The 72,089-nt window shown below is 44.1% G+C and overlaps 1 protein-coding gene across 1 annotated transcript; it reads right to left on the bottom strand.

The window, feature by feature from the left end:
* Positions 1 to 22,763: 22,763 nt before the first annotated feature.
* Positions 22,764 to 53,194, bottom strand: LOC140713907 (sterile alpha motif domain-containing protein 9-like). Its single transcript, XM_073024575.1, has 2 exons — positions 53,029 to 53,194; positions 22,764 to 29,856 (listed from the first exon to the last, which is right to left on the bottom strand). The coding sequence occupies exons 1-2, from the start codon at positions 53,051 to 53,053 to the stop codon at positions 24,959 to 24,961; spliced, it is 4,923 nt and encodes a 1,640-aa protein (XP_072880676.1). The 5' UTR covers positions 53,054 to 53,194; the 3' UTR covers positions 22,764 to 24,958.
* Between the last annotated feature and the right edge of the window lie 18,895 nt (positions 53,195 to 72,089).

Below are 72,089 nucleotides of genomic sequence, written 5' to 3'. Positions count from 1 at the left end.
TTTATTATCTCTGTTTTTGTTTTCATTGACTGCTATAATAATAATAATAATAATAATAATAATAATAATAATAATAATTATCATCTCTGTTTTTGTGTTTGCATGGCTTGTTGTCTTTGGTACATTGGTTGTTGTCTGTCCCATTGGGTGGGGGCTTTCACTGATCCTATTGTGTTTCTTTGTCTGTAATGTGAGTGCCTGCATGGAAATGAACCTCAGGGACAGACATGTGCTTTGACAATCAATTAATTTTGAACTTCGAACAGAACTTAAACGTGGACCACCTTTCTGCTTCCACAGAAGCTGCCAGATCCTCAGAATTCCTCCAGCCATTCATTTAGAGACATAGAAACACGGAAAACCTACAGCACAATACAGGCCCTTCGGTCCACAAAGCTGTGCCAAACATGTCCTTACCTTAGAAATTACCTAGGGTTACCCATAGCCCTTTATTTTTCTAAGCTCCAAGTACCTATCCAGGAGTCTCTTAAAAGACCCTACCGTATCCGCCTCCACCACCATGACAGCAGCCCATTCCATGCACTCACCACTCTCCGCGTAAAAATCTACCCCTGACATCTCCTCTGTACTTACTTCCAAGCACCTTCAAACTGTGTCCTCTTGTGATAGCCATTTCAGCCCTGGGAAAAAGCCTCTGACTAGCCATATGATCAATGCTTCTCATCATCTTGTACACCTCTATCAGGTCACCTCTCATCCTCCGTCGCTCCAAGGAGAAAAGGCCGAGTTCACTCAACCTATTCTCATAAGGCATGCTCCCCAATACAGGCAACATCCTTGTAAATCTCCTCTGCACCCTTTCTATGGCTTCCACATCCTTCCTGTAGTGAGGCGACCAGAACTGAGCACAGTACTCCAAGTGGGTTCTCACCAGGGTCCTATATAGCTGCAACATTACCTTTTGGCTCCTAAACTCAATCTCCTGGTTGATGAAGGCCAATTCACCATATGCCTTCTTAACCACAGAGTCAACCTGCGCAGCAGCTTTGAGTGTCCTAAAGACTCGGACCAAAAGAACCCTCTGATCCTCCACACTGCCAAGAGTCTTACCATTAATACTATATTCTGCTATCAAATTTGACCTACCAAAATGAACCACCTCAAATTTATCTGGGTTGAACTCCATCTGCCAATTCTCAACCCAGTTTTGCATCCTATCAATGTCCCACTGTAACCTCTGACTGCCCTCTACACTATCCACACCTCCAACCTTTGTGTCATCAGCAAATTTACCAACCCATCCCTCCACTTCCTCCTCCAGGTCATTTATAAAAATCACAAAGAGTAAGAGTCCCAGAACAGATCCCTGAGGCACTCCACTGGTGACAGACCTCCATGCAGAATATGACCCGTCTACAACCACTCTTTGCCTTCTGTGGGCAAGCCAGTTCTGGATCCACAAAGCAATGTCCCCTTGGATCCCATGCCTCCTTACTTTCTCAATAAGCCTAGCATGGGATACCTTATCAAATGCCTTGCTGAAATCCTTATATGCTACATCTACTGCTCTACCTCATCAATGTGTTTAGTCATATCACGGGATCTTATCTTGGTAAGCAGCCTCACGTGTGGAAACTTGTCAAAGGCTTTCTGAAAGTCCAAATATACAACATCCACTACATCCCCTTTACTTATTCTACTTGTAATCTTCTCAAAGAATTCCAACAGGTTTGTTGCAATAAAAGTTTTCCAGTATTTGTCTCCAGAACACATGGCATTCCTTGCATAGGAACTCAGATCAAAGAAGCATAGAGAGAGAGTGGCTACAAAAGCTGAGACCCTCAGAGCAGAATTTCACAGAATAGTAGAGGTGTTACGTGTTCACCTGGTGCCTGGAATAGACAACGTCCAGTGACATTAGCAAATTCAAAACAAACACTATGCCAGTTAGTTTTAATGGAGAGAAACTCCTACTGGGATCAGTGACCTCATCGCACAATTGCTGAAACATTCACCCAGTTCCAATTTTCCAGACTTTAGGCCTTGCGAACAGGACACTTGTGTAACAATTTTGGCTACAATATTAATGATGTTGCTGCCACCTAGTGCCTTTGTAAAGAGCTGCAGAAATAAATTTCAAGGTTCTAAGTTGTAAGTAAATGTATTATCAAAGTACATATATGTCACCATATACAATCTGGAGACTCATTTTCTTTTGGGCAGTCACAGTAAATACAAAGAGAAAAATAATAATAGTAATAACAATGTTATCGAGAATATGAAATGAAGAGTCCTTGAAAGTGGGTCCATAGGTTGTGCAAACAGTTCAGTATTGGGGTGAGTGAAGTTGATTGAAGTTATCTTTTCTGGTTCAGGAGCATGAAGGTTGAGGGATAATAATGAACAATTCAGAGTTCCATAAGACCTTAGCAATGATCGGAGTTTAAAACTACTTTAAAATTTGTAGAATTTCAAAAGGAAAGCTAATGGTCAATTTTCTTCCAAGAATCATCCAAGGGAATTTCTATCCTTCTGTGAAGTTTAATCTCTTTGAATCACTGAAGCAAAGTTGGTAAATTAGTAAGTTGGTTTATTGGTTTCCTTTCAAATCTTTTTATTATTATTATTATTATTATTATTATTATATACCATTGTAGTAACACTTACAATGTCTCAAAAGGGGAAAAAAAACAATATTAAGGATTGAAAAATATGGTGACACACAAAAAGAGAAGAAAAGAAAAAAACTTACTAAAGTGTTATGAGTGATGAACAGACCTGATGGACAATGGGGTGCAGAGTTAACCATTTCTCCCCCCCCCCAGAACTATGAACTATTGCTGTTGCTATGCTGCTCATGAGAGAGAGAGATGACGCCCAGGCAAGAACATCTGCTACAGTTAAGAGGGAGAGAGAGTGACTGTTGATTTATTGTATTTTGACTCTTCCTGGATTATTTACCCTCCACTACAAGGACTTTACTTTGCTCGTTACCATTCCTCAGGAGACAGCAGGAGTGGCCTGATTTGATGAACACAGTCATTCAGAGTTGATGGATAGCTGAGACCCCGTGAGTGGGGATAAAAGACAGGTCTGGAGAGACACCCTTCAGACACACCAGTGGACACTGACTGAGTGTTGGGGACCCACAGAAAGGTGGGGGCTTCGGAGACCGAATCAGGAGATTGGTCAATAAAGCTCACAGTGTTACAGCAGGGCCGGTGGGAACTTGTGTGTGTGTCCACTCATGCCAGAGTGATGAGTCCACCACAGAAGAATGGTCTGGCTGAAGACCAGAGGGGTCATAGCTGAATGACCACAACAATACGACGGAATCAGAAAGCAATAGAAGGTTTGCCTGCTGCAACTGTTACATCTCGCTCGCTCTCTCTCTCTCTCTCTCCAACTATTACAACACAACAACCATAACCACCTCAGCACGCATGAACTGAACTTTATACTTTTCTATGACAATTCATTTACCCCTAGCTATCGATAGAGCTTGTTTACTATTGCTTATTATTGTTCCTACACTTTTAGGTTTATTACTACTAACTGGTTTTTATATGTATATTTGCATTTTTGATACTGTATTGTGTAGATTACTAATAAACACCTTTAGTGCTGGTACCACCAGACTCCAACGGATACTTCTATCTTTGCTGGTCTGACACCCAGTTACGGGGTACGTAACAAAAGCAAGAAAAAAGTGAGAAAAAAAACAACCCATTAGGTGTTCAACCCCGGTATTTACCAATTCTTGGTCTTGGTCTTTTATCATTCCAAATAAAAGATGAGATATTAGAATCAATTTGATCAAAAAACTTCTTAGTCAAAAAAACAGGGATATTCTGAAATAAATATAAAAATTTTGGTAAAATCATCATTTTGACTATATGGATGTGACCAGCAAGTGAAAATGTAAGTGGGTTCCATCTGCTAAATAAATACTTCATAGAATCTACCATAGAATCAAGAATCCCATGAGTATCTTCAGCTTCACGAAGAGCAATAGCAAGGGGTTCTAATATTAAGTTAAATAACAAAGGACTTAATGGACAACCTTGTCTTGTCCCCTGTGAAAGCTGAAAAAAGGGGATCTACAATTATTAGTAATAACAGTAGCAATAGGAGTTTTATATATCATTCTAATCCAATTATTAAAGTTAACACCAAAACCAAATTTCTCTAAAACATTAAATAAATATTTCAATTTGACTTGATCAAACGCTTTTTCAGCATCCAAAGAAATGATGCATTGTGGAGTTTTAAAAGAAGACGAATATATAATGTTAAATAATCTCCGAACATTTGAAAAGGAACCCTTTATAAATCCTGTTTGATCTTTAAAAATGATTTTACCCAAAATACTCACCAACTGATTGGTGATTATCTTTGACAGGATCTTAGCATCAACATTCAATAATGAAATAGGTTTATATGAGGCACAGTCAGTAGGATCTTTATCCTTTTTAAGAATTAAAGAAATAGAAGCCGCATATAAAGTAGAGGGTAAATCACCTTTCACAAGAGAGTCCTTAAACATTTCTAATATATACGGAGAAAGCAATTTTCCAAATTTTTTATAGAATTCTACAGGATAGCCATCAAGTCCAGGGGCCTTACCAGATTGCATTGAAAAAATAGCTTTATGAATTTTGGCTTCAGTAATTTGGGCATCAAGAGTTTTTTGATCCTCAACAGAAATTTGAGGAAAAGCAATCTTTCGTAGAAAAGCATTCAGTTTAGAAGAATCCACTGGAAATTGAGATTTATAAAGTTCAGCATAAAAATCTTGAAAAATCTTATTAATTTCTTCATATTCCCAAGCCAGGGTGCCATCTTTCCTACGGATTTTCAAAATTTGCCTTTTGGCTCTGGCCGTTTTTAATTGAGATGCAAGCAGTTTGTTATTTTCATCTCCAAGCATATAAAACTGACTTTTTAGCTTAAACAATTCGCCTTCAATAGGATGAGTTAATAATAAATTATATTGTGATTTAAGTTCCACCCTTTGTTTAAATATGTCAATATTAGGGGAAATTGCATAAATATTATCTAAATCTTTAATTTGTTTTGAAATCTTATCTAATTCTACTTTAGTCTGTTTTTTAAGCTTAGCTGAATAAGAAATGATCTGACCATGTAGAAATGCTTTAAATGTATCCTATATGATTAATTTAGACATACCCCCTATATCATTAAAAGGAAAAAAAATTCTTTTATCTGGGTTTCAATAAAACTAAAAGTCAGAATTTTGCAATAATGTTTGAGATAGGCGCCAAGGTGGGTGGGAAAGGATGACATCATCGGATTTGAAAGACAAACTCAAAGGCGCATGATCAGATATAGCAATAGCGTCATATTCACGATTCCTAACACTAGGCAAGAGGCCAGGGTTGACTATAATATAATTGATCCTCGAATATTTTCTATAAACATGAAAAAAAGAATATTCTCAGTCATCAGGGTGTAAATATCTCCATAGTTCAATCAATCCAAAATCAGTCAAAAAGGAATTAATAAGTGACGCAGAGCAATTTGGAAGTCGTTGATTGGTTGAGCTCTTGTCAATCAAGGGATTTAAACAACAGTTAAAATCCCTGCCTATTATCAACATATATCCATTTAAATCAGGCAATAGAGCAAATACATTTTTTTTAAAAAGAAGGATCATCTAAATTAGGACCATACAAATTCACCAAAACAACTTTTCTATTACAAATTGCTCCTTTAACAATTAAAAATCTTCCATTAAAATCTTACTTAATATCCTCTTAAAGGAACAAAATATTGGATTTAATAAAAATAGACACCCCTTTAGTTTTACTTTGAGAAGTAGAGTGAAATTGCAAACCATTCTGCAATCCAAAAAATCTGTCTTGATCTCCCACCCTGATATTTGTTTCTTGGGCAAAAATTATATCAAGCTGGAATCGATTAATGATTGTAAAAGTTTTATTTTGTTTGATAGGATGATTCCAACCACGTACATTCCAACTTATTACATTACTCCGTTTAAATACCATACTATAATTTTATTCTACTTTACACATGCGCAGAGCACATACCAATTCGGGATGATCAAACATGGCGGCGATGAAGAATACAACCACATAGAAAACACGCATGCTCCGGAACTCCCCAATGGGAAAACCCCCTAACTCTAACCCCACCCCCATCTCTCCACAGCTTAGAAAAAAGCAAGCACCCTATGATAGACAACGAAGCCTAGACTGCTCTGTCTGTCCAAAGAAAATTTAAAAAGGTTCTCTACCCTGCCCCCAATTAAAAAAAGATGAAATCCACTGACCTTGTAAGAGAAACGAGAAAGTCTCAACAGTGTTTACATTCCAGCATCTACAAACTATCCCAAGTTTATATTTAATCTTTTTTAAACAGAGAAAACCAAAAAATTATCTTTTAAAAAAGAAAAACCAGCGCCATCTTAAATTTAACATTAGATCCCCTAAAAAAGCTTTAAATTCAGTTATAAGATGCTATTATATTCTATTACATAAAAAACATACTAATATATTGAAAAAAATTTTTAAAAAATAAACTGTTATTAAGATCTAAAATATATTACCTAGAGAACCAAGCAGAGTATTTAATAACAAATCAACACAATTTTTTTAAAAAAAAGCTAAGAAAAAGCAAGAAGAAACGTTAATAGCATATTTAACCCAACTAAGTTTTCAAAACTACCAACTAATAATATTATATAAATAATTGAAACCTCCACTGTATATATATTAAAAAAAAGGAAATAGCCCCATTAGTAGGAAAAACTGCCAGTTAGTTAATTAAGAAAGAAACAAAAAAAAACAAACCAGATATTTGATTAAAGGAATAAGTCCTCTTATCTCCTTTTTCTCAGTCGAATGTCCGAAAAAACATTTAAACAATCATACTTGAACCATAAATATTCTTTCCAAAACAAACTGATGATATGCAATAATGAACAAGTCCCCTGATCTTCATAAATCAGCCTTCATAAATCTTCTTTCGGAAATGCTAATGCAGATAACCAAATAACCTTTCAGACAGTTCAATCAGCAGTTACAGCAGGTATGGTTTGAACAAACACCAGTGCAACTTTATTGGTTTATGATTGTCTTTCATATTGTCTAAGAAGATCAACAGTATTAAGACAGCACATGCTAAAAAGACAACAGAATGCAGAATGAAGTAAAACAGCTACAGAAAAAGTGCATTGCAAAGTCATAATGATGTAGACTGTGAGGTCAAGAGTCATTCAGATTGTACTGGGGACTGTTCAATAGTCTTATAAGAGTGGGATAAAACACTAACACAAAAGACCTTGGATATGCAAGAAGTGCCTATCGAGTTGAGGAGAAATGTGTCTCCTGACCACCGACTCATTGTCAACAACTCTGCCACAAACAAGAGAAAATCTGCAGATGCCGGAAATCCAAGCTACACACACAAAACTGGAGGAGCTTCTTGTGTGTGTTGATCAACAGCACTACAGTCAGCACCGTTCCTACATTCAGTTTCCTGGACGTCGTTATTTCACAGGAACTCATGTCGGAGAAACATTTCTCCTTCATCGTCAAAAAGACTTGGTACAGGATGTATTTCTCGCAGCAGGTGGTAAAATTCCATCTTCTCCAGAACATACAGGTGAAATCCCACACTTCTATCATACAGAGCATCCTCACATCAGACATCTTCTATAGTCAGGGGGGCGGATAGGAGATTTTCTGGGGAAGATCGGGAGTCTCGGATGGTATGTTGCTTCCCTGGTGCCGGGGTCCGAGACATCTCAGATCAGGTGTAGGTTATTCTCGAGAGGGAGGGCAAGAATCCAGATGTTGTGGTCCATGTAGGGACCAATGACGTGGGTAGGATGAGTGAGGGGGTCCTGCGTAGGGAGTTCAGGGAGTTAGGTGCGAAGCTGAAGAGCAGGACCTCCAGGGTAACAATCTCAGGATTGCTACCTGTGCCACGTGCGAGTGAGGCAAGGAACAGAAAGATTATAAAGATTAATACGTGGCTGAGAGGATGGTGCAGGAGGGAGGGCTTCAGGTTTGTAGATAATTGGGCTTTGTTCCAGGGAAGGTGGGATCTGTTCCGAAGGGACGGTTTACACCTGAACTGGAGCAGTACTAACATTCTTACAGGGAAGTTTGCTAGTGCTTCTGGGGGGGTTTAAACTAAATTTGCAGGGGGCGGGGATCCAGAATGTGAGAGAGGATAGCGAGAGGAAGAATAAAGGACAGGTGGGGACTACACGGTTCCAGAATATTAAGTGTGTAGTAGAGAAAGGTGAGGCGGAACAAGTGATAAGGAGGACACATGTACAGAGGGATGGTCTGACGGAACATGGAGTTAAATGTGTTGAAAGAATAAGTAAATTTAGGAATGACAACAAAATTCTAGAGGCGTATAGCCCGATGGGAGTTCGGAGAGCTGGGTTAAGCACAATAGGCAGCGATTCAAACAGAGAGAGGAGAAATGGGCTAAAAATTCTATATCTGAATGCATGAAGTGTCAGAAATAAGACGGATAAGCTTGAAGCTCAGGTGCGAATGGGTAATTATGATGTTGTTGGGATAACGGAGACATAGCTGCAGGGAGATCAGACCTGAGAAATGAATGTACAAGGGTATACGTGCTATCGTAGGGACAGAAATGTGGGCAGAGGGGGTGGGGTGGCCCTGTTGGTGAGGAATGAGATTCAGTCCTTTGCAAGGGGGGACGTAGGGTCAGGAGAAGTAGAGTCTGTGTGGATAGAACTGAGGAACAGTAAGGGCAAAAGGACACAAATGGGTGTTGTCTACAGGCCACCAAACAGTAGCATGGATATTGGGTGCAAGTTGAATAGGGAGTTAACACTGACATGTGGCAAAGGTAATGTCACAGTAGTTATGGGGGATTTCAACATGCAGGTGAACTGGGAGAATCAGGTTGGTGCTGGACCCCAGGATAGGGAGTTTGTAGAGTGCCTACGGGATGCATTCTTGGAACAGCTTGTACGAGAGCTGACCAGGGACAAGGCTATTCTGGATTTAGTGTTATGTAATGAACAGGATTTGATAAGCGATCTTGCAGTAAAGGAGCCATTAGGAGGTAGTGATCATAATATGATGTTTTTATCTGCAATTTGAGAAGGATAAGGGCAGCTTGGAGGTGTCAGTGTTGCAGTTGAACAGGGGAAACTATGGAGCCATGAGGGAGGAGCTGGCCAAAGTTGACTGGACGGATAGCCTAGCAGAAAAGACAGTGGAACAGCAATGGCAGGTATTCTTGGGGATAATGCACAAGGTGCAAAATCAGTTCATCCCCCAGAGAAGGAAGGATTCAAAGGGGGGAAAGGGGCCACAGTGGTTGACAAAGGAAGTCAGAGATTGCATACCATTAAAAAAAAGGAAGTATGACTGAGCTAAGGTGAGTGGGAGGACAGATGATTGGGAAGTTTTTAAGGACAGCAGAACTTAACTAAAAAGGCAATACAGAGAGAAAAAATGAGGTACGAACGCAAGCTAGCCAGGAATATAAAGGAAGATAGCAAAAGCTTTTTTAGGTATGTGAAGAGAAAGAAGATAGCTAAGAACAATGTTGGGCCCTTGAAGAATGAATTGGGTGAAATTGTTATGGGAAACAGAGAAATGGCAGAAAAATTTAATGAGTACTTTAGATCTGTCTTCACTAAGGAAGACACAAGCAATCTCCCAGATGTATGGATGGGCCAAGGACATAGGGTAACAGAGGAAATGAAACAGATTGACATTCGGAAGGAAACGGTGATGAGTAGACTGATGGGACTGAAGGCGGACAAATCCCCAGGTCCAGATGTCTGCATCCTAGGGTACTAAAGGAGGTGGCCCTGGAAATTGCGGATGCATTGGTAATCATTTTCCAATGTTCCTTAGATTCAGGATCAGTTCCTGAGGATTGGAGAATGGCTAATATTATCTCACTTTTTAAGAAAGGAGGGAGGGAGAAAACAGAGAACTATCGACTTGTCAGCCTGACATCGGTGGTGGGGAAGATGCTAGAGTCCATTACTAAGGATGAAATAGTGGCATATCTAGACAGCAGTGATAGGATTGGGCCGAGCCAACATGGATTTACCAAGGGTAAATCATGCTTGACTAATCTGTTGGAGTTTTTCGAGGATGTAACCAGGAAGTTAGATGGGGGAGATCCAGTGGATGTAGTGTACCTCGATTTTCAGAAGGCATTTGATAAGGTCCCACGTAGGAGATTGGTGGGTAAAATCAAAGCTCAGGGCATCGGGGGGAAGACATTGACATGGATAGAAAACTGGATGGCAGATAGAAAGCAAAGGGTAGCGGTGAATGGGTGTTTCTCGGAATGGCAGGTGGTGACTAGTGGGGTGCCACAGGGCTCGGTATTGGGACCACAGCTGTTTACAATTTATGTCAACGATTTAGATGAAGGCATTGAGAATAACATCAGCAAATTTGCTGATGATACTAAGCTGGGTGGCAGTGTGACATGTGATGAGGATGTTAGGAGAATTCAGGGTGACTTGGATAGGCTGGGTGAGTGGGCAGATACTTGGCAGATGACGTTTAATGTGAATAAGTGTGAGGTTATCCACTTTGGGAGTAAGAACAGGAAGGCAAATTATTATCTGAACGGTGTAGAGTTAGGTAAGGAAGAAATACAAAGAGATCTAGGAGTACTTGTTCATCAGTCACTGAAGGTGAATGAGCAAGTGCAGCAGGCAGTGAAGAAGGCTAATGGAATGTTGGCCTTTATTACAAAGGGAATTGAGTACAAGAGCAAGGAAATCCTCTTGCATTTGTACAGAGCCCTGGTGAGACCACACCTGGAGTATTGTGTACAGTTTTGGTCTCCAGGGTTAAGGAAGGACATCCTGGCTGTAGAGGAAGTGCAGTGTAGATTCACGAGGTTAATTCCTGGGATGTCAGGACTGTCTTACGCAGAGAGGTTAGAGAGACTGGGCTTGTACACGCTGGAATTAAGGAGATTGAGAGGGGATCTGATTGAAACATATAAGATTATTAAGGGATTGGACAAGATAGAGGCAGGAAATATGTTCCAGATGCTGGGAGAGTCCAGTACCAGAAGGCATGGTTTGAGAATAAGGGGTAGGTCATTTAGGACAGAGTTAAGGAAAAACTTCTTCTCCCAGAGAGTTGTGGGGATCTGGAATGCACTGCCTCGGAAGGCAGTGGAGGCCAATTCTCTGGATGCTTTCAAGAAGGAGCTAGATAGGTATCTTTTGGATAGGGGAATAAGGGATATGGGGACAAGGCAGGAACTGGGTATTGATAGTAGATGATCAGCCATGATCTCAAAATGGCGGTGCAGGCTCGAAGGGCCGAATGGTCTACTTCTGCACCTATTGTCTATTGTCTATTACCGTCTGGTTTGGAGCAGAGTCCTCTCACAATATACGAAAGCTACAGTGAACTGTCAGGTCAGCAGAAAAGCTCGCCGCCTGCAGTCTACCATCACTGCAGGACTTGTACACGTCCAGGACAAAGAAACAGGCAGGAAAATCATTGCAGACACTATCTACCCTGCAAACTGCTTTTTCCAAAAGCTCCCTTCTGGAAAGCACTATAGGGCTATTAAAATAAAAAAAAACTTCACACCATCTAAAAGTTTCTTCCCCCAGGAATTAATCTGATCAACCATTTTAGTCAGCCTCCACTTCACTGTATCTATCACCCCCATTACTACACTGCATTGTAAATACTTTACATAATTTTTTATAAAACTGTCTACATTGCAAATACATAGAACCCAGAACAGTACAACATAGGAACAGGCCCTTCAGCCCACAATGTTATGCTGAACCAATCATGTTGTCAATCATGCTGGTATTTGTGTATTTAGACACATTTTATTCCGTGCCCATATTTTATCTCCCATTGACTTACGTCCGCTGTTGAATAGGATTTGGTTTTATCATGCTGAGCTCTTGATGCTTACAATTTAATGAGGACAAACTCTTTGCTTTAGGTAATACTAAACAACTTTCTGCCAAGGTCAAGATTGGAAATACCTCTCTGAATCAGAAAGTGAACTTACATTGGAAATGGTTTAGTACAGATACATTAGAGACATTTAGGAGACTGGTAAGTACACAAATGTTAAATGGAGGTTTATGTGAGAGAGAAGGGTTAGACTGATCTTAGAGTAGGTTAAAAAGCAGGCACAATATCCTAGGGTGAAGGTGTTGTATTGTTCTATGTTCTATGTTATTCATCAGGTTTAATGTGTGAGGACCACTTGATGAGTCTGAGTCTCTGGAGTTTAGAAGAATGAGGGGGCACCTCATTGAACCTATCAATACTGATAGGCCTAGAAAGAGTAGACGTAGAGAGGATGATTCCAATAGTGGGGGAAACTAGGACCAGAGGGCACAGCCTTGGAATAGGACATCCCTTTAGAACAGATATGAGGATGATATAAGCATGACAAATCTGTGGAATCCATAGCTACAGATGTCGTGCAGGCCAAGTCATTGGATATACTTAAAGCTGTGGCTGATAGGTTCTTGATTAGTCAGGGTATGGAAGGTTACACGGAGAAGGTAGGAGAATGGGGTTGAAAAGGATAATAAATCAGCCATGATGGAATGATGGAACAGACTTGATGGGCCAAATGGCCTAATTTACTCCTATGTCTTATGGTCTTATTATACCGAATTTATCAAGATTTTGACATTGATAATAATGCTGAATTCTGAAATGTTTGATCTAAAGTGAGAAATGAACTGATTTTTCAACAACTTCGTCTCCATGGAATCATCCCAAAATACATGCACTTGCAATTTATCATATTTCTGCAGAGAGATTTTATGTTAGTAAAGTAAGTACAGTGGATTCCAGTTCATTAGGACACATTGGGATCAGTGCATTTTGGTCCAATTAAGTGGCTAACCCAATTAGCTGAAGTTTCACAGTTATAGTTAAAAAGATACAAAAAAGCCTATGACCTTTGGCTTGTTGGGGAGAGTGACGAGCTAATAGACAGGAGCTACAGGGAAGTAGTCACCCGGGGCCACAGGAGACAGATAAGTGGGCGATTGTCAGGAGAGGGAAGTTAGCGGAGAGCTCCCCTGCGGAGGAATTCATGGAGGGATGGTCTACTGAGCTAGAGTGGGTCGAAGTCAGAAACAGGAAAGGGGCAAAAACTCTACAGGTGGTTTTTTATAGACCCCCCCCCCCAATAGTAACAGAGACACTGAGGAGCGATAGGGAGGCAGATTCTGGAACGGTGCAATAATAATATGGTTGTTGTGATGGGAGATTTTAACTTCCCTAATATTGAATGGCATCTCCTTAGAGCAAGGGATTTAGATGGGATGGTGTTTGTTAGGTGTGTTCAGGAAGGTTTCTTGATGCAATTTGTAGATAAGCCAACTAGAGGAGAAGCTGTACTTGATCTGGTATTGGGAAATGAACCTGGTCAGCTGTCAGATCTCTCGGTGGGAGAGCTTTTGAAAAGGATTGTTAGATAAGTCACTAGGACTGGATGAGATATACCCCAGGCTACTGTGGGAAGCGAGGGAGGAGTTTGCTGAGCTTCTTGCGATGATCTTTGTATCATCAATAAGGACGGGAGAAATACCAGATGATGGGAGGGTTGCAAATGTTGTTCCCTTGTTCAAGAAAGGGAGTAGAGATAACCCAGGAAATTATAGACCAGTGAGTCTGACTTCAATGGTGGGGAAGTTGTTAGAGAAGATCCTGAGAGGCAGGATTTATGAGCATTTGGAGAGACATGATCTGATTAGGGATGGTCAGCATGACTTTGTCAAGGGCAGGTCGTGCCTTACGAGCCTGATTGAATTTTTTGAAGATGTAACAAAGCACATTAATGAAGGTGGAGCAGTAGATGTAGTGTATATGGATTTCAGTAAGGCTTTTGATAAGGTCCCCATGTAAGGCTCCTTCAGAAAGTAAGGAGACATGGGCTTGAAGGAGACCTTGCTTTGTGGATCCAGAACTGGCTTCCCACAGAAGGGAAAGGGTGGTTGTAGACGGATCATATTCTGCATGGAGGTTGGTGACCAGTGGTGTTCCGCAGGGATCTGTTCTGGGACCCCTCCTCTTTGTGATTTTTATAAATGACCTGGATGAAGAAGTAGAAGGGTTAGTAAATTTGCTGATGACAAACTTGGGGTGTTGTGGATAGTCTGGAGGGTTGTTAGAGGTTACAGCGGGACATCGATAGGATGCAGAACTGGGCTGAGAAGTGGCAGTTGGAGTTCAACCCAGATAAGTGTGAAGTGGTTCATTTTGGTAGGTCCAATTTCAAGACAGAATATAATATCAGTGGTAAGACTTTTGGCAGTGTGGAGGATCTGAGAGATTTTGGGATCCATGTTGATAGGACACTCAAAGCTGCTGCTGTGCAGGTTGACACTGTTGTTAAGAAGATGTATGGTGTATTGGTATTCATCAACTGTGGAACTGAGTTCAAGAGCTGTGACATAATGTTACAGCAGGGGTCACCAACCTTGTTTGCACCGCAGACCGGTTTAATATTGAAAATATTCTTGTGGACTGGCCCACGGAGGGGGTGTTGTGGGTGTTAATCATGACCGGGAGTATAGGTGATAAGTCAATTGTAAGTCACTTCTAAATGGCTAATACACTCAATTGTTTCTAAAAGCGTTTATCTAACGGATTTAATATTAAACAAACAGCACATATTTTCCTCGTATGAACATATAAAATCATTACAACACACCAGTGAGAGGACAAGGTAAGGGCCGGAAGTCCCTGTACTGGGGCTGTGGCGGATGCAGTCTGAGAGAGTGACCGACTGAGCGAGGAGTGTGACAGGGCACGCGTCTGCCCCCCTTGTGGGTAGGTAGGATCTATCGGCTGACAAAAGTTTGGCTCGAGGGATGACTTTCAGTAGATCGCAGCGAGGTAGCTGCTCTGCTACTTACGGAACCCTGAGCCTGAATTAGGTCGTCTGCGAATATTTTAGCACCGGGTTCCCACGAACATTCGGTGTCGTAAATAGGTTCAGAGGCGGCGCCCATCTGTCCGCGCTCCAGACCAACCAGGAGACGTGCTTCAGGCGCAAGGCAGACGGTTACCTGAGGCCAACCAGTGACCCCTGGCACGAGGGTAATACTGCGTTTAGGTGACTGATGACCTTGCGTGGGTAATGACTTCGCATGCATAATGACCTCGTGTGCATTCAAGTTCAAAGTGGGCGTGACAGGGAATGAGGAAAGGTGCATTTGACAAGGTCCCTCATGAGAGACTCATCCAGAATGGCATGGGATCAGTGGAACCTTGGCTGTTTGGATAAAAAATTGGCTTAAAGGAAGAAAGCAGAGGGTAGTTGTGGAAGGAAAGTATTCTGCCTGGAGGTTGGTGAAAGTATTCTACCTGGAGTGCCGCAGGGATCTGTCCTGGGACCCCCGCTATTTGTGATTTTTATAAATGACCTGGATGTGGAGGTGGAAGGATGGGTGAGTAAGTTTGCGGATGACACGAAGATTGGAGGAGTTGTGGATGGAGCTGTAGGTTGTCGAAGGTTACAAGAGGATATAGACAGGCTGCAGAGTTGGGCAGAAAAATGGCAGATGGAGTTCAATCCGGACAAGTGTGAGGTGATGCATTTTGGAAGGACAAACCAGAAGACTGAGTACAGGATTAATGGTCAATTACTTAAGAGTGTGGATGAACAAAGGGACCTTGGGGTTCAAATCCATACATCCCTCAAGGTCGCTGCACAGGTTGATAGGGTAGTTAAGAAGGCCTATGGGATGCTAGGCTTCATTAACAGGGGGATTGAGTTCAAGAGTAGAGAGGTCATGTTGCAACTCTACAAATCTCTGGTGAGACCGCACTTAGAGTATTGTGTTCAATTCTGGTCACCTCATTACAGGAAGGATGTGGAAGCTATGGAGAGGGTGCAGAGAAGATTTACCAGGATGTTGCCTGGTTTGGAGAACAAGTCATATGAAGCAAGGTTAGCAGAGCTGGGACTTTTCTCTTTGGATCATAGAAGAATGAGAGGGGACTTGATAGAGATCTACAAGATTATGAGAGGCATAGATAGGGTGGATAGTCAGTACCTGTTTCCCAGGGCACCAATAGCAAACACCAGAGGGCATGTGTACAAAATTAAGGGAGGGAAGTTTAGGGGAGACATCAGGGGTAAGTTTTTTACACAGAGGGTTGTGAGTGTCTGGAATGACTTGCCAGGGATGGTGGTGGAGGTTAAAACATTAGGGGTATTTAAGAGCCTCTTGGATAGGCACATGGATGAAAGAAAAATAGAAGGTTATGGGGTAGTGTGGGTTTAGTACTTTTTTTTAAGGATTATATGGGTCGGCACAACATGGAGGGCTGAAGGGCCTGTACTGTGCTGTAGTGTTCTATGGTTCTATGGTGCAGCTGACATATATCGTTTCAAATCGCCAAATCATATCGTTTCCTCGCGGCCTGGTAGCACATGCTTTGCGGCCCGGTACTGGTCCATGGCCCGGTGATAGGGGACAACTGTGTTACAGTTCTATAAGATCATGTCAGACCCCACTTGGAGTACTGTGTTCAGTTCTGGTCACCTCACTACAGGATGGATGTCGCTATTATAGAGAGTGTAGAGGAGATTTACAAGGATATTGCCTGGACTGGGGAGTATGCCTTATAAGAATAGGTTGAGTGTACTTGGCCTTTTCTTTTTGGAGCAATGGAGGATGAGAGGTGACCTGATAGAGTTGTCTAAGATGATGAGAGGCATTGATCATGTGGATAGCCAGAGGCTTTTTCCCAGGGCTGAAATGGTTAACATGAGGCAGCACAGTTTTAAGGTGCTTAGAAGTAAGTACAGAGGGGATGTCAGGGGTAAGTTTTTCACACAAAGAGTGGTGGGTGCATGGAATGCACTGCCGGTGATGGTGGTGGAAGAGGATACAATGGGGTCTTTTAAAAGCCTCTTAGATAAGTACATGGAGCTTAGAAAAATAGAGGGCTATGCACTAGGGAAATTCTAGACAGTCTCCAGAGTAGGCTATATGGTCGGCACAATATTGTGGGCCAAAGTGCCTGTAATGTGCTGTAAATTTCTGTGTTCTAAAAAGACAAACTGAGTAACAAATTATGCATTTGAATGAAATACAAAACATATTAGAAAGCTACCAATACTACTACAGTACTATAAAACTGTGTATGGGTTCCTAATAGTTATCAATGGAAGAATTCATGTAGTGTACACCACCGTGTACTTTTGATTGATCGCACAGGAACAACTCGACACAGACACAAAGTATAGTTAATGGACTGCCTTCATGCAATGCTGTTGGTGATTGCATCTCTAAATCTTCATCTTCAATGTAACATTCAAGATGATTGTTGATATCTTCAAATTCATCTTGGGTCTAATTTGTTGAAGAAGTGAAATCATTTCATTTTCACTCCTGGCTGTTTTTGACATCTCCAAGCCTGAATGCTTGAAACCGCAGTGAGCAAAACAGCTCTCAATTGATTTACTACCTGCTTCTTGCCAGCTATCAGTGACAAAAAACGCTGCTTTTTGAACACAAACACACACAACCGACATTATTTAATAACTGTTTACTCTAAGCATGGTGTAGTGTCTAACAGCCACACAAGTGCACACAACTGACAGTAGTTAGAAACTGTTGAGCAACAGTCTCCTTCCTCAATTAGATGACACAATGTCCCAAATAAATAAAGGGAATCTTGGCTATTTCCTTGGTTAGATTTTGTTCTTTAAGAGTGGTCCCAAGTAAATGACTGCCCTGATTGGCTCAGTTAACCAGAATCCACAGATTCCCAATGAAAACAGGTAAGCCATAAGACCATAAGATATAGGAGCAGAATTAGGCCACTTGGCCCATCGAGTCTGCTCTGCCATTTACCTCTCAGCCCCAGACTCTTGCCTTCTTCCTTCGTGTCCTGACTAATCAAGAACCTATCAACCTCTGGCTTAAATATACCCAATGAATTCACCTCCAGAGCTGCCTGTGGTAACAAACTCTACAAATTTACCAATCTCTGGCTAAAGAAATTCCTTTTGTTCTCTATTCTAAATGGATATCCCGTCCCCCTATTCTGAGCTCTGTCCTTTGGTTTTAGACTCCCCCACCATAGGAAACAATTTCCCCACACCCACTCTATCTAAGCCTTTCAACATTCATCTGAATTTCATTGAGTATAGGACCAGAGCCAAGAAACGCTCCTCATATGGTAAGCTTTTCAATTCTTGAATTGTTTATGTGAACCTCCTTTGAACTGTCTCTAACATCAACATATCCTTCCATAGATAAATGGCAAAAAACTGCACACAATACAAAAGTGAGGCCTCACCAGTGCTTTATAAAGGCCCAACATTACATCCTTGCTTTTATATTCTAGTCCTCTTGAAATGAATGCTAACATTGCATTTGCCTTCCTCACCAGACTCAACTTGCAATTTAGCCTCTAGGGAATTCTGTACAAAGACTCTCAAGTCTCTCTGATTTTTGTATTTTCTCTCCATTTTGAAAATAGTCTACATTTTTATTTCTTCTACCAAAGTGCATGACCATACACCTCCCAAAATTATATTCCATCTGTCACTTCTTTGCCCATTCTCCTAATCTGTCTAAATCAGATTACTGTGTTCAGTTCTGGTCACTTCACTACAGGAAGGATGTGGATGCTGTAGAGAGAGTGCAGAGGAGATTTACAAGGATGTTGCCTGGATTGGAGGGTGTTGAGTGAACTTAGCCTTTTCTCCTTGCAGTGAAGGCGGATGAGAGGTGACCTGATAGAGGTGTATAAGAGGCTGAGAGGCATTGATTGTGTGGACAGTCAGAGGCTTTTCCCCGGGACTGAAATGGATAATGTGAGGGGGCACAGTTTTAAAATGCTTGGAAGCAGGTACAAGGGGGATGTCAGTTTTTCACACAGAGTGGTGGGTGTGTGGAATGCACTGTCAGTGATGGTGGTGGAGGCAGATACAATAGTGTCTTTTAAGTGACTCTTAGATAGGTAGATGGAGTCATCAGCCTGGGAAGGCAGTCCATCTAGGAGAAGCAAAACTCTGATTTCAAACCTCCGCTGCCTTGCGGCCATACCCACTCATGGGAAAGTCTTCGGGAGTAAACCCTGAGGACAAATCCAGAGCTGGAGTCCCTAAGGCAGTCCGATGTTGCCTTCAACCTCATTCTGGTAACTCCTGTGATGACACTGGTGCCAAGCTGTATCGCCTTTGCCCTTCCCTTGGTGTCGTGGAGAGGGGAGACTTGCAGCATGGGCAACTGCCGGTCTTCCATACAACCCTGTCCAGGCCTGTGCCCTGGAGAGGATACTCCAGCAGACTTTCCAGGTGCAGTTCCATGGTCTCACGAGACTAACGGATGCCACCACCAGATAGGTACATGAGGTTAGAAAAATAGAGGGCTATGCAGTTTCTATAGTAGGTTAAATGGTTTGGCACAGCATTGTGGGCTGAAGGGCCTGTACTGTGCTGTAGATTTCTATGTTTCTATGATACTAAGTCCTTCTGTAGCCTCTCTACATCCTAACCACTACCCGTCCCTCCACCTACCTTCATATTGTCTGCAAACTTTGACACAAATCCATCAATTTCATCATCCAAATCATTGACACATAACGTAAAAAGAATCGATCCCAACACAAACCCCCGTGGACACTACCAGTCACCAGCAGCCAACCAGAAAAGGCTCCCTTTATTCCCAATCTTAGTCTCCTGCCAATCAGTCTCTGCCTTATCCAGTCTCCTGCCAATCAGTCTCTGCCTTATCCAGTCTCCTGCCAATCAGTCTCTGCCTTATCCAGTCTCCTGCCAATCAGTCTCTGCCTTATCCAGGCAAATTTCACAACACATGCCGATGATAATAAATCCGATACTGATTCTGCTAGAATCTTTCCTGTAATACCATGGGCTCTTAACTTGTTAAACAGCCTGATGTGCGGCACCTTGTGAAAGGCTGTCTGAAAATCCAAGTACACAATATCCACCGTTTCTCTTTTGTCTATCCTGCTTGTTATTTCTTCAAAGAATTCCAGAAGATCTGTCAAGCACGATTTTCCCTTGAGGATGGCATGTACCTCTAAGCAACCCCAAATCACATCCTTCTCTCCCTGGTAGGTCAACCCCCTCAACAGTATCTAATGTTGAATACTTATTGAGGGGAATGGCCACAGGTGTACTCTGTACATTTCCCCTCCTCCTGACAGTTATCTGTCTCCTGCAACCTAGGGGTGACTACCTTCCTGTAGCTCCTGTCTATCACCTCCTCATTCTCCTGTATAAGCCGTAGGTCATTGAGCTACAGCTCCAGTTCCTTAACACGTTCTCTGAGGAGCTGTTGCTTGGTGCATCTGGTCTAGATGTGGTTACCTGGGAGGCCGGTCTCCAGAATTTGCACATTAGACACAGAGAACAAAACACTGCCCCTGGGGCCATTCTCACCGCACTAACTGTACTCTGGGGCCATTCTCACTGACTGTGCCCTGGGGACATTCACACTAACTGTACCCTGGGGCCATTCTCACTGACTAACTGTACCCTGGGGCCATTCACACTAACTGTGCCCTGGGGCCATTCTCACTGACTAACTGTACCCTGGGGACATTCACACTAACTGTACCCTGGGGCCATTCTCACTGACTAACTGTACCCTGGGGACATTCACACTAACTGTACCCTGGGGCCATTCTCACTAACTGTGTCCTGGGGCCACTCTCACTGCATTAACTGTGACCTGGGGCTGTTCTCACTGACTAACTGTGTCCTGGGGCCACTCTCACTGCATTAACTGTGACCTGGGGCCATTCTCACTGCATTAACTGTGCCCTGGGGCCACTCTCACTGCATTAACTGTACCCCTGGGGCCATTCTCATTGAACTAACTGTACCCCAACAGATGAGGTACAAACAATAATGGAGAATCTTACCAGAAATTTACCTCGCCCGAAGACAAAGCCACTTCAACACGGCCCGCTCACACAATGGCCGTTCCGTTTGCCCTTGCCGTAGTTTTGTACGCCCTAATGAATCCTGTTCACTGATTGGGCACAGTCCAACTCCAAAAACTGCCATGAAGTGCTGCCTTTTTAATCTTCAGCTGCAAACCCAAGTGAAATTGCCTCTTCTGCTCATGTTCCCAGTAAATGATCAGGCACAGTTCAACTCCTGATATGTTTGACTTCGATCTTAAAATAAGACGGTAGCAGCTGGAAATAGCTTCTGGTTATTTTATACAACAAAAACACGAAATGTGAAATATTTAAGGGGAACCTGATGGGGAACGTCTTCACTCAGAGGGTGGTGTGAGTGTGGAACGAGCTGTCAGCAGAAATGGTGGATGTGGGATTGATTTCAGCATTTCACACAAATCCGGATAGATACATGGATGGGAGGGGTAGGGAGGGCCATGGTCCGGGTGCAGGCTGATGGAATGAGGCAGAATTATAGTTTGGCATGGTCTAGATGGGCTGAAGGGCCTGTTTCTGTGCAATAGTGCTCTGTGACTCTATGAGAAGGAAATAAAAACAAACACCACCTTTGCAAGTAATGCATTTATTAAAAAGACAAATCACAGAGTCCAATAAGTTGCATAAGCTTTGTTTATAAAAGAAGTTATCAAATGTATATTTGAATCATCAGGAATAGAGGCAGATAATATAGTCTCTACAAAAATACTGGATTGTGCACAAAGTTCTCTAGATACATCCTGCTTGGTCCCAGCATTCACCAAATATGCAGTGGCAGAATTTTAGCACCAGGAGCACTGAACAGGACGATTTCTTATGGTGGAAAACAGGGCATTGGGAAGAATCTGCTCATGACAGTAGGGACAGGGAGGAGGGTGAGTCTAACTCTTCTCATTACTACCATCAGGGAGGAGGTACCAGAACCTGAGGACCCACACTCAATCATTCAGGAACCGTTTCTCCTCTGCCATCAGATTTCTCAATGGTCCTTGAACCCATGAACATTTTCTCATTATTGTCCCTTCTTTTTGCATTTCTTATTGCAACATAATGTTTATGCATTTTACTGTGCAAGTTTCATGACATTCATCAGTGATATTAAACCTGATTCTGATTCTGACCCCATAAGCTCTTCCTACCACAGAAATTAGTCAAAGTAATTGTGCACTGGGAGCCCAATCCAGGCTTTAAGTCAGGCTAATATTACTGGGACCTCCGTTGGTCTGGGTCAACCATAGATACTGCGTCTCAGCTGTCTACATGATATGTAAGCCAGGGCAATACGATATGGAGAGCAAGCTGCTGTCCATGTAACAGACTCCTCATCTCCACACAGCTGGTGAATCCAAAGGAACACCAGAGATCGACAGTGTTTGGCACCAGTGGTATCGTAGCAGTTGTCTGAACTCAATGTAGGACTGTCTTAGGGACTCCAGCTCTGGAACTTCCTTCTGGATTTAATCCTGAAGCCTTTCCCACGAGTGGGTGTAGCCGCAAGGCAGTGCACGTTTGAGATCAGAGTTTTCCTTTTCCTAGATGAGCTGCCAACCGCGGCTGATGAGCCCATCTTGCCAAATCAACTGGTTTGAAGGCACTCGTAACCTGCCTTTGCCCCTTCTACTATCAATCAAAATAATGCCGCGGGCCTAATAGCTAGGCCACATGTGAAGGGTGAGGAGCTGGACTTGGCTATTTGAGGCGCATGCCATTGGGAGCATTTAATAGATAGTGGGAATTTATCCCCACCCCGCCTCTCCTCCCCCCACCCTGGCTATGACAGCCTTAAAGAACCGAAACAGGTTATTAGTACAGGTGTTCCCCCCCCCCCCCCACCGAAGGTAGAGCGTTCCTATGAAACCTTTCTTAAGCTGAAATGGCATAAAGCGAAGAACCATTAATTTATATGGGAAAAATTTTTGTAAAAGCGAAAATCCTCTTTGTAATACAAAAACAGGTAACTAATGTAGGTCTTTTGTAAAAGCGAAGTGGCATAAAGTGAACGTTTGCAAAGTGGGGGACACCTGTAATCCCCAATTTGATATTGGAGCCTGCATGCCGTGTAAACGTAGTTAGCCTTGATGCTTCGTGCTTTGGAACTTGAAGATTGCCTTCCACTGTCAGTGCTTTCAATAAAAAAAGGTTTTGCTGCTCAGAAAATCTCACTGAAGCCGAGGATTATTCTGCTGGTATTTAACAAAAAGTAGAATTAACAAAACAGAATTGAGGAAATAAAATACAGATGCTGAAAATACAGGCTAATATTTTGGGCTTTGCATTAGATGAAGTGGTAAAGAGATGCACACATATTTGTCAAATGCTTTTTCTCTTTAAAACCTGAAGTGATCTGAAGAGATAGGAAGAGTGATCATCATTGTACTTGGAGTATTGTGAGCAGTTTTGGGCCCCTTATCTAAGAAAGGATGTGTTGGTACTGGAGAGGGTCCAGAGGAGGTTCATGACACTGACCCAATGACTGAGAGTGTTAAGTCTGAGGAGTGTTTGATGACTCTGGGCTTGTACTCCCTGGAGTTTGGAAGAATGAGGGAGGATCTCATTGAAAACTATCAAATATTTAAAGACCTAGATAGAGAGTATGTGAAGAGGGCATTTTCTGTAGTGGATGAGTCTAGGACCAGAGGGCACAGCCTCTGAATAGAAGGACATCTCTTTAGAAGACAGATGAGGAAGATTTTCTTTAGGCAGAGGGTGATGATTTTGTGGAATTCATTGCCATGGATGGCCGTGGTAGCTCAGCCCCTTCATAAGATGGTCTTATGACCCTAAAATAAATCACAGAATAGCTCTATAAGACCCTGGCTAGAGCGGACTTTGAGTATTGTGTTTATTTCTGCTTGCCTCATTATGGGAAAGATGTGGTAGCTTTAAAGAGGGTGCAGATGCTGCCTGGATTCAAGAGCAAGTCTGATCAGGAGAGTTAGAGCTTTTCTCTTTGGAGAGGAGGAGGATGAGTGTGACTTGATAGAGGTGTAAGATATAAGGTATAGGTGTAAGGTATAAGATGGTAAAAGGGATAGATTGTGTGAGCAGCCAGAGAGTTCTTACTGGGGTGGAAATGGTAAATACAAGGGGCATAATTTTAAGAGTTTGGAGGAAAGTATGGGGGAGGGTATCAAAAGTAAGTTTCTTTACACAGAGAGTGGTAGGTGTGGAATGTGGTGGTGGTAGAGGCAGATACATTAGGGGCATATAAAAAACTTTTAGGTAGGCATGGATGATAGAAAAATAGAGGATTGTGCAGGAGGGAGAGGTTAGATTGACTTTAGAGCAGGCTCAGCAAGGAGATAATGCTGAGCCTTTATAAGCCACTAGTCAGGCTGCACTTGGAGTTTTGGGCTCCATATCTCAGAAAGGAAGTGTTTTCATTGGAGAGGGTCCAGAGGAGGCTCACAAGGATGATTCCGGGAATGACGGGGTTAACATATGTGGCGTGTTTGGCAGCTTTGGGCCTGTACTCACTGGAATTTAGAAAGATGTGGGGGATCTCATTGAAAACTACTGAGTGTTGAAAGGACTAGATAGGGTGGATGTGGAGAGGATGTTTCCTATGGTGGAGGTATCCAGAACTTGAGGGCACAGCCTCAAAATTGAGGGCCAACTTTTTAGAACAGAGGTAAGGTGGAATTTTTTTTTTAGCCAGAGAGTAGTGAATCTGTGGAATGCTCTGCCACAGACTGCGGTGGAGGCCAAGTTTGTGGGTATATTTAAGGCAGAAGTTGATAGTTTCCTGATCGGTCAGGGCATCACAGAATACGGCGAGAGGGCAGGTGTATGGGGTTGAGTGGGATCTGGGATCAGCCATGATGGAATGGCAGAGCAGACTCGATGGGCTGAATGGCCTAATTCTGCTCCTGTGTCTTAGGGTCTTAGAAGGTTGGCACAATATCATAGTCTGAAGGGCCGGTGTTGTTCTGTAAATTTCTAAGGTCTGTGTTCTATTTTGAAGTCTGATGGAAAGTTATGTACAAAGCTGTGTATCAGTGTTTTCTCAGAGCCCCTATCTGTAACACTTAACTTGTAGTCTCAATGTCATATGCAATTGGTCCATCCATAGAGAACCCCAAGTAGAAGGATACATTCTCAATGCTTAGACCACTTCTCAGCTTGCCCAAATATACTGGTCTCACAGGAATTTTGACACTGCCAAACTCTGCGTACACCTTGTTATCCTCCCCTGTTCTGCCCTTCATGCGGACAAGAAGTCTTTTGACATCAGGTTCCTTCCAGATTTCTCCAGATTGCCATAAGGAATTGAGGTTTGGCATCTTTCTGAAAATTTGATCAATTTTTGCTTTGTGTGTGAATCTCCTCAAACCTTGTTCTTTGCAGAGATAGAAGTGTGCAACAGGATGTTTGGAATGACTCATTCGTCCGTAGCACCCTCTGAATGACTGACGGATTGCTGTTATGCATTTCAGAAGAAGTCTGCAATCTTCTTCAGCTTCATTTCCTTTTGTTGGCCAAAATAACAGGGAACCCAAGAAATACGGTTCAACGTAACCACAGTTGAACTCCACATCACGCAGCACTTCCTTCAAAAGATCTCGAAGTTTAGCGTAAGCTTCAATGTTCTTCGACTTTGCTTTAACACAGTTAAGCACAATGTTGGCCAAGATAAAGTTCTGTTTCTGCTTAGGTAATCTTGCTGTTTTATTCTTGAGGATAAATTGGTAACTATTGACAATTTTTTCCATTTTGTCCCCAGTTTCAGAACTATTTGTCAGGAACTCAAGCAAACCGGCAAACCGGTCTGCTTTGTGGAGCTCCAAGAACTTCCTGTGTTCCTCCAACTCTAATGATAGGCTGAGTTTTGGATTCATTTTCTTTGCTGAGATAGTTTCTTTCTGTGACTGACAAAATACTCTGCAGTATTTATGAAAACAATCTGAAACTTTTCTGCGAACCTTAACTTCAGCAGCTTCTTTCTCAATGTTCTTTGTTTTGAAATGGACAAAGTAGTCTTCAAAGAAGTCAAAAGCTGTCTTCATGGATGTTTTAATATTAATGAGATATCGATTATATTCATAAAGTATTGAACACAATTCTTCATCAATATTATTTGTCTTTTCAATATGCTGAAGATTCATGTTACCTGACAGGAAAGCTGATAATTCCTCTTCATTTCTTTCTTTCTTCCTACTGAAGAAAGGGACCATTCTGACAATATCCATAACGTACAGAGCAACTTCAATCTCTCCCAGATATCCAGAGGTATTGTACATGTCAGGTTTTGATCTGGTCCTCCATTCATGCCAGTCAGCTCTTACTTCCTTCTGTTCTGTCAGTTGCTGTGATTGTTTGAAAGCTTCTGATGCAGACTGTGCAAGATCCAGGAACTCCTTCAGTTGGGTAGGAGTCACCACCGTTGTTTTGTCATGTTCAGCCAAATCCAACTTGTATTTTAATTTGCTTTTGAAAACTTGGCCCAGTGTATCTCTTATGTAGGAATTGTCTTTTGCCCGATCTTTAGCCTTTAAAGCCCATTTGAGTGCTGAATCAAAATCTTTTCTAACCAGATAGAAGTGTCTTGCCAAGGCCTGCGAAATGAAAGGACTTTGGTCAAACTTGTTTGATGCTTCAGTCAAAATGTTTATGACTTTATCACTTCCTTCCTCATTCTGTACTACTTCAATTAAAGGAGAGAACAGAGTATTGGCCTCATCTCCGTGTTCTTTCCGCTGTCTGGTAATTAACATACTGTACGTGTCTTGTAGGAGTTTTTCTCTTCCAATACCGCGTTGGAGAAAAATGTTATCCCTGAGAAGTGTCAAGACAATGTCACTCTTGGGAAGATGGTAAGATTGCTTAAGTTCTTCTAGGCAGCCACTTGCAATCAGTGGATAGATGATCCGAATTCCCTGGTACCTCCCATACTCTTCCACTTCCATGCGGATAAGCAGGGCATTGTAAGGGCCTATCAAGTCTTCAAACTTCTCAGGACCCCAAAATGTGGTTTTCACTTGTCCTAATCCCAAGAATTCTTCACATTTTGAAACTGATATGGAAGAATCTTTAACATACCAGTTCAGTAAAGCTAGGAATGAGATCAGCTGTGCTTGCTTTTTTGCAATATCGAAATCCTTCAATAAATTATGGACTACATTTTCAACGTACTTTTTATCAAAATTACTCTTCATGATCATGAATGAGTAGAAATCTTCAGGTTTTGTGTGTTGTTCTTCAATTTCCTTAAGTTTTGATTCAAATGAATGTTGCTCAGCATCAGTCAGTTGATGCTTCAACGCAATACTTTCCAACACCATCATCTTTGAGCTCCTGACTGGATCCTGTGACCTCATGCAGTTCAAAATAATTACCAATGGTGTATCAAATTGGAGTCCTTTCTCAGCAACAGCATTTTGAATTGAGTTCTGTAACCCATGAACATTTTCAAATTCTTCAAAGTCATCTACCAAAAGTAAGACAGGATGACAGGAAGTCCCATAGGTCACCAACTCAACAATTTGTCTTCCAACTTCCAAGGAATCTTCTTTACTGTTCCTCAACACAGCACATCTAAACTTTTTCCTTAAATCCCATAAAACATGCATGGCCAAAGTTGTCCCACCACAGCCTGGATGATGAAACAAACTGATAATCGCACACGTTGCAGAAGTTGATTTTACATTAATTAACTCAACAAGATGGTCGTAGCCTTGCCGTTTGATAAAGGGAACTTTTGTGGAGAAGTAAAAATTCCACCATGATGCTTTACCACCTCTGTAAAACTGTTCTTCCTTGGATTTTTGAAATTCCTTAAACTTATTTTGATCCTTTTCTATGTCAGTATCCTCGCATTCATTTTCGCATAAAATTTCAAGTGCTGTCATAAGTTCCTCATCTTTCTTCTTAAGAACAACAGATGAGGAAGATGTTGAGGGCAAGAATCGCCTTGTGGACTGAGTGACCGATTTTATCTTCAGAATAGTGTCATTGACTTCTGCCAGGCTTAAAGCAGAAACACATCTCTGGGTAACTTCCTCTGAATCACACCTGCATTGCATAAGATCCTTCCAACGCAAGAAAGTCTGCTCATTTCCACAGATGCACATGATGTCTTCGACCCCTCCCAGTTCCTGGTAAAATGAACAGAAGGTTTCAAGAAAGGGATCTCTTTGATCATCTACTTTAGCCAGCAGCAAAAACACTACCAGAAATTTCCCTTTAGGCATGATGTCTGATCGACACAGGAATGAAACCAGCCTCCTGACATCAGCAGCTCGTTCTTTATACCACTGCTTGGGTTGTAGTGGCTTGTATTCCTGGACTTCAAGATCTGATCTTCCATTGCAGAATATCCAGCTTGGTTGTTTGTACAATTTTAGTTTCTCAATATTTTCATTAAGTGATGTATCAGTATCCTGGAACTGTCCCGGGAAGTGAAGATTTGCTGTTCTCTCTTTACGATAAGAATGACACAGCCCACTGCTTACAGACTCAGGGTCAAATTCTAACACACAAAACCAGTTCAATTCGTTTAGGAACTCTAAATGTTGAATTTGATTCTGCTGTGCTTTATTCGTCACCAAAATGTACCACTGATAATAGGAAGTGTCGATCATGTCTGAGCCACCTGTAATCATCCGGATCAGATTGTATCCTTCTTGTGTCTTTGTCATTCTTTGTGGTTTTGCTTCAACCTTTTGTCGCATCTCGACCAAGCCCTTTAAAGTTTCAGTGAGAAATCTGTTGTGCTCTGCATCTCTCTCTGTGATATTTTGATTTCCCAGAATATCTCTGGAACTGGTTCCATCACGTATGAACAACTGCTTCTCCTTGGCCTTCATCCACTTCTTGCCCTTTTTATTCAGCAGGTGAATATAATACAACTTAGAGCCACAAATGTCGGAGCTTGGCACAATGTCAACTTCAATTACAAATCTTTGTGATAGTGTTTGATCTGAGTTCAAAACCTCCACGAATCGGGGCGGTCGAATGCAGGATTTTGCATCTTCAACATCTTTCTTATCAAAGTAAGTAGAAAAGCTGTTACACAAACAATCAACATACTTGTCAGTGTTCTCCAGATACACACCTATAATCTCTCCATGTTTGTATCCACTTTTTGTGTCTCCTACCCCAAAATGGATGGTCCCATTTGTTCTGCTGTTAAGACATGCTGCTGAGAACCTGAAAACTTCATTACTGAACTTCTTCATCATATCTTCTATCACGTCTGCCCTCATTTCATTCTCAGGGACATTAAAAAGCTTAAACTCATGCACTGGGTCTAGTAGATTGGAGGGTCCTGTTTCGGGAGGAAGGACATAGTTCTGAATATACCTTGAACCTATGTGACGCTGGTCAAATGGATATGGCTCACATCTTGGTTTTGAGGCATTTTCTTCAAACTGCTGTTTGTTTTTTCTTGCCTCAGATTCTGAGGTGGACTCTGTCTTTGCAACAGCAACAATGGTCTCTTGTCCGTTTGTCTCACTTTCCTCTGAATTTGTGGGGCTTGAGTTGGGTTGTGTGACTTGATCTCCTGTCCTTCTCTTTGTACTGTGTTTCTGTGCTGAGGGGTTCTTGTTGAGATCCGAGGAAGCTGATTTACTCTTCTGACCTTCTGTGTTGAGTAACTCAGGTGCTTCAGAATCCGAAGTATTTGATCCTTTGCAAAGGGATCTTTCAGCAGTTGTTTGCTTTGTGGAACTCTTTGAACGTTTGACGAATTCATCACGCTTATTTATTATCAGAGCTGCTGGTCCAGCCTTTATGCCCATTTCTTTTATGTCTGCTTTAGTAAGTCCTTCCAATACCATTCCACTGACATCTTCATTGTACAATATCTCACCACACTGTTGACCCAGTTTCAGCTCACCAGTCACCCAGGATTTCACATGCTCTTTGGTCCATTCAGTTAAGTCAGTGGGTAAACGGCAGGATTTGTTCATCTTTGCTTCTTCGCCTTTAATGGAATCACAATTTGTCAAATTATTTATGTTGAACACATTAAACTTTTTGCATCAACTTTACTATTTGTCAAAAGTACACCGACATACACTCAGTTTGCCATTTTATTAGGTACATCTGTACACCTGCTTGCTAATGCAAATACTTCACTTCAGTCGTTACTGTGGAAGACACTAGGTGTATGCCAGAGTTTCGTGAGTGTCAGTGAGCAGGAATGAGTGTCATCGCTATTACAAAGGAAAAGTGTGAGGCAACTGAAATGTCTTAAGGGGGATAAGTCACCTGGACTAGATGGACTACATCTCAGAGCTCTGAGAAAAGTTGCTGAAGAGATAACGGATGCAGTACTTGGAGACTAATGATAAAATAAGTCAAAGTCAGCATAGTTTCTGTAAAGGAAAATCTTGCCTGACAAATCTATTGGAATTCTTTGAGAAAGCAGGGTTAGCAAAGGAGAGGCAGTTGATGTCATTTACTTGAATTTTCAGAAGGTGTTTGATAAGGTGCCACACATGAGGCTGCTTAAAATCCTATGGTGTTACAAGAAAGATACTGGAATGGGTAGAGGAATGGCTGACAGGCAGTAGGCAGCGGGAAAAAAAGGGGCCTTTTTTGGTTGGCTTCCTGTGACTAGTGGTGTTCCTCAGTGGTCAGGTTTGGGACTGTTACTTTGCACATTGTTTGTCAGTGATTTAGATAATGGAATTAATGGCTTTGTTGATGATACAAAGACAGGTGGAGGTGTAGGTAGTGCTGAGGAAGCAATGCAATTGCAACAGGTTTTCAACTAATTGGAAAACTGGGCAAAAAAGTGGCAGATGGAATCCAGTGTTGGGAAATGTATGATAATACATTTTGGTAAAAGGAACAATAGTGTAGACTATTACCTAACTGGGGAGAAGATTCAAACATCAGAGGTGCAGACAGACTTAGGAATTGTCATGCAAGACTCACAGAACGTTAATTTACTGGTTGAGTCTGTGGTAAAGAAGGCAAGTGCAAGGTTTGTAGTTATTTCAAGGGGAATAGAATATAAAATCAAGGAGATAATGCTGAGCCTTTATAAGACACTAATCAGGCTGCACTTGGAGTATTGTCAACAGTTTTGGGCACCATATCTCAGAAAGGATGTGTTGTCATTGGAGAGAGTCCAGAGGAGATTCACAAAGATGATTTTGGGAAAGAAGGGGTTAAGTTGTGTGAAGCGTTTGGCAGCTTTGGGCCTGTACTCACTGGAATTTAGAAGGATGTATGGAAATCTCATTGAAATCTAGTTGAAAGAACTAGATAGGGTGGATGTGGCGAGGATGATCACTCTGGGGGGTATCCAGAACCGGGGGCACAACTTCAAAATTGAAGGGCGACCTTTTAGAACAGACGTAAGGAGGAATTTTGTTTAGCTGAAGAGTGGTGAATCTGCAGAATGCTCTGTCACAGACTATGGTTGAAGCAAGCCCATGGGTATATTTAAAGCAAAAACTGATACGATTCCTGATTGCTTGGAGCATCAAGGGATATGGTGAAAGGACAGGTGTATGGGGTTGAGTGGGATCCAGGATCAGCCATGATGAAATGGCAGAGCAGACTCAATGGGCTGAATGGCCTAATTCTACTCCTATGTCCTATGGTCTTATATTTAAGAAAACAACCTCTCCTCAATGTCACAAAAATGAAGGAGCTGGTTGTGGATTACAGGAGGAATAGAGATTGGCTAGACCCTATTGACATCAATGGATCTGGGATTGAGAAGATGAACAGCTTTAAATTCCTCAGTATACACATCACCGAGGATCTCATGAGATCTGTACATACCAGCTTTTTGATGAAAAAGACACAACAGTGCCTCTTTCACCTCAGATGGTTGAGGAAGTTTGGTATGGGCCCCCAAATCCCAAGAACTTTCTACAGGGGCACAATTGAGAGCATCCTGACTGGCTGCGTCACTGCCTGGTATGGGAACTGTACTTCCCTTAATCGCAGGACTCTGCAGAGAGTGGTGCGGACAGCCCAGCACATCTGTAGTTGTGAACTTCCTACTATTCAGGACATTTACAAAGACAGGTGTGTAAAAAGGGCCCGAAGGATCACTGAGGTCCCGAGTCACCCCAACCACAAACTGTTCCAGCTGCTGCAGTACTAACGGAGATGGGAGTAGACTCTCACATGGTGGATTGGATAGTGGACTACTTGACAGATAGACCTCAGTATGTGCGGTTGGGAGACTGTAGGTCTGACACGGTGGTCAGCAGCACAGGAGCGCCACAGGGAACCGTACTCTCTCCGGTCCTGTTCACCCTGTACACATCTGACTTCCAATATAACTCAGAGTCCTGCCATGTGCAGAAGTTCGCTGATGACACGGCCATAGTGGGGTGCGTCAGGAATGGACAGGAGGAGGAGTATAGGAAACTGATACAGGACTTTGTGATATGGTGCAACTCAAACTACCTGCGTCTCAATGTCACCAAGACCAAGGAGATGGTGGTGGACTTTAGGAGATCTAGGCCTCATATGGAGCCAGTGATCATTAATGGAGAATGTGTGGAGCAGGTTAAGACCTACAAGTATCTGGGAGTACAGTTGGACGAGAAGCTAGACTGGACTGCCAACACAGATGCCTTGTGCAGGAAGGCACAGAGTCGACTGTACTTCCTTAGAAGGTTGGCGTCATTCAATGTCTGCAGTGAGTTCCTGAAGATGTTCTATAGGTCAGTTGTTGAGAGCGCCCTCTTCTTTGTGGTGGCGTGTTGGGGAGGAAGCATTAAGAAGAAGGACGCCTCACGTCTTAATAAGCTGATAAGGAAGGCGGGCTCTGTCGTGGGCAAAGTACTGGAGAGTTTAACATCGGTAGCTGAGCGAAGGGCACTGAGTAGGCTACGGTCAATTATGGAAAACCCTGAACATCCTCTACATAGCACCATCCAGAGACAGAGAAGCAGTTTCAGCGACAGGTTACTGTCGATGCAATGCTCCTCAGACAGGATGAAGAGGTCAATACTCCCCAATGCCATTAGGCTTTACAATTCAACTGCCAGGACTTAAGAACTTTTTTAAAGCTATTATTAATGCTTTTTGAGTTAGTGATTTAGATGCATATCATATTATTACTGAGTTAAGTATTGTATGTAATGAGTTTTTGCTACAACAAGTGTATGGGACATTGGAAAAAATGTTGAATTTCCCCATGGGGATGAATAAAGTATCTATCTATCTATCTATCTATCTATCTATCTACAAAAGCCAGGACCAACAGGCTCCAGGACAGCTTCTTCCACCAGGCCATCGTCTGGTTAATTCATGCTGACGCAACTGTATTTCTATGTTATATCGACTATCCTGTTGTACATAATATTTATTATAAATTACTATAATTGCACATTGCACATTTAAATGGAGATGTAACGTAAAGACTTTTACTCCTCAGGGGACAAAACATAAATGTAGCCAGTTAAAGGGGTTGAAATGTGTTTATTTCAACACTAGGAGTATTAGGTATTCCTAATATTCCTAAAGGGGATGAACTTAGAGCATGGATCAGTACATGGAACTACGATGTTGTGGCCATTACTGAAACTTTGCCGGAGGAAGGACTGATGCAGGTCCCGGGGTTTAAGTGTTTTAAAAGGAATAGGATGGGAGGGAGAAAAGGAGTGGGGGAGTGGCATTGCTGGTCAGGGATAGTATCACAGCTGTAGAAAGGGAGGACGCTGCTGAGGGAGTGTCCACTGAGTCTGTCTGGGTGGAAGTCAGAAATAGGAAGGGATCAATCACCGTGCTGGGAGTAGCCTATAGGCCCCCAAATAGCCCTCGGGACACCAAGAAGCAGATAAGTAGCCAGATTTTAGAATGGTGCAGGAAATACAGGGTAGTAGTTATGGGTGATTTCAACTTCCCTCATATTGATTGGCACCTCCTGGGTGCAAGGGGGATAGATGGGGCTGAACTTGTCAGGTGTGTTCAAGAAGGATTCCAGACACAGTATGTGGACCCGCTGACGAGAGGAGAGGCTATACTGGATCTAGTTCTGAGTAACGAACCTGGTCAGGTAACAGACCTCTTGGTGGGGGAGCATTTTGGTGAGAGTGACCACAACTCCCTTAGCTTCAGCATAGCTATGGGAAAGGGATAAAATCAGACAAAATGGTAAAGTGCTTAACTGGGGAAGGGCTAACTTTGAAGGGATGAGGCAGGAACTAGCGAGAGTAAATTGGAAACAGATGTTCAAAGGTGAAAGCACAGAAGTAATGTGGAAGAAGTTTAGGGACCACTTGAGCTGGGTTCAGGATAGGTTTGTTTAATTGAGGAAAGGAAAAAATGGTAGGAAAAGGGAACCGTGGCTGATGAAACACATGAGGCAACTCATCAAGAGGGAAAAGGAAGCATATGTTAGATATAAGAAGCAGGAAGCAGGAGGGGCTCATGAGAAATATAGGGTAGCCAGGAAGGAGCTTAAGAAAGGACTTAGGAAAGCTCGAAAGGGGCATGAGAAGGCCTTGGCATGTAGGATTAAGGAGAACCCCAAGGTGTTCTATGCGTATGAAAAGAACAGAAGGATGACAAGAATGAAGGATAAAGAAGGCAGAATGTGCCTGGAGGCGGAAGAGGTTGGGGAGGTCCTAAATGAATATTTTGCTTCAGTATTCACAAGTGAAAAGGACCTTGATCAGGGTGAGGTCAAAATAGAACAGGCCTTTGTGCTGGACAATGTGGAGATTAAGAAAGAAGAAGTATTGGATCTTCTTAAAAAACATCAAGATTGATAAGTCCCCAGGGCTGGACGTGATATACCCCAGGTTGCTGTGGGAATTGAGAGAAGAGATCGCTGGAGCAGTAGCTATGATCTTTGAATCCTCTTTGGCTGCAGCGGAGGTGCTGGAGGATTGGAGAATTGCAAATGTAGTTCCCTTGTTTAAAAAAGTTAATAGGGAGAAATCTGGGAACTATAGACCGGTGAGTCTTACGTCGGTAGTCTGCAAACTACAAACATTTGTATTGGAAAGGATTCTTAAGCATAGGATCTATGAGCATTTGGAGAAGTACAGTCTACTCAAGGATAGTCAACATGGCTTTGTGAAGGGAAGGTCGTGCCTCACGAGCCTAATTCAGTTTTTTGAAGAGGTAACAAAAGAAATTGATGAGGGTAGGGCGGTAGTTGTGGTATACAAGGATTTTAGCAAAGCATTTGACAAGGTCCCTCACGGACTCATCCAGAAAGTCATGAGGCATGGGATAAGTGGAACCTTGGCTGTTTGGATAAAAAATTGGCTTAAAGGAAGAAAGCAGAGGGTAGTTGTGGAAGGAAGGTATTCTGCCTGGAGGTCGGTGACTAGTGGAGTGCCGCAGGGATCTGTCCTGAGACCCCTGCTCTTTGTGATTTTTATAAATGACCTGGATGTAGAGGCGGAAGGATGGGTGAGTAAGTTTGCAGATGACACGAAGATTGGAGGAGCTGTGGATGGAGCTGTAGGTTGTCGAAGGTTGCACGAGGATATAGATAGATAGATAGATAGATACTTTATTCATCCCCATGGGGAAATTCAACATTTTTCCAATGTCCCATACACTTGTTGTAGCAAAAACTCATTACATACAATACTTAACTCAGTAATAATATGATATGCATCTAAATCACTAACTCAAGGCATTAATAATAGCTTTAAAAAAAAAGTTCTTAAGTCCTGGCAGTTGAATTGTAAAGCCTAATGGCATTGGGGAGTATTGACCTCTTCATCCTGTCTAAGGAGCATTGCATCGACAGTAACCTGTCGCTGAAACTGCTTCTCTGTCTCTGGATGGTGCTATGTAGAGGATGTTCAGGGTTTTCCATAATTGACCGTAGCCTACTCAGTGCCCTTCGCTCAGCTACCGATGTTAAACTCTCCAGTACTTTGCCCACGACAGAGCCCGCCTTCCTTATCAGCTTATTAAGACGTGAGGCGTCCTTCTTCTTAATGCTTCCTCCCCAACACGCCACCACAAAGAAGAGGGCGCTCTCAACAACTGACCTATAGAACATCTTCAGGAACTCACTGCAGACATTGAATGACGCCAACCTTCTAAGGAAGTACAGTCGACTCTGTGCCTTCCTGCACAAGGCATCTGTGTTGGCAGTCCAGTCTAGCTTCTCGTCCAACTGTACTCCCAGATATAGGCAGGATGCAGAGTTGGGCAGAAAAGTAGCAGATGGAGTTCAATCCAGATAAGTGTGAGGTGATGCATTTTGGAAGGACAAACCAGAAAGCTGAGTACAGGATTAATGGTCTGTTACTTAGGAGTGTGGATGAACAAAGGGACCTTGGGGTTCAAATCCATATATCCCTCAAGGTCGCTGCGCAGGTTGATAGGATAGTTAAGAAGGCCTATGGGATGCTAGGCTTCATTAATGGGGGGATTGAGTTCAAGAGTAGAGAGGTCATGTTGCAACTCTACAAATCTCTGATGAGACCGCACTTAGAGTATTGTGTTCAATTCTGGTTTCCTCATTATAGGAAGGATGTGGAAGCTATGGAGAGGGTGCAGAGGAGATTTACCAGGATGTTGCCTGGATTGGAAAACAAGTCTTATGAGGCAAGGTTAGCACAGCTGGGACTTTTCTCCTTGGCATGTAGAAGGATGAGAGGGGACTTGATAGAGGCCTACAAGATTATGAGAGGCATAGATAGGGTGGATAGCCAGTACTTGTTTCCCAGGGCACGAACAGCAAACACCAGAGGGCATATGTACAAAATTAAGGGATGGAAGTTTAGGGGAGACATCAGGGGTTAAATTTTTACACAGAGGGTTGTGAGTGCCTGGAATGACTTGCCAGGGATGGTGGTGCAGGCTAAAACATTAGGGGTACTTAAGAGCCTCTTGAATGGGCACATGGATGAAAGAAAAATAGAGGGTTATGGGGTAGTGTGGGGTTAGTACTTTTTTTAAAAGGAATATATGGGTCGGCACAACATTGAGGGCCGAAGGGCCTGTACTGTGCTATAGTGTTCTAGTGTCTAGGAATATGAAGGATGTAAGTAAGAAAGTCAATTCAATTAATCAGCCAATCAAGTGGCAGGAATTTAATGCACAAAAGCATGCAGACATAGTCAAGAGGTTGAGTTGTTGTTCAGACCAAAGATCAGAATGGGGAAGATATGTTATCTAAATGACTTTGACCGTGGAATAGCTGTTGGTACCCGACAGGATGATTTGAGTATCTCAGAAACTGCTGATCTGGGATTTTCACATACAGCAATATCTGGAGTTTACAGAGCAGAGTGTGAGAAACAAAAAACATTCAGTGAGCGGCAGTTCTGTGGGTGAAAACACCTTGTTAATGTGAGAGGTTGGAGGAGAATGGCCAGACTGGTTCAAGCTGATAAGAAGGCAACAGTAACTCAAATAATCATGTGTTTCAACAGTGGTGTGTAGAAGAGCAGCTCTGAATGCACATATTGAACCTCGAAGTGGATGGGCTACAGCAGCAGAGATGACAAACGTACACTCAGTGGCCACTTTATGCATAGGAGCTACCAAACAGCAGTTCGGGTGATGCTATCAGAGCTCAGCACATTCCAGAATTTAGAGTTTAATTCCAGCATTGGTCTGTGAGCACAGCACCTGGGTGCTGTCACAGAACAGCTAGTACAGTTCGTGAGGCTCTGGCCCATGCTCACCGCTGTCAAATCAGGCAATGCCTTTGAGTGTTTGGGAATGAATTGATGTTATAACTCAATAATGCTTGAACTTGAATGATCTGAAGCATTTAAGGAACCTTTGTGGGAAGGTGCTCCTCTACATCGGTGAGACCTGACAAAGTGGTGACCACTACGTCGAGTACATTTGTTCCACCTGGCACAACAAACCAGATCTCCCAGTGGTCACCCATTTTAATTCTACTCCCCAATCCCATTCTGACATTTCAGTCCATGGCATTCTCTACTTCCATGATAAGACCGCTCTTAGGTTGGAGAAACAATATCTCATATTCTGGTTGGGTGGTCTCCAACCTGATGGCATGAACATTAATTTCTCCAACTTCTGGTCATTTCTTTCGCTCCTCCTCTCTCTTTTTCCACACCCCATTCTGGTTCCCCTCTCACCCCTTCCCATCACCTCCCTCTGGTGCTCCCTCTCTTCCCTTTCTCCCATGGTCCACTCTCCTCTGCTTTCAGATTCTTGCTTTTTCAGCTCTATACCTTTTCCATCTATCACATCTCAGTTTCTCACTTTATCCTTCCCCCACCCACCAGGTCTCACTTATCACTTGCCAGCTTGTACTCCTCCCTCGTCCCCACCTTCTTATTCTGGCTTCTATCTCCTTCCTTTCCAGTCCTGAAAGGGACTCGGTCAGAAGCATCGACTGTTTATTCCTCTCCATAGACCTGCTGAGTTCCTCCAGCATTTTGTGTGTATCACTCAAGATTTCCAGCATCTACAGAATCTCATGTTTACAATGTTTGTGTTAGAAAACAATCATTAAATATTAGAAACATGGTCTATTATATTTAAAACAATTAAAGCTATCTCCAACTCACTGACAACACTAGTGCAGCTCAGGGATGTGTGCTTCACTCACTGCTCTAAACACATAAGATTTAATACAATTAAAGGTATCTCCAATCTATTTCCAATGGTGGGAGAGTCTAGGACAAGGGCACAGCCTCAGGATACAGGAGCATCCTTTCAGAGATGCAGAGAAATTTCTTTAGCCAAAGGGTGGTGAATTTGTGGAATTTGTTGCCACGTGCAGTTGTGGAGACCAGGTCGTTGGGTGTATTTAAGGCAGAGATTTATAGATTCCTGATTAGACATGGTATCAAAGGTTATGGGGAGAAGGCCGGGAACTGGTGTTGAGGAGGAGAAAAAAAGGTACCAGCCATGATTGAATGGCGGAGCAGACTCAATGGGCCACACAGCCTAATTCTGTTGCTATGTCTTATGGCCTTATGGTCTTAACTGGTGCAGTCAACACTGGTGCACCTCAGGGGTGTGTGCTTAGCCCACTGCTCTACTCTCTCTACAACCATGAATGTGTGGCCAGGTACAGTTCAAATACCATCTATAAATTTGCTGATAATACAACTGTTTTGGCAGAATCTCAGGTGGTGATGAGAGGGCATAAAGGAGTGAGATATACTAGTTAGTTAAGTGGTGTTGCAGCAGCAACCTTGGCCAAAGTCAGTAAAACCAAAGAACTGATTATGGACTTCTCATATAATCTAACCTGGACCCAACATATCGATGCAGCTATAGATAGATAGATAGATAGATAGATAGATAGATAGATAGATAGATAGATAGATAGATACTTTATTCATCCCCATGGGGAAATTCAACCTTTTTTCCAAAGTCCCATACACTTGTAGTAGCAAAACTAATTACATACAATACTTAACTCAGTAAAAAATATGATATGCATCTAAATCACTATCTCAAAAAGCATTAATAATAGCTTTAAAAAAAGTTCTTAAGTCCTGGCGGTTGAATTGTAAAGCCTAATGGCATTGGGGAGTATTGACCTCTTCATCCTGTCTGAGGAGCATTGCATCGATAGTAACCTGTCGCTGAAACTGCTTCTCTGTCTCTGGATGGTGCTATGTAGAGGATGTTCAGGGTTTTCCATAATTGACCGTAGCCTACTCAGCGCCCTTCGCTCAGCTACCGATGTTAAACTCTCCATTCCTTTGCCCACGACAAAGCCCGCCTTCCTTACCAGCTTATTAAGACGTGAGGCGTCCTTCTTCTTAATGCTTCCTCCCCAACACGCCACCACAAAGAAGAGGGCGCTCTCCACAACTGACCTATAGAACATCTTCAGCATCTCACTACAGACATTGAATGACGCCAACCTTCTAAGGAAGTACAGTCGACTCTGTGCCTTCCTGCACAAGGCATCTGTGTTGGCAGTCCAGTCTATCTTCTCGTCTAACTGTACTCCCAGATACTTGTAGGTCTTAACCTGCTCCACACATTCTCCATTAATGATCACTGGCTCCATATGAGGCCTAGATCTCCTAAAGTCCACCACCATCTCCTTGGTCTTGGTGATATTGAGACGCAGGTAGTTTGAGTTGCACCATATCACAAAGTCCTGTATCAGTTTCCTATACTCCTCCTCCTGTCCATTCCTGACGCACCCCACTATGGCCGTGTCATCAGCGAACTTCTGCACATGGCAGGACTCCGAGTTATATTGGAAGTCTGATGTGTACAGGGTGAACAGGACCGAAGAGAGTACGGTTCCCTGCGGCGCTCCTGTGCTGCTGACCAGCGTGTCAGACCTACAGTCTCCCAACCGCACATACTGAGGTCTATCTGTCAATTAGTCCACTATCCAATCCACCATGTGAGAGTCTACTCCCATCTCCGTTAGTTTGTGCCTTAAGATCTTGGGCTGGATGGTGTTAAAGGCACTAGAGAAGTCAAGGAATGTAATCCTCACAGCACAACTGACCCCTTCTAGGTGAGAGAGTGATTTGTGCAGCAAATACGTGATAGCATCCTCCGCTCCCAACTTCTCCTTATACGCAAACTGAAGAAGGCAAGACAGCAGTTATATTTTATTAGGAGTTTGAGGAATTTGGTATGTCACCAAAAATGCAGATTTCTACGGATGTGCCGTGGAGAGCGTTCCAACTGGCCGTGGAGAGCGTTCCAACTGGCTGTGGAGAGCATTCTAATCAGCTGTGGAGAGTATTCCAACTGGCCGTGGAGAGTATTCTAACCGGCCGTGGAGAGTATTCCAACTGGCCGTGGAGAGTATTCCAACTGGCCGTGGAGAGTATTCCAACTGGCCGTGAAGAGTATTCTAACCGGCCGTGGAGAGCATTCCAACTGGCCGTGGAGAGTATTCCAACTGGCCGTGGAGAGTATTCTAACCGGCCGTGGAGAGTATTCCAACCGGCCGTGGAGAGCATTCCAAACGGCCGTGGAGAGTATTCCAACTGGCCGTGGAGAGCATTCCAACTGGCCGTAGAGAGCATTCCAACTGGCCGTGGAGAGTATTCCAACTGGCCGTGATGAGTATTCCAACTGGCCGTGGAGAGCATTCCAACTGGTCGTGGAGAGCATTCCAACTGGTCGTGGAGAGCATTCATACTGGCCGTGGAGAGTATTCCAACTGGCCGTGATGAGTATTCCAACTGGCCGTGGAGAGCATTCCAACTGGTCGTGGAGAGTATTCCAACCGGCCGTGGAGAGTATTCCAACCGGCCGTGGATAGCATTCCAACTGGCCGTGGAGAGCATTCCAACTGGCCATGGAGAGCATTCTAACTGGCCGTGGAGAGCATTCTAACCGGCCGTGGATAGCATTCCAACCGGCCGTGGAGAGCATTCTAACCGGCCGTGGATAGCATTCCAACTGGCCGTGGAGAGCATTCTAACTGGCCGTGGAGAGTATTCTAACTGGCCGTAGAGAGTATTCTAACTGGCCATGGAGAGTATTCTAACTGGTCGTGGAGAGTATTCCAACTGGCCGTGGAGAGCATTCCAACTGGCCGTGGAGAGCATTCTAACCGGCCGTGGAGAGCATTCTAACTGGCCGTGGAGAGCATTCCAACTGGCCGTGGAGAGCATTCCAACTGGCCGTGGAGAGCATTCCAACTGGTCGTGGAGAGCATTCTAACCGGCCGTGGAGAGCATTCTAACCGGCCGTGGAGAGTATTCCAACTGGCCGTGGAGAGTATTCCAACTGGCCGTGGAGAGCATTCCAACTGGCCGTGGAGAGCATTCCAACCGGCCGTGGAGAGTATTCCAACTGGCCGTGGAGAGCATTCCAACCGGCCGTGGAGAGCATTCCAACGGGCCGTGGAGAGTATTCTAACTGGCCGTCGAGAGTATTCCAACTGGCCGTGATGAGTGTTCCAACTGGCCGTGGAGAGTATTCTAACTGGCCGTGGAGAGCATTCCAACTGGTCGTGGAGAGCATTCCAACTGGCCGTCGAGAGTATTCCAACTGGCCGTGATGAGTGTTCCAACTGGCCGTGGAGAGTATTCTAACTGGCCGTGGAGAGCATTCCAACTGGTCGTGGAGAGCATTCCAACCGGTCGTGGAGAGTATTCCAACCGGCCGTGGAGAGCATTCGAACCGGCCGTGGAGAGCATTCGAACCGGCCGTGAAGAGCATTCTAACCGGCCGTGAAGAGTATTCTAACCGGCCGTGGAGAGTATTCTAACCGGCCGTGGAGAGTATTCTAACCGGCCGTGGAGAGTATTCCAACCGGCCGTGGAGAGTATTCCAACCGGCCGTGGAGAGCATTCCAACCGGCCGTGGAGAGCATTCCAACTGGCCGTGGAGAGTATTCCAACCGGCCGTGGAGAGTATTCCGACCGGCTGTGGAGAGTATTCCAACCGGCCGTGGAGAGTATTCCAACCGGCCGTGGAGAGCATTCTAACCGGCCGTGGAGAGTATTCTAACCGGCCGTGGAGAGTATTCCAACTGGCCGTGGAGAGTATTCCAACTGGCCGTGGAGAGCATCCTAACTGGCCGTGGAGAGCATTCTAACTGGCCGTGGAGAGTATTCTAACCGGCCGTGGAGAGTATTCCAACCGGCCGTGGAGAGTATTCCAACCGGCCGTGGAGAGCATTCCAACTGGCCGTGGAGAGTATTCCAACTGGCCGTGATGAGTATTCCAACTGGCCGTGGAGAGCATTCCAACTGGCCGTGGAGAGTATTCCAACTGGTCGTGGGGAGCATTCCAACTGGCCGTGGAGAGCATTCTAACTGGCCGTGGAGAGTATTCCAACGGGACGTGGAGAGCACTCCAACTGGCCGTGGAGAGTATTCTAACCGGCCGTGGAGAGTATTCTAACCGGCCGTGGAGAGTATTCCAACCGGCCGTGGAGAACATTCCAACCGGCCGTGGAGAGTATTCCAACCGGCCGTGGAGAGTATTCCAACCGGTCGTGGAGAGTATTCTAACCGGCCGTGGAGAGTATTCCAACCGGCCGTGGAGAGCATTCCAACCGGCCGTGGAGAATATTCCAACCGGCCGTGGAGAGCATTCCAACCGGCCGTGGAGAGTATTCCAACCGGCCGTGGAGAGTATTCCAACCGGCCGTGGAGAGTATTCCAACCGGCCGTGGAGAGTATTCCAACCGGCCGTGGAGAGCATTCCAACCGGTCGTGGAGAGTATTCCAACTGCTCGTGGGGAGCATTCCAACTGGCCGTGGGGAGCATTCTAACTGGCCGTGGAGAGCATTCCAACTGGCCGTGGGGAGTATTCCAACTGGCCGTGGAGAGTATTCCAACTGGCCGTCGAGAGTATTCCAACTGGTCGTGGGGAGCATTCCAACTGGCCGTGGAGAGTATTCCAACTGGTCGTGGGGAGCATTCCAACTGGTCGTGGGGAGCATTCCAACTGGCCGTGGAGAGCATTCCAACTGGCCGTGGAGAGCATTCCAACTGGCCGTGGAGAGCATTCCAACTTGCCGTGGAGAGTATTCCAACTGGCCTTGGAGAGCATTCTAACCAACTGGACTGTACTTCCTTAGAAGGTTGGCGTCATTCAATGTCTGTAGTGAGATGCTGAAGATGTTCTTTAGGTCAGTTGTGGAGAGCGCCCTCTTCTTCGTGGTGGCGTGTTGGGGAGGAAGCATTAAGAAGAGGGACGCCTCACGTCTTAATAAGCTGGTAAGGAAGGCGGGCTCTGTCGTGGGCAAAGTACTGGAGAGTTTAACATCGGTAGCTGAGCGAAGGGCGCTGAGTAGGCTACGGTCAATTATGGAAAACTCTGAACATCCTCTACATAGCACCATCCAGAGACAGAGAAGCAGTTTCAGCGACAGGTTACTATCGATGCAATGCTCCTCAGACAGGATGAAGAGGTCAATACTCCCCAATGCCATTAGGCTTTACAATTCAACCGCCAGGACTTAAGAACTTTTTTTAAAGCTATTATTAATGCTTTTTGAGATAGTGATTTAGATGCATATCATATTTTTTACTGAGTTAAGTATTGTATGTAATTAGTTTTGCTACAACAAGTGTATGGGACATTGGAAAAAAAGTTGAATTTCCCCATGGGGATGAATAAAGTATCTATCTATCTATCTAACTGGCTGTGGAGAGCATTCCAACTGGCCGTGGAGAGCATTCTAACCGGCCGTGGAGAGTATTCCAACCGGCCGTGGAGAGTATTCCAACTGGCCGTGGAGAGCATTCTAACTGGCCATGGAGAGTATTCCAACTGGCCGTGGAGAGCATTCCAACTGGTCGTGGAGAGCATTCCAACCGGCCGTGGAGAGTATTCCAACCGGTCGTGGAGAGCATTCCAACCGGCCGTGGAGAGCATTCCAACCGGCCGTGGAGAGTATTGCAACCGGCCGTGGAGAGTATTCCAACCGGCCGTGGAGAGCATTCCAACCGGCCGTGGAGAGTATTCCAACTGGCCGTGGAGAGTATTCCAACCGGCCGTGGAGAGTATTCTAACCGGCCGTGGAGATTATTCCAACTGGTCGTGGAGAGTATTCCAACCGGCCGTGGAGAGCATTCCAACCGGCCGTGGAGAGTATTCCAACTGGTCGTGGAGAGTATTCCAACCGGCCGTGGAGAGTATTCCATCCGGCCGTGGAGAGCATTCCAACCGGCCGTGGAGAGCATTCCAACTGGCCGTGGAGAGCATTCTAACTGGCCGTGGAGAGCATTCCAACTGGCCGTGGAGAGCATTCCAACTGGTCGTGGGGAGTATTCCAACTGGCCGTGGAGAGTATTCCAACTGGCCGTGAAGAGTATTCCAACTGGTCGTGGGGAGCATTCCAACTGGCCGTGGAGAGTATTCTAACTGGCCGTGGAGAGCATTCCAACTGGCCGTGGAGAGCATTCCAACTTGCCGTGGAGAGTATTCCAACTGGCCGTGGAGAGTATTCCAACTGGTCGTGGGGAGCATTCCAACTGGCCGTGGAGAGTATTCTAACTGGCCGTGGAGAGCATTCCAACTGGCCGTGGAGAGCATTCCAACTTGCCGTGGAGAGTATTCCAACTGGCCGTGGAGAGTATTCCAACCGGCCGTGGAGAGCATTCCAACTTGCCGTGGAGAGTATTCCAACTGGCCGTGGAGAGCATTCTAACCAACTGGACTGTACTTCCTTAGAAGGTTGGCGTCATTCAATGTCTGTAGTGAGATGCTGAAGATGTTCTATAGATCAGTTGTGGAGAGCGCCCTCTTCTTCGTGGTGGCGTGTTGGGGAGGAAGCATTAAGAAGAGGAACGCCTCACGTCTTAATAAGCTGGTAAGGAAGGCGGGCTCTGTCGTGGGCAAAGTACTGGAGAGTTTAACATCGGTAGCTGAGCGAAGGGCGCTGAGTAGGCTACGGTCAATTATGGAAAACTCTGAACATCCTCTACATAGCACCATCCAGAGACAGAGGAGCAGTTTCAGCGACAGGTTACTATCGATGCAATGCTCCTCAGACAGGATGAAGAGGTCAATACTCCCCAATGCCATTAGGCTTTACAATTCAACCGCCAGGACTTAAGAACTTTTTTTAAAGCTATTATTAATGCTTTTTGAGATAGTGATTTAGATGCATATCATATTTTTTACTGAGCTAAGTATTGTATGTAATTAGTTTTGCTACAACAAGTGTATGGGACATTGGAAAAAAAGTTGAATTTCCCCATGGGGATGAATAAAGTATCTATCTATCTATCTATCTATCTATCTATCTATCTAACTGGCTGTGAAGAGCATTCTAACCGGCCGTGGAGAGCATTCTAACTGGCCGTGGAGAGCATTCCAACTGGCCGTGGAGAGCATTCCAACCGGCCGTGGAGAGTATTCCAACTGGCCGTGGAGAGTATTCCAACTGGCCGTGGAGAGCATTCCAACCGGCCGTGGAGAGCATTCCAACCGGCCGTGGAGAGCATTCCAACTGGCCGTGGAGAGTATTCCAACCGGCCGTGGAGAGCATTCCAACTGGCTGTGGAGAGTATTCCAACTGGCCGTGGAGAGTATTCCAACCGGCCGTGGAGAGTATTCCAACCGGCCGTGGAGAGCATTCCAACTGGCTGTGGAGAGTATTCCAACTGGCCGTGGAGAGTATTCCAACCGGCCGTGGAGAGCATTCCAACTGGCTGTGGAGAGTATTCCAACTGGCCGTGGAGAGTATTCCAACCGGCCGTGGAGAGTATTCCAACCGGCCGTGGAGAGCATTCCAACTGGCTGTGGAGAGTATTCCAACTGGCCGTGGAGAGCATTCCAACTGGCCGTGGAGAGTATTCCAACCGGCCGTGGAGAGTATTCCAACCGGCCGTGGAGAGCATTCCAACCGGCCGTGGAGAGCATTCCAACTGGCCGTGGAGAGTATTCCAACCGGCCGTGGAGAGCATTCCAACTGGCCGTGGAGAGCATTCCAACTGGCCGTGGAGAGTATTCCAACCGGCCGTGGAGAGCATTCCAACTGGCCGTGGAGAGTATTCTAACTGGCCGTGGAGAGTATTCCAACTGGCCGTGGAGAGTATTCCAACCGGCCGTGGAGGATATTCCAACTGGCCGTGGAGAGTATTCCAACCGGCCGTGGAGAGTATTCCAACCGGCCGTGGAGAGCATTCCAACCGGCCGTGGAGAGTATTCCAACTGGCCGTGGAGAGTATTCCAACCGGCCGTGGAGAGTATTCCAACCGGCCGTGGAGAGTATTCCAACTGGTCGTGGAGAGCATTCCAACCCGCCGTGGAGAGCATTCTAAGCGGCCACATCACTGTCTGGTGTGGGGCTGGGGTCTGCTGTACAGGATTGAATAAACTTCAGAGAGTTGTACAGAGAGCTCTATCATGGGCCCTAGGTTTTGTAGTTTCCAGGACATCTTCAAAAGCCGTTTCTCAGAAAGGCAGCATCCATCATTCAGCCCACCACCCAGGACGTTCCCTCTTCTCACTGCAGGACATACAGAAGCCTGAAGGTTTCTTCCCCTCTGCCGTCTGATTCCTGAATGGACATTGAACCCATGAACACTACCTCACTACTTTTTTATTTCTGTTTTTGCACTTCTTATTTAACTTAACTGTTTTATATATGTTTACTTAATGTTATTCATGGTTTTCTTTTTCTCTCTGATACCATTATACTGCTGCCGTAAATTTAACAGATTTCATGACATATGCTGGTGATATTAATCCTGATTCTGTCACCTTCGGGTCAGCTTGAGCCAGCCTGGCCATTCTCCTCTGACCTCTCTCATTAACAAGGTGTTATCTCTCACAGAAAAGCTGCTCACTGTTTTTTGCACCATTTTCTGTAAACTCCAGAACAGGGGTTTCCAACATTTTTATGCCATGGACCCCTACCATTATCCCCAGGTTGTGAACCTCTGTTCTAGAGGCTGCTCTGTGTGAAAATCCCAGGAGATCATCAGATTCTGAGATACTCAAACCACCCCATCTGGCACCAACAATCATCCCACGGTCAAAGTCACTTAGATCACATTTCTTCCCCATTCTGATGTTTAATCTGAACAACAATTTATTTGTCTTGACCACATCTGCATGCTGTTATGGGTTGAGTTGCTGCCACATGATTGGCTGATTTAGATATTTACATTAACGAGTAGGTGTACAGGTGTACCTAATGAAATGGCCAGTGAGTCTATATTCCTGTTCTGTCCCTATTCTCTGTGATGATCTTTGAAATTTCTCCAACTCCTTCTGAAAGGGTTTGTGAGAGCAAACGGAAGGGCCAGGCGGAGTTGTCAAAGTAACTGTCAATTTATTTAAATATGGTGTGCACGTGGAGACCAGCTAAAGTTTGATCTACCTGAGTGTGAATTTTGTGTGGCTTTTACATTCTCAGTGGAAGATTACCAGTAAAACTACATTTGCATATTAAAATGCTGGCTACAGGAAGACTTAATTAAGTAACAGACTAGGTCCTGATTACAGAATAAAATGATTTTCCACAAGTCTAACAGTAAGTCCAATTTTCTATTATAACAAAGGTCACACTCTGTAACATAATTATCACGTTCCTGATTGGGTATTGTTGCTGCTGCATTCCATGTCTACACTTCTAAGATTTATGTTTCTCTGTTATCATATTAGCTTAATCTACATCCCTATTTACTAGTTATTAACACTCACGATTCTTAACGCCTACAACAAATAAGTTTTAGCATTTTGTGGCAGCAAATTCCACCTGCTTATTATCACATTGAATAAAATTCTCTCCACTTCAGCCAACAATATCTTGACTTATAACTCGAGCCTCGAGCACTTCCTAATATGAGCTCAGAGGTGGCTGTTTTGAAGGCCCCATCCTACACCTCCTGATTGACAGACAACAAATAATAGAGATCTGACAAATCAAGAATTTATCAAACTCCGCCTTAAATGCACACCGTGTAGGCCAGATCACTGGGTGTATTTAAGGTGGAGGATGATAGATTCTTGATTAGTCAGGGCATGAAAGGTTACGGGGAGAAGGCAGGCGAACGGGATTGAGAGGGAAGTGGATCAGCCATGATGATATGGTAGAGCAGTTTTGATGGGCCGAATGGCCTGGTTCTGCTCCTAAGCCTTACAGTCTAAGCATCCTCTCACAGTTCTGCCAGCTGTTAATGCAGCTTGGGACTTTCAAGTGCTTTTAAAAATCACTGATATTCAGGGTAAGTTAATACCATTGTAAGTGAAATTTTTAAAAAGAAATGAAGATAATCTTCATTCCAAAACAAATACACCTAAAATTAATGAACACATTAAACTGAACAATCTATTTAAATGTAACACACATAAGATTGTGAAAGACATCTGCAGGTCAGGCAGCATCTATGGAAACAGTCAATGTTTCTGGTCAAGTTCCTTCATCGGGACTAGAAAGGAAGGGGGAAAGATGCCAGAATAAAAAGATGAGGGAAGGACATGGGGAACCAGGGGGAGGTGAATGAGGGCAAGCTCGAAGGTGATAGGTGAAGCCAGGTGGGCTGGGGAGGGGGAAATGAAGTAAGATGCAGGAAGGTGATAGGGGAAAGGGGAAAGGGTAAAGGGCTGAAAAAGAAGGATCTGACAGGTGAGGAGAGTGGACCATGGGAGAAAGGGAAGTGGAGGTGATAGGCAGGTGAGTGGAAGAGGAGAGGTGAGAGGAATGTCGGAGTGGGGTATGGAAGAAGAGGGAAGGGGAATCAGCCCTTTAACTTTTCCGCCTATTACCTCCCAGCTTCTTTCTTTGTCCCACCTCCCTTATTCTGGCTTCTCCTCCGCTTTCCTTTCCATTCTGATGAATGGCCTCAGCCCGAATTGTTGACTGTTTATTCATTTCCTGATGCTGCCTGACATAATGAATTCCTCCAGCATTTTGTTTGAGTTGCTATGGATTTCCAGCATTTGTAGAATGTGTTTAAAACTAAATATAACATACCCCGCCCACTATTATTTAATCTGAAGCCTCTTATCCCAGCTGGAATAAATCAGCATGTTGTTAGATTTTATGCCTGGACTAAATATACAGTGGATCCAGGTGCAATTCCCCAGCATAAAGTCTGGAGAATTTCAGCAAAATTTATCAGTGAATCACTTTGTAAGTCAGGATTTCCATTGTGCATAGCTACAGTGCTGAATCTCCGAATTTGCCAAGTTCAGACAATGAGTCACTGAATATTCTCAACACTTTGGCATGAGCCTGCAAATCCCAGCCCATGGGTTTAGAACGTAAACAGTCCAGCACAGGAACAGGCCATTCAGCCCACAATGTCGTGCTGAACCAATTAAATTAGCAATCAAATGGGCAATTAGACTAATCCTTACTGCCTACACAATGTCCATATCCTTCCATTTTCCTCACATTCATGCTCCTATCTAAAGGTCTCTTAACCTCTCACATATCTTTAAAGATATCTTTAAAGATGGTGATCGGTTGGAGCTTAAAAGAGTTCAGAAGGAACTCAGAGTACAGATGAGGGGGGCAAAGGAGCAGTATAGGAGGAAGCTAGAACTAAAGCTGCAGAAAAAAAGCATGAAGGAGGTGTGGGATGGGATGAAGATCATCACCGGATGCGGTGCAAAGCGGAGGGCGAACATAAGTGGAGATGTGGAGAAAGCAAACCAGCTGAACAACTTCTTCAACAGGTTCGACAGCTCAATCTCATCCTCACCGCAGAAATCCACACCAGGCTTACTTCCCTCACAGGAAAATAGCCAATCACAGGAGACCTTGCCCACGCCCAGGATTACGGCTGCACAGGTAGAAGGTCAACTGAGGAAGATCTGTACCAGCAAGGCGGCTGGACCGGATGGAGTTTCCCCACGATTACTGAGGTCCTGTGCTACTGAGCTGGGAGAACCACTACAGCGCATCTTCAACATGAGCCTGGAGCAGAGAAGAGTACCCAGACAGTGGAAGACATCCTGTATTGTCCCGGTACCGAAGAAACCACAACCAAAGGAGTTGACTGACTTCAGACCTGTTGCCTTGACGTCGCACGTGATGAAGACCATGGAGCGGCTGATAATACAGAATCTGAGGCCACAAACCAGGCACGCCCAGGATCCTCTTCAGTTTGCATATAAGGAGAAGGTGGGAGTGGAGGATGCTATCACGTATTTGCTGCACAAATCACTCTCTCACCTAGAGGGGGTCAGTTGTGCTGTGAGGATTACATTCCTTGACTTCTCTAGTGCCTTTAACACCATCCAGCCCAAGATCTTAAGGCACAAACTAACGGAGATGGGAGTAGACTCTCACATGGTGGATTGGATAGTGGACTACTTGACAGATAGACCTCAGTATGTGCGGTTGGGAGACTGTAGGTCTGACACGGTGGTCAGCAGCACAGGGGCACCGCAGGGAACTGTACTCTCTCCGGTCCTGTTCACCCTGTACACATCAGACTTCCAATATAACTCAGAGTCCTGCCATGTGCAGAAGTTCGCTGATGACACGGCCATAGTGGGGTGTGTCAGGAATGGACAGGAGGAGGAGTATAGGAAACTGATACAGGACTTTGTGATATGGTGCAACTCAAACTACCTGCGTCTCAATATCACCAAGACCAAGGAGATGGTGGTGGACTTTAGGAGATCTAGGCCCCATATGGAGCCAGTGATCATTAATGGAGAACGTGTGGAGCAGGTTAAGACCTACAAGTATTTGGGAGTACAGTTAGACGAGAAGCTTGATTGGACTGCCAACACAGATGCCTTGTGCAGGAAGGCACAGAGTCGAATGTACTTCCTAAGAAGGTTGGCGTCATTCAATGTCTGTAGTGAGATGCTGAAGATGTTCTATAGGTCAGTTGTGGAGAGCGCCCTCTTCTTTGTGGTGGCGTGTTGGGGAGGAAGCATTAAGAAGAGGGACGCCTCACGTCTTAATAAGCTGGTAAGGAAGGCGGGCTCTGTCGTGGGCAAAGTACTGGAGAGTTTAACATCGGTAGCTGAGCGAAGGGCGCTGAGTAGGTCAATTATGGATAACTCTGAACATCCTCTACATAGCACCATCCAGAGACAGAGAAGCAGTTTCAGTGACAGGTTACTATCGATGCAATGCTCCTCAGACAGGATGAAGAGGTCAATACTCCCCAATGCCATTAGGCTGTACAATTCTACCGCCAGGACTTAAGAACTTTTTAAAAGATATTATTAATGCTTTTTGAGACGGTGATTTAGATGCATATCATATTTTTTTTACTGAGTTAAGTATTGTATGTAATTAGTTTTGCTACAACAAGTGTATGGGACATTGGAAAAAAAGTTGAATTTCCCCATGGGGATGAATAAAGTATCTATCTATCTATCTATCTATCTATCTATCATATCCTCCTCTACCCCCTCCCCAGGCAGCACAGTCCAGGCCCTCACCAATTTGTAAAAAAACTTGCCCCTCACGTCTGCTTTGAAATTACCCCCCTCTCACCTTAAGTGCATGCTCTCTGGTATTAGACATTTCATAGAAACATAGAAAACCTACAGCACAATACAGGTCCTTCGGCTCACAAAACTGCGCCGAACATGTCCTAACCTTAGAAATTACCTAGGGTTACCCATAGCCCTCTATTTTTCTGAGCTCCATGTACCCTTTCGTATCTGCCTCCACCACCACTGCCGGCAGCCCATTCCACGCACTCACCAGTCTCTGCGTAATAAACTTACCCCTGACATCTCCCGTGTACCTACTGCCCAGTACCTTAAAACTATGCCCTCTCGTGCTAGCCATTTCAGCCCTGGGAAAAAGCCTCTGACTATCCACCCTGGGAAAATGAAATTGTCTGTCTATTCTATTGATGCCTCACATAACCTTATAAACCCGAATCAAATCTCCTCTCAACCTCCACAACTGCAGACGGTTTGAGTGGTGGGTGCATAGAACATCCTGCTAGGGTTAACACACACAATGCCGGAGGAACTCAGCAGGCCAGGCAGCATCTTGGCAAACAGTACAATCGACGTTTTGGACCGAAACCCTTGGGCAAGACGCAAAACGTCAACTGTACTCTTTTCCATAGATGCTACCTGGCCTGCTGAGTTCCTCCAGCATTTTGTGTGTGTTGCTCGGATTTCCAGCATCTGCAGATTTTCTCTTGTTTGTGATCCTGCTGGGATGGGGGTAGAGACAGATTCATTAGGGACAATTTTAGAGACTATTAGATAGGCATATGGATGGTAGAAAATGGGGGAGGGGTGTTTACGTGGGAGAGAAGGGTTAGATTGATCTTGGAGAAAGTTAAAAGTTGGCACAATACCATAGGCCAAGGGGCTGTAGTGTGTTATAATAATCTAGTTCTTCGTGTGTAAATAAATCAATCATGATGTAATGATGGAGCAGAAATGATGGGCTAAATGGCCTAATTCTATTCCTATGTTTTATGGTTTATGGTCTTAATGCGACAACTGGGTTAAAAACATCCTTAAACATATCCATTTGGGAACTGAAAGCAAAATATAGCACATACTGTAAAAGCCGAGAAGCCGGGTCCAATGGAAGTGCTGGAACTACAGTGTTAAACCAAGTTCAGTCCCGTCGCTGCCTGATCTCGGGTATTTGGTGTCAGTCCTTTTGGAAGGGACCCACATCCTGCGCACAATCTCGTCATAATGTACAATCTCTCTCGCTCTCTCTCACCCTGCCATACATAACGCACCGTTGTTAACACTGACAACTGCGTCTCGTCGTGCCCATCTTTTCGGTGTTTTTGATAACTAAGGAAGTGAGACTGGAAGACATTTGAGCTAATCTCAGTCAGATAAGCGAGGCGCGGGGCTCACCTGGTCCTTCTCCGGTACTCTGCATCGTCGGGGAGCGTGACAAACCGGCTCAAGGAAAAGACACCCGTCGGCACAGGGGATGAAAGCCCTGCCGGGGACCGGGAGACACTGTCCCGCCGAGACGGCGAAAGTCCGCCGAAGGGCTCGAATCACAAACAACCTTCAGTTTCGATTCTCATTCCGATTTCCCTCAGTTTCCTTATTTACAATTAGCTTTTACGTCAGAGCCTGTGAAACGCGGAAGTATCTCTTCGTGAGGGACGGGACCGATGTCCGGATACCTGCAGCAGTCAGGCAGCCAAACCATGAAGATCGGTGGGAATCTATCCGATGATTGTTGTACAGCACTTCACGGTGCATTCTGTCCGACGGCCACAAAACTTATTTCACCATGGAGTTCGCCGTTAGGTGTAGCTTTGGCACCCGCCGGTTAGCGGTGACTTTAGTCTCTGACCATTAGGGACAACTTCAGTACTTTGACATTAGCCGTAACTTTGGTACCTTGCTGTTCGGAGTAAATTTGGTAACTGACTGTTAGGGGTAATCTACTGGCCGTTAGACAATAGACAGTAGGTGCAGGAGTAGACCATTCGGCCCTTCTAGCCAGCACCGCCATTCACTGTGATCATGGCTGATCATACACAATCAGTACCCCATTCCTGCCCTCTCCCCATATCCCTTGACCCCGCTATCTACAAGAGCTCTATCTAACTCTCTCTTGAATGCATCCAGAGACTTGGCCTCCACTGCCTTCTGGGGCAGAGCATTCCACATATCCACCACTCTCTGGCTGAAAAAGGTTTTTCCGCATCTCTGTTCTAAATGGCCTACCCCTTATTCTTAAACTGTGGCCTCTAGTTCTGGACTCACCCATCAGCAGGAACATGCTTCCTGCCTCCAGCGTGTCCAACCCCTTAATAATCTTATATGTTTCAATCAGATCCCCTCTCATCCTTCTAAATTCCAGTGTATACAAGCCCAGTCGCTCCAATCTTTCAACATATGACAGTCCCGCCATTCCGGGAATTAACCTCGTGAACCTACACTGCACTCCCTCAATAGCAAGAATGTCCTTCCTCAAATTTGGAGACCAAAACTGCACACAATACTCCAGGTGTGGTCTCACCAGGGCCCTGTACAGCTGCAGAAGGACCTCTTTACTCCTATACTCAATTCCTCGTTATAAAGGCCAGCATGCCATTAGCTTTCTTCACTGCCTGCTGTACCTGCATGCTTGCTTTCATTGACTAATGTACAAGAACACCTAGATCTCGTTGTACTTCCCCTTTTCCTAACTTGACTCCATTTAGATAGTAATCTGCCTTCCTGTTCTTGCCACCAAAGTGGATAACCTCACATTTACCACATTAAAATACATTTGCCCACTCACCCAACCTGTCCAAGTCACCCTGCATTCTCGTAACATCCTCCTGACATTTCACACTGCCACCCAGCTTTGTGTCATTGGCAAATTTGCTAATGTTACTTTTAATCCCTTCATCTAAATCATTAATGTATATTGTAAACAGCTGCGGTCCCAGCACCAAACCTTGCGGTACCCCACTGGTCACAGCCTGCCATTCCGAAAGGGACCCGTTAATCACTACTCTTTGTTTCCTGTCAGCCAGCCAATTTTCAGTCCATGTCAGTACTCTGTCCCCAATACCATGTACTGTTAGGGGTAACTTTGGTAACTGACTGTAAGGAGTAACATTACTTACTGGCCTTTAGGGATAACTTTGTTATCTGATCTTAGACCATAAGACATAAGATATAGGAGCAGAATGAAGCCATTTGACCCATCGAGTCTGTTCTGCCATTTTATTATGGCTGATACAATTTTCCTCTCAGCCCTAATGTTGGAGAACTGGGAGACCCAGAGTCTCCCTGGGAACTACATCTGTGTAAAGTGCATCCGGCTGCAGCTCTTTGAAGACCGTGTTAGGGATCTGGAGCAGCAACTGGATGACCTTTGGCTTGTATGGGAGAGCAAGGATATAATTGATCAGTTATAGGGAAGTAGTCACCCCGAAGTTGACGGAGGCGAGTAGCTGGGTGACTGTCAGGAGAAATGGATGTAGGCAGTTAGAGCAGAACACCCTGTGGCCATTCCCCTCAAAAACAAGTATACCGCTTTGGATACTTTTGAGGGGGGTGACCTCCCAGGAGAATGTCACGGCAACAGGGTTACAGGCACTGAGCATGGGTCCGTGGTGCGACGAGAAAGAAGGCGAAGAGGGGACTCAATAGTCAATGGAACAGACAGCAGATTCTCTGGATGTGAACGAGACACCCAGATGGTTTGTTGCCTCCCAGGAGCCAGTGTCAGGGACAGCTCGGATCATGTCCACAGCATTTGAGTGGGAGGGAAAGCAGCTAGATATCTTGGTACATATTGGTACCAATGACATAGGAAGGGAAAGCAATGAGGTCCTGAAAAGAGAATTTAGAGAGCTAGGTAGAAAGCTGAGACCTTCTGGATTGCTGCCTGTGGCATGCGCCAGTGAGGGTAGAAACAGGATGATTTGACAGATAAATGCATGGCTGAGAAGCTGGTGCAGGGAGCAGGGCTTCAAGTTCTTGGATAATTGGGATTTCTTCTGGAGAAGGTATGACCTGTCCAAAAGGGACAGGTTGCACCTGAACCCAAGGGGGACCAATATTCTTGTGGGCAGCTTTGTTAGAGCTATTGGGGAGGGTTTAAACTAACTTGGCAGGGACGTGGGAACTGGAGTGAAGGGACTCAGGATAGGACGGATAGTGAAATTAAAGATAGAGTGCAGTCAGACTGTCAGGAGAGGCAGGCAGTTGATGGGACTCAGGTCCAGCCAGCAGGCTGAGTATCAAAACATTAGGGATGCAGAGTCAGAAAGGATAGCAAAACGGTACTCAAGGTGTTGTATCTAAATGCACGTACTATAAGAAATAAGGTGGATCATCTTGTTGCACTATTAGAGATTGCCAGGTATGATGTTGTGGCCATCACTGAGTCGCGGCTGAAGGATGGTTGTAATTGGGAGCTGAATGTCCAAGGTTACACGTTATATCGGAGGGATAGGAAGGTAGGCAGAGGTGCTGGTGTGGCTTGACTGGTAAAGAATAGCATCAAATCAGTAGAAAGTTGTGACGTAGGATCGGAAGATGTTGAATCCTTGTGTGTTGAGTTAAGAAACTGCAAGGGTAAAAGAACAACACACACAAAATGCTGGTGGAACACAGCAGGCCAGGCAGCATCTATAAGGTGAAGCACTGTCGACGTTTTGGGCCGAGACCCTTCGTCAGGGTAAAAGAACCTTGATGACAGTTATTGTATATACAGGCCTCCCAACAGTGGCTGGGAGGTGGACCACAGGTTACAACAGGAAATAGAAAAGGTGAGTCAAATGGGCAATGTTATGGTAGTCATGGGAGATTTTAACATTCATCCTCAAGAGAGTGAGTTTGTTGAATGCCCAGGAGAGCTTTTGAGAGCAGTTTATCTTTGAGCCAACTAGGGGATCAGCTATACTGGATTGGATGTTATGTAATGAACAGGAGACAATTATGGAGCTTAAGGTAAAATAATCCTTAGGAACCAGTGATCACAATATGATTGAGTTCAACTTGAAATATGATAGGAAGGGAGTTAAGTCTGATGTAGCAGTATTTCAGTGGAGTAAGGGAAATTACAGTGGTATGAGAGAGGAGTTGGCCAAAGTAAATTGGAAGGAGATGCTGGCAGGGATGATAGCAGAATAGCAGTGGCGTGAGTTTCTGGGAAAAATGAGGAAGGTGCAGGACATGTGTATTCCAAAAATGAAAATGGAAATTATAGACCAGTTAGCATGACCTCAGTGGTTGGGAAGATGGAAAGCACATTCTTTCTAAGATAAGGGGTCCAAACCTGCTCACAACACTCCAAGTGAGGCCTCACCAGTGCTTTATAAAGTTTCAATATTACATCCTTTCTTTTATATTCTAGTCCTCTTGAAATGAATGCTTACATATTTTTGCCTTCCTCACCACAATCGTAACCTGCAAATTAACCTTTAGGGCATCCTGCACGAGGATTCCCAAGTCCATTTGCACGTCAGTTTTTTGTATTTTCTCTCCATTTAGAAAATAGTCAGTCCTTTCATTTCTTCTACCAAAGTGCATGACCATACACTTCCCAACACTGTGTTCCATCTGCTATTTTGTTGCTTAATCTCCTAATTTGCCCAAGTCCTTCTGTAGCCTCTCTGCTTCCTCAAAACTACCTGCCCCTCCACCAATCTCTATATTGTCTGCAAACTTTGCCACAGCCATCATCCAAATCATTGACATATAACATAAAAAGAAGCAGCCCCAACACAGACCCCTGTGGAACAAGCACAAAAAGCTCTTTTACCTTCTTAATGAATTTTTAGTTGCCTTCTGTTGGTTTTTAAAAGCTTCCCAAACCTCTAACTTCACACTTTGGTAAGTGGTTGTTCGGCATAAATTTGATACCTTGCGATTAGGGGTAGCTTTGGTAGCTGGTTCCTAAGGCCCATTCCACCATTCACTGGTGTTGCAGTAAGTGTCAAACTTGCCTGCTGATAGAAAGCCACTCCCATGTGGGAGTCAGATATTGGCCCTTGTACTTCCCCTCCCACTAGTGCTGTTTAACTGATGACATCATGGCACTGGTACGGTGTAAATCTAGCACGCCAAAACCGCATGCTCCCTTCTTTTGCTCTCTGGGTCAGCATGGGTTGGGGTTTTCATGACTGGTGCCATGGAAACAGTAAACAGTGAAGGTGTGCTGCGGCAAAGAGACCTGGGTGCACACTTTAGTTAACTATTCATCTGTGTGTATGTGTTTAGTGTCTGTTTCGTCCTGCTGGTTCAGGCACTTAGTTTTGATATCTATTTGTAATCGAGTGGAACTTGAAGGGCTTACTGAATGTTCAGTGTCTGTCTTGTCCTGTAAGTAAATAGCTAACTTATTCAACGGCAGTCAGTGTCTTCTGAACACGTTCACTGAACGCACAAATCTAGTTTTCCACAACAACTAGTAACAGCCTTAGTAAACTTTTCCTATTGTGTAGAGAAATGTTTTATTTTCTGATTGATATGCTCTGGAGCTTGTGTTTTAAAACTGGAAACATAAATGGATATGGTAGCAGCAGTCTTTTGAAAAGTTTAGGTTGGACACTTGAACCAATAGATCCTCCGCTTTCCTCCTTGTCTTCCCAAGTGAACCAATCGCAGACCTTCTCAGCATTACCATAAGTGAGTTACATGCATTGTAACAGACCTAAAATGCTGGGGGAACTTAGCAGGTCAGGCAACATCGACGGTGAGGAATAAACAGAGTTGTTGTGGGCTGCAGCCCTTCATCAGGATTGGAAAGGAAGGGGCAAGAAGCCAGAATAAGAAGTTTCAGGGAGTGGAAGGAAGATAAGCTGGCAGGTAAGAGGTGAGACCAGGTGAGGTGGAAGGCGGGATGAAGTTAGAAGCTGGGAAGTGATAGGTGTCAAAGGTAAAGGGCTGGAGAAGAAGGAATCTGATAGGAGAGGAGAATGGACCATAGGAGAAAGAGAAGGAAGAGGGTCATTGGAGAAGGTGATATGCTGGTGAGGAGAGGAGAAGGGGTGACAGTATAACCAGAAAAGGAAACGTAAAAAGAGAGAATGGGGAGGTAGCAGAAATTACCTGAAGTTAGAGAAATTGATATTCATGGCTTCAGGATAGAGGCTACCCAGACAGAATATGAGGCATTGCTCCTCCACCCTGAGAGTGGCCTCATCATGGTAGAGGAGGAGGCCATGGACCGACATGTTAGAATGGGAATAAAGATTGGAATTAAAATGGGTGACCAGTGGGAAATCCTATCTGTTACAACTTGTTAGATGGAGCCTCTGAAAATATCATAAATCATACCAATCTCCTTGAGCAGCTTAGACCTCTGAGTTGCATAAATAGTATAAATCTTCACTGAACAATGTTACTGATAAATTTATGTCCTTCCATCTGTTCTCAGTCCACTGTAGAACTATCTGCCAAGGACATACATGAAGAAAGGTGCCAGAAGAGGGCCAGTAACATCATGAAGTATCCCACCCACCCTGCTCATGGCCTGTTTGTCCTTCTCCCACCAGGGAGGAGGCTATGTAGCATCCACACCAGGACCACCAGACTCAAAAACAGTTACTTTCCCCAAGCAGTAAAGACTGAACAATACTATACCTCCGCTCACTAGTCAGCACAATACTTTACCAATGATCAGGATTCCATTCCCATTGCTGTCTGTAATGAGTTTGTACGTTCTCCCCGTCACAACATGGGTTTCCTCCCACAGTCCAAACGTACTGGTTGGTTGGTTGATTGGCCAGTGTAAATTGTCCTGTGATTGGGGGCTTGCTAGGTGGTGTGGCTTGAAGGGTGGGAGGGGCCTACTTCATGCTGCATCTCAATAAATAAATAAAAAACCCTCCCCTTCATAACCCCAACCACCACTACTTTATCATTTCCTGTCAGAGTCACCTTAGGTACTGATACTCCCATGCCTAGTGTTACTATATGGACATACTATCCATCTATCTATATAAGATATCTTACCTTCTTATATTTATCGTGTTTTTTAAAAAAATATTGCCTTCTTTATTTTCTGTGTTTTTTTTGGGCTGCATCAGATCTGGAGTAACAATTATTTTGTTTTCCTTTACACTTGTGTACTGGAAATAAGATTAAGCGATGTTCAATGAATTTTGAATTGAACCTCTTTGTGGTCACATTTTATACATTCCTCTCACAGCCCATCAGCCCTTTACTCTCAGAAACAGAAAATATCCATTTGGTCCTTGACACTTATGGCTGCAAAACAAGATGTTCAATTGACAGGGATTCAATAAACTGTGAACCTAAGAAACTTCATTAATGAAGAGAATTTCACCAAAGCTGAAGACATAAGAGGCTTTTTGTTACTCAAAGTTGAATAAAGCTTACTGGCGCCGAAGCTTAGACAGATTTTACATTAGGCAGGCAGCTCTTTAAAACTGAAAAGCATTATCCCACCTTGCATTAGGTCTCTCGAACGTGCAGAGAGAATTCTTCAGATTAAAAATCTCTTATCTTACAATACAAGGTACTGTACTTATTTGATTCAGCATTGTAATATCTCTCAGGGTAAATAATTTATTCCCTTTCTAGCTTTTTAGAAAATCAATTTTTTAAAGTAATAGCCCCCTTGAAAAGAGGAACTGAAATCTCTTATCATCAGGGAATAACAGTGCAGAACGGAAGTATTTGGCTCATTGTGTTGGTACCACTTCTGATCAAGGGGCTCGATCCAATATGTCAACTATCTATTCCTCTCCACAGACGCTGCTTGACTTGCTGAGTTCCTCCAGCATTTTGTGGGTGTTACTTTGAATTTCCAGCATCTGCAGAATCTTTGATGTTTCTGAAAGAGTGGTCCACTTAATCCCACTGCTGCTTTCCTTATAGCCCCGAGAGAGTTTCCTTTACAAAAGATTCCCCTTCAAGGTTATTATTCAATCTGCTTCATTTTGAGAAAGAACTAGATCATAACAGCCAATTAAAAGAAACCCTCCGAGGAGGGTTCTGGTGACGTCATCGTCCAGAATGGGAGCTTAAGTCAATAGCTCCTCCGGAAAAACACATATTTTGCCCCGTTAATCCATCAAATATAAGATCTTTCAAAAATATCTGAATTGATAAGGGGAGCAAGAATGGGGAAAAAGAATGGAGATAAAAAAAGCATCACTGCGGAGCCTGTGGTTGAGAGGAGTGCTGCGAGTGGCTCTTCTACCTGAATGCGTGGTAGCGAGGCTGATGATGAGCCTCGTTCTGGCGAAGTGGCAAATATGATAAGAATTCTGGAAGAGATATGAGGATTCCTAAAAGATATAAAACAGCAACTAAATAATATCAAGTCAGAGCTCACCAACGTCAATCAAAAAATAGCAGTGGCAGAGACACGAATTGAGAAGGTGGAAGATTACATGTAAAACGTGGAACAGATACTAAGTAAGATGATAAAAATATTAAATCAACAAGAAAGTAAACTGCTTGACCAGGGAGGGAAGATCACGGCGGAAAAATATCGGGATACACAATGTTCCCAAAGGAGTTCGTAGAAAATTTGCTGCAGGACGCACTGGAGATTCCTTTGACTATGGAGCTTGAAATTGAGAGGGTACATCGTGCGCTCACCCCGAGGCCTACTGGAGACAGAGAAGATAAGCCACACTCAACAGTAATTAGATTCCTTCGATACAATACCAAGGCGGAAATTCTACAAAGGGCCTGGGGAAAGAAGAGGGTGTTTTTGGATGGGAAATTAATACAGAACATAGAATAGTACAGCACAGTACAGGCCCTTCGGCCTATAATGTTGTGCCAACCCTTAAACCCTGCCTCCCATCTAACCCCCTACCTTAAATTCCTCCATATACCTGTCTAGTAGTCTCTTAAATTTCACTAGTGTATCTGCCTCCACCACTGACTCAGGCAGTGCATTCCACGCACCAGCCACTCTCTGAGTGAAAAACCTTCCTCTAATATCCCCCTTGAACTTCCCTCCCCTTACCTTAAGGCCACATCCTCTTGTATTGAGCAGTGGTGCCCTGGGGAAGAGGCGCTGGCTGTCCACTCTATCTATTCCTCTTAATATCTTGTATACCTCTATCATGTCTCCTCTCATACTCCTTCTCTCCAAAGAGTAAAGCCCAGCTCCCTTAATCTCTGATAATAATACATACTCTCTAAACCAGGCAGCATCCTGGTAAATCTCCTCTGTACCCTTTCCAATGCTTCTACATCCTTGCATTAGTGAGGTGACCAAAACTGGACACAGTACTCCAAGTGTGGCCTAACCAGAATTTTATAGAGCTGCATCATTACTCCACGACTCTTAAACTCTATCCCTCAACTTATGAAAGCTAACACCCTGTAAGCTTTCTTAACTACCCTATCTACCTGTGAGGCAACTTTCAGGGATCTGTGGACATGTACCCCCAGATCCCTCTGCTCCTCCACACTACCAAGTATCCTGCCATTTACTTTGTACTCTGCCTTGGAGTTTGTCCTTCCAAAGTGTACCACCTCTCACTTCTCCGGGTTGAACTCCATCTTCCACTTCTCAGCCCACTTCTGCATCCTATCAATGTCTCTCTGCAATCTTTGACAATCCTCTACACTATCCACGACACCACCAACCATTGTGTCATCTGCAAACTTGTCAACCCACCCTTCTAACCCCACATCGAGGTCGTTAATAAAAATCATGAAAAGTAGGGGTCCCAAAACCGATCCTTGTGGGACACCACTAGTCACAACCCTCCAATCTGAATGTACTCCTTCCACCACGACCCTCTGCTTTCTGCAGGCAAGCCAATTCTGAATCCACCCAGCCAAACTTCCCTGGATCCCATGCCTTCTGACTTTCTGAATAAGCCTATTGTGTGGGACCTTGTCAAAAGCCTTACTAAAATCCATGTAGATCACATCCACTGCACTACCCTCATCTATATGCCTGGCCACCTCCTCAAAGAACTCTATCAGGCTTGTTAGACACGATTTTCCCTTCACAAAGCCATGCTGATTGTCCCTGATCAGACCATGATTCTCTAAATGCCCATAGGTCCTATCTCCAAGAATCTTTTCCAACAGCTTTCCCACCACAGACAGCGCTTCTCCCTATAGATGCTGCCTGGCCTGCTGTGTTCCACCAGCATTTTGTGTGTGTTGTTGACAGATGTAAGGCTCACAGGTCTATAATTACCCGGACTATCCCTACTGCCTTTTTTGAATAAGGGGACAACATTTGCCTCCCTCTAATCCTCCGGTACCATTCCCATGAACAACGAGGACATAAAGATCCTAGCCAGAGGCTCAGCAATCTCTTCCCTCGCCTCATGGAGCAGCCTGGGGAATATTCCATCAGGCCTTGGGGACTTACCCGTCCTAATGTATTTTAACAACTCTAACACCTCCTCTCCCTTAATATCAACATGCTCCAGAACATCAACCTCACTCATATTGTCCTCACCATCATCAAGTTCCCTCTCATTGGTGAATTCTGAAGAGAAGTATTCATTGAGGACCTCGCTCACTTCCACAGCCTCCAGGCACATCTTCCCTCCTTTAACTCTAACTCCTGTCATCCTTTTGTTCTTCACATAATTGAAGAATGCCTTGGGGTTTTCCTTTACCCTACTCGCCAAGGCCTTCTCATGCCCCCTTCTTGCTCTCCTCAGCCCCTTAAGCTCCTTTCTTGCTACCCTATATTCCTCAATAGACCCATCTGATCCTTGCTTCCTAAACCTCATGTATGCTGCCTTCTTCCACCTGACTAGCTTTTCCACTTCACTTGTCACCCATGGTTCCTTCACCCTAACATTCTTTATCTTCCTCACTGGGACAAATTTATCCCTAACATCCTGCAAGATATCCCTAAACATCAACCACATGTCCATAGTCCATTTCCCTGCAATCTATTTATTTTGATCAAGATTACCCCCCTGGCAGTCCTGCAGAAACATAAAGAATACTCTGAAGTGAAGACTGCCCTCACCTCTTCCAGAACAGCCATAAGGTCTGACTAATTTCAAAAGTGTTGATAAGCTAAACAGAAGCAAAAATAGACGGTGCTATACTTACCTCAAGAAAAACTTATTATAATGTGGATTTTATATTACTCAATTATTCTTTTATATTCATTCATCCATTCATTCACTCCTTTTCCCCCACCTAAATGATATCTTTTCTGTGTGATGGACATAGATTTTTTCACTTACTTTTATGGGTACTGCAATGGGGGCCCTCAACTCACAGGTAGGAGGGGCTATACCCCACAGCTAGATGTTTCCTCTAGCTCAACCCAGGGTCATCTACTAGAGACCTCAGCCTTGGAATCACACCTTCATTCCTTTTTTTTTACTTGCGTTTCTTGGTTCTTATTTGTTCAGGGAGTAGATTGATTAAGTTTTATTCTAATTTCAATGATATAATGACAGATAAATACACATGGCTAAGGACAAAGTAAAATTTATTTCTTTTAATGTCAATGGGCTGTTACATCCAATCAAACACAATAAATTCTATCAAAAATGAAGAAACAACAAGACCATGTAGTATATTTACAGGACTCGCACTTAAGTGATAATGAGCATGGAAAACTAAAGAGAATGGACTTCACTAATTTGTTTTTCTCCTCATATAAATCAGGACATAGGAGAGGAGTTGCTATTCTTATCTCAAGTAAGCTAAATTTTGAAAAAGTGTTCAAAATGGGAGATAAGGAGGGCAGATATATTTTGGTAAGGGGAAATATAGAGGGAAATTCAGTTACTCTATTGAATATATACACACCCCCAGGAAGTGATATTAGTTTCTTTCAGAAAATTACTAACATTATGGTAACGGAAACAGAAGGTCTCCTGATATGTGGGGGAGACTTAAATTTACAATTATAACCAAAGTTAGACTCTACCAATAGAAAAACCTATGAAAAAAAATCTTTACATGAGTAAGTTAATACACTTCTTGAGGATATTGGTTTAATTGATATATTCAGATTCAGTTTATTGTCACTTAGAAACCACAAATGCAATGCAGTTAAAAAATGAGACAACGTTCCTCCAGAATGATATCACAAAAGCATATGACAAAACAGACTACACTAGAAAATCCTCATAACATTTGGCAATCCCCAATCCAGAGTCCGCAAGAGGCTGCTGCATATTAATATCGCGCTATCGTCTTAGCGCATTCCCCGGAAAGGAGCTCCAAATCCACCAGACAAACAAGACCAAAAACTAAAGCTACAAGACCTGCACAAAACCACATAGTTACAACATATATTTACAACAGTGCAGACAATAGCATAATTGATAAAAAACAGACTATGGGCACAGTGAAAATAGTCCAAAGATGTTAAAGGACTATAAGTTCAAAAGCAATCACCACACAGTTTCCACAAGTCCCCAGGGTCCCGACAGACTCGCCATCCCACGCTGGCGGCAGAAGGAAATACCCCCGCTATGGAATCCCGACTCAGGGTCCCGACTCAGCCTCGCAGACGCAGCACACAATGAAAGTGACCTGACCGCAGCGGACTCCGAGTCCGTTGAACCTCTGAGCCGATGACCATCTCCTCCGGCACAGCTTCTCCAAGCACCATCCTCTGCGTGCGTATTAAGACGGCCCGCCAACGGCCATCGGCAACGCGACCCCAAGGTTTGGGGGCCTGTTCTTCCCAGCAGAATCCCGGACCTCACAGCAGTAGCAGCAATGAAGAAGGTCTTCCTGGAGATTTTCCGATGTTCCTCCATGCTCCCACATCTGTTTTCAATTGATTATGATTGCGCACGGCACCCCACTTCACAAATAACAGATAATCAGCTCGGGAGTGGCTGCTGCAAGCTGCGTTGCGCCGCCATCTTGGAAATATATGGAGGGACCTTTTCCCCAACAGAAGGGATTATACTCATTATTCTGCCCCCCCCCCCCATTCTGTATATACCAGAATAAACTATTTCATAACATTTGGAAAAGACAAAGACAAAATAAATACCTGTGGAATTGGGACAATAGATGTAAGTGACTATGCATCTATATATTTATCTGTTGATTTTGACCTACAACCAAAGAATACTATTTGGAAACTAAATTCAAGTCTACTCAATGATCCCTACTTTAAGGAACAAATTAAAAAAGAATAAAAACCCAAAATGCTGGCAGAACTCAGCAGGCCAGACAGCATCTATGGGAGGAGGTAGTGACGACATTTCGGGCCGAAACCCTTCATCAGGAGTAAAGTTACATGGGATGGTCGAGGGGGGATAAGAAGTGGGGGGAGAGATGAAGTAGAGAGCTGGGAAGTGATAGGCTGAAGGGAAATGGGCTGGGGGAATGTGGAGAATTATGGGAAATAAAAGAGAAAGAAAGGTAGGGCTGGGGGAGATTATAGTGAGGGGGGAAAAAGAGAGAGAAAGAGAACCAGACTAAAATTATTGATAGGGATGGGGTGGGGGGGCAAGCGTATCAACGGGGGTCTGTGAGTTGAATGTTCATGCCATGTTACTTCACTCCTGATGAAGGGTTTTGGCCTGAAACATCGTCACTACCTCCTCCCATAGATGCTGTCTGGCCTGCTGAGTTCTGCCGGCATTTTGTGTTTTTATTTATTTCCAGCATCTGCAGATTCACTCATGTTGAAAGTAAAAAAGAAATTGTTCTTTACTTAGAATTCAATGATAATGGAGAGATCTCACCTCCCATTCTATGAGATATTCTGAAGGCTGTTTTAAGAGGGAAAATTATAGCGATATCTTAATATAAGAAAAAAAAGTAATAAAACATTAGAGGAATTACAAAATAGGCTGAAGGAACTAGGAAAAAACACAAATTGAATTTGGCACAGAATACATTAGAGGAAATTAAAAAATTAGGAATGAAATTAATAGTTTGGCTACACAAGAAATCAGGAAAAATTTAATGTTTCTGAAACAGAGACATTATGAAAATGGATCTAAGTCTATGAAAATACTGACGTGGAAACTGAACAAAAATGATAGCAGAAAATACAATTCATAGAATTAGGGATCCAAGAACAAAAATGATAAAAAAAAATAAGCTAAGTGAAATTCAAGAAGCTTTTGAAGTGTTTTACAAAACTCTATATTCCAAAGTTCCAGGGGGAAACATAACCCAAATTGACACCTTCCTGAATTCTCTAGAGTTACCCACTTTAAATGAAGAACAAAATAGAACGATAACTACTGACATAACTGAAGTTGAACTAAAAGCTGCAATTAGTAGGCTTAAATTAAGCAAGTCACCAGGATCAGATGGGTATACGGCAGAGTGGTACAAAGAATTTTAATATGAGTTAATTCCTTTCTTACTCCCCACACTGAACTGGGCTCTAAAAAAGGCACAAATACCACCCAGCTGGAAGGAAGCGATAATCTCAGTTATACTGAAAGAAGGCAAGGATAAAATGGAATGTGGGTAATTTAGACCAATATCCGTTCTTAATGTAGATTATAGATTATTTACCTCCATCATGGCCAAACGATTAGAAGAGTTTCTACCCATACTGATACATAAGAATCAGACAGGTTTTATAGAACAACGCCAAACACAAGACAATATATGAAGGACACTTCATATTATGGATCATATACAAAAAAATAAAACCGAAGCAATAGTGATAAGTGTGGACGCTGAAAAAGCATTTGATTCAGTTAATTGGAATTTCCTTTACAGAGTTTTACATAGATTTGGTTTCCAAGACACAATTATTAAAACTATATAGACACTATATGACAATCCTACTGCTAGGATTAAAATCAATGGATATTTATCAAATAGTCTTACCCTAGAAAGGGGCACGAGACAGGGTTGTGCATGGTCACCGCTACTCTTCGCATTATATCTGGAACCATTAGCTCAATACATCAGACAAAAAGAAGATATCAGGGGAATTACTATTAACATAGAAACATAGAAAATAAATGCATGAGTAGGCCATTTGGCCCTTTGAGCCTGCACCACCATTCAGTATAATCATGGCTGATCATCCAACTCAGAACCCTGTACTTGCTTTCTCTCCATACCCCCTGATCCCTTTAGCCACAAGGGCCATATCTAACTCCCTCTTAAATATAGCCAATGAACCGGCCTTAACTGTTTCCTGTGGCAGAGAATTCCACAGATTCACCACTCTCTGTGTGAAGAAGTTTTTCCTCACCTCGGTCCTAAAAGGCTTCCCCTTTATCCTTAAACTGTGACCCCTCATTCTGGACTTCCCCAACATCGGAAACAATCTTCCTGCATGTAGCCTGTCCAATCCCTTTAGAATTTTATATGTTTCAATAAGATCCCCCCTCAATCTTCTAAATTCCAGTGAGTATAAGCCTAGTCGATCCAGTCTTTCTTCATATGAAAGTCCTGCCATCCCAGGAATCAATCTGGTGAACCTTCTCTGTACTCCCTCTATGGCAAGAATGTCTTTCCTCAGATTAGGGGACCAAAACTGCACACAATATTCTAGGTGCGGTCTCACCAAGGCCTTGTACAACTGCAGTAGAACCTCCCTGCTCCTGTACTCAAATCCTTTTGCGATGAATGCCAACATACCATTTGCCTTTTTCACCGCCTGCTGTACCTGCATGCCCACCTTCAATGACTTGTGTACAATGACACCCAGGTCTCGTTGCATCTCCCCTTTTCCTAATCGACTACCGTTCAGATAATAATCTGTTTTCCTGTTCTTGCAACCGAAGTGGATAACCTCACATTTATCCACATTAAATTTCATCTGCCATGAATTTGCCCACTCACCTAACCTATCCAAGTCACCCTGCATCCTCCTCACAGCTAACACCGCTGCCCAGCTTCGTGTCATCCGCAAACTTGGAGATGCTGCATTTAATTCCCTCGTCTAAATCATTAATATATATTGTAAACAACTGGGGTCCCAGCACTGAGCCTTGCGGTACCCCACTAGTCACTGCCTGCCATTCTGAAAAGGTCCCGTTTACTCCCACTCTTTGCTTCCTGTCTGCCAACCAATTCTCTATCCACATCAATACCGTCTGCTTTAAGTTTGCACACTAATCTCCTGTGTGGGACCTTGTCAAAAGCCTTTTGAAAATCTAAATATACCACATCCACGGCTCTCCCCTATCCACTCTACTAGTTACATCTTCAAAAAATTCTATAAGATTCGTCAGACATGATTTTTCTCTCACAAATCCATGCTGACTTTGTCCGATGATTTCACCTCTTTCCAAATGTGCTGTTATCACATCTTTGAGAACAGACTCTAGCATTTTCCCCACCACCGATGTCAGACTCACCGGTCTATAATTCCCTGGTTTCTCTCTCCCTCCTTTTTTAAAAAGAGGGGTTACATTAGCCAACCTCCAATCCTCAGGAACTAATCCAGAATCTAAGGAATCATGTTATGATCACTGCCTCCTAAGGGTTCCTTTACATTAATCTCCTTCAGGCTTGTTTTTACAACACTCTTAGCCCTTATACAATTATGTTGAAAAGTGGCTCTTTTTGTTTTTTGCCCTGGATTTGCCTGCCTGTCACTTTTACTTTTCACCTTACTACTTTTTGCTTCTACCCTCATTTTACACCCCTCTGTCTCTCTGCACTTGTTCCCATCCCCCTGCCACATTAGTTTAAAGCCTCCTGAACAGCAGTAGCAAACACTCCCCCTAGGACATTGGTTCCAGTCCAGCCCAGGTGCAGACCGTCCTGTTTATACCGGTCCCACCTCCCCCAGAACTGGTTCCAATGCTCCAGAAATTTGAATTCCTCCCCCTTGCACCATTTTTCAAGCCACGTATTCAACTGAAATATCCTCCTATTTCTACTCTGACTAGCAAGTGGCACTGGTAGTAATCCAGAGATTATTACCTTTGTGGTCCTACTTTTTAGTTTATCTCCTAACTCCCTAAATTCACTTTGTAGGACCTCATCCCATTTTTTACCTATATCGTTGGTACCTATGTGCACCATGACCACTGGCTGTTCACCCTCCCATTCCAGAATGTCCTGCAGCCGCTCAGAGACATCCTTGACCCTTGCACCAGGGAGGCAACATACCATCCTGGAGTCTCATTTGCGGCCGCAGAAACGCCTATCTATTCCCTTTACCATCGAATCCCCTATCACTATAGTTCTCCCACTCCTTTTCCTTCCCTCCTGTGACGCAGAGCCACCCATGGTGCAATGAACTTGGCTGCTGTTGCCTTCCCCTGATGAGACATCTCCCCCAACAGTATCCAAAACAGTATATCTGTTTAGGAGGGAGATGACCCCAGGGGACTCCTGCACTACCTGCCTACTGCTATGCTGTCTAGTGGCCACCCCTTCCCTTTCTGCCTGTGTAGCCTTTACCTGCGGTGTGGCCAACTCACTGAACGTGTTATTCACGACTTTCTCAGCTTCGCGGATGCTCCAGTATGAATCCAATCGCAGCTCCAGACGCTCAATGCGGTCTGCCAGAAGCTGCAGCTGGACACACTTCCTGCACGCATAGTCGTCAGGGACACTGGAAGTATCCCTGATTTCCCGCATGCTGTAGGATGAACAAACCACAGGGCCGAGTATGGTCATGCACTTTGGTAGAAGATATAAAAATGAAGTCTATTTTCTAAATGGAGCGAAAATCCAAAACTCATAGGTCAAAGAGACTTTGTGTAGGATTCCTTCAAGGTTAATTTGCAAGTTGAGTCAGTGGTGAAGAAGGCAAATGCAATGTTAGCATTCATTTCAAGTGGACTAGAACATAAAAGCTAGGATGTAATGTTGAGGCTTTATAAAGAATTGGTGAGCCCTCACTTTGTATTGTGTGCAGTTTTGTGCCCCTTATCTAAGGAAGGATGTGCTGACATTGGAGACGGTTTAAAGGAAGTTCACATACGAGGAGCATTTCCTGGCTCTGGTCCTATACCCAATGGAATTCAGATGAATGTAGACAAAGTGGGTGTGGGAAGGATGTTTCCTATGATGGGGGAGTCTAAAACCAGAGGACAGAGCTCAGAATAGAGAGATGGGACATCCATTTAGAATAAAGAACAATTTCTTTAGCCAGAGATTGGTAAATTTGTAGAGTTTGTTACCACAGGCAGCTCTGGAGGTGAATTCATTGGGTATATTTAAGCCAGAGGTTGATAGGTTCTTGATTAGTCAGGACACGAAGGAAGAAGGCAAGAGTCTGGGGCTGAGAGGTAAATGGCAGAGCAGACTCGATGGGCCAAGTGGCCTAATTCTGCTCTTATATCTTATGGTCTTATGGCTTACCTGTTTTCATTGGGAATCTGTGGATTCTGGTTAACTGAGCCAATCAGGGCAGTCATTTACTTGGGACCACTCTTAAAGAACAAAATCTAACCAAGGAAATAGCCAAGATTCCCTTTATTTATTTGGGACATTGTGTCATCTAATTGAGGAAGGAGACTGTTGCTCAACAGTTTCTAACTACTGTCAGTTGTGTGCACTTGTGTGGCTGTTAGACACTACACCATGCTTAGAGTAAACAGTTATTAAATAATGTCAGTTGTGTGTGTTTGTGTTCAAAAAGTAGCGATTTTTGTCACTGATAGGACCTACGATTGTCATGGTCTGGATCGGCTCCCCTTTAAATTTAGTTAGGTTGCGTTATGATCCGGACCATTGACTCCTTGTTCCCTTCTAATTCCGTTTCACGTGTCCCTCGAGCTTGGCCATTAAGGTAATCTACTCTCGACCCAAACCGGCAGTTTATAAGCCCCGGGCTTTAGCTGTTTGGGGCGAGAGTGTTAGGAAGCATTGGCACGTCGCTGTCACTACCACAAGCCAGAGTTATCCAGCCCGTATCAGAGTGCTGGCAATTTGCCTTCCTTCACCTGAGTGGGTCTGGGCAAGGTCAAACTGCCAGGGGTGAGTTGAAGGCGGAGTCCTGGCTCGACGTTCTTGTCCAGTGTCCATGTCTACCCCTCGAAGAGTCCTGGCTCGGTGCCTGATCTGGAGGAGGAGTCCTGGCTCAATGTTCCTTGTCCCGTGTTTTGGTGTCCACGTTTCTGACTGCGGCGATCCATGGTGTCCACGTTCTGACTGAGGCGATCCACGGTGTCCACGTTCTGGCTGTGGCGATCCATCGTGTCCACGTTTCTGGTTGTGGCGATCCATCGTGTCCACGTTCTGGCTGCGGTGATCCACGGTGTCCACACTCTGGCTGCGGCAATCCATGGTGTCCACGTTCTGGCTGTGGTGATCCATGGTGTCCACATTCTGGCTGTGGCAATCGATGGTGTCCACACTCTGGCTGCGGCAATCCATGGTGTCCACGTTCTGGCTGTGGTGATCCATGGTGTCCACATTCTGGCTGTGGCGATCCATCGTGTCCGCATTCTGGCTGTAGCAATCGATGGTGTCCACATTCTGGCTGTGGCGATCCATCGTGTCCGCGTTCTGGCTGTAGCAATCGATGGTGTCCACATTCTGGCTGTGGCGATCCATCGTGTCCGCGTTCTGGCTGTGGCGATCCATGGTGTCCACATTCTGGCTGTGGCGATCCATGGTGTCCA

Source organism: Hemitrygon akajei, chromosome 20 (assembly GCF_048418815.1).
Source record: "Hemitrygon akajei chromosome 20, sHemAka1.3, whole genome shotgun sequence".
In the NCBI taxonomy this organism is placed as follows: domain Eukaryota; kingdom Metazoa; phylum Chordata; class Chondrichthyes; order Myliobatiformes; family Dasyatidae; genus Hemitrygon; species Hemitrygon akajei.
Note: the sequence above shows the minus strand (reverse complement) of the source record. Positions and strands in the feature narration are given on the sequence as shown.

Excerpts from the sequence above, each read along its gene's own strand:
- LOC140713907 (XM_073024575.1), bottom strand. The coding sequence starts at position 53,053 with ATGCAGAGTACCGGAGAAGGACCAG. Across the intron at positions 29,857-53,028 it reads GAGTACCGGAGAAGGACCAG|GCGAAGAAGCAAAGATGAAC; the intron begins GTGAGCCCCGCG and ends ATTCCATTAAAG.